The sequence below is a fragment of the Cupressus sempervirens genome, chromosome 4, assembly GCF_028749045.1.
Source record: "Cupressus sempervirens isolate cs-2001-9-10 chromosome 4, ASM2874904v1, whole genome shotgun sequence".
In the NCBI taxonomy this organism is placed as follows: Eukaryota; Viridiplantae; Streptophyta; class Pinopsida; order Cupressales; family Cupressaceae; genus Cupressus; species Cupressus sempervirens.
This window is the reverse complement of record NC_143121.1, coordinates 916,495,019-916,567,107: the sequence shown is the minus strand read 5'-3', so window position 1 is coordinate 916,567,107 and position 72,089 is coordinate 916,495,019.

Genomic DNA, 72,089 nt, shown 5'->3' with positions numbered 1-72,089 from the left:
AAACTCCTCTGTTTGTATTCCATGCTTCTCCACCAACATAGCATCAATGAAATTATGAGTGGCATCGATATCAACCAAAGTTATAACTCACTATCTAGCAAGTACTACTCTCATTCAAAATGAACCTTCCTACTTAATACTAGTGAGACGAGCTTCCTTAAGTTTCCCATCTCCTTCCCCATTTGTGGACTCCATTTTAGACAAGTTTTCAACCTTGTCTTCATTTTTTTCACCATCTATTTCCTCTATATTAGATTTTTGGTCTAAATTATCTAATATTGATTCCTCATAATATGCCCACATAACTCTATTAGCTTTTCCTTTTGGTCTAAGAGGATTGTCATGGTTTACATCATAGGGTCCCTTATAGTAGAAACATATTTTTTCTTCCTCAGATCATTTAATGTTTCCTTGTCAAAAGGTGCTTTAGTTTTATCTTTAGAATCATTTTAAAAATCAATCCTCTCTAGTTTTTTATAAAATAGTTTGTTATCCTTACTATAATATGCTCCTTTGGATTGAAATTTGTTTGTTGGGACTGCATGTTCCATACTTCTTGCCTTTTTCATAGCTTTCTATAAAGAAATAGGATCAAATACCTTTATCCAACCTCTTAGTGGTTTGGATAGGCCGTCAATGAAAAGAACTATCAATCTATGCTTTGAAATATTTGGCACCATAATTGCCAATTTCTGAAATTCACCAATGAAATACTCCAAGTTGCATGTTTGTTTAAGCTATGCTACTTATTAGAAGTAACCCTCTGGATCTTTCTTGTCAAATCTTTCAACCAATCTATCCAAAAAATCTTGGTACTTTGTTGCTTGATTATGCTGAAGTGTTACCATACCATGGTACCACTAGTCATGTGCTACTCCCTCCAAATGCAAAGTGGCATATTTGATAGCTTTAATCTCTGTGATTGGCCTCAATGCCAAGAATGTGTCAAGCTTATGAATCCAAGCTTGAGCTGTCTTCTTAACACTCCATCAAATGTAGGCATAGTAATCTTTCCTGTGGCCCTATTTAGCTCACTATTTTGACCCCTAGGCATCCTATCTTGTCCAAGTGACCTATAATGTTATCTCCTTTGATTTACAAAGCATTCAAAGGTCATCCTATACCAGACCTATGATGCGAATAGTTCCTCTTCATCATTTGTATCCATAAGGATATCTACAAATGCCTCATCCTAAACTTCCTCTATTGGTTCCTATACTAGTTCCTCTCTAACAAAAGTAGGACATGTGGGCTTGTCTTCTATTCTAGAAAGAGTTCTATGAGTTCTAGGTGATCCCACTAAGCTCTTGTTATCCCCTTGTTCAAAATTGCATCTATCCTATGAGTTTATTGAACACATTAGCATATATGGTAAAGTAGGAACACACTCTGCATGAATAAATCTTTTTTATTTTTTTTCAGAACCCCATTATTTCTATAGGTGTACGTGCAAAAAAATCCTTTACCAAGTGTACGTAAAATTGAAATAAGGAGACTAACTAATAAATAAATTAGTAGTGGGAAAGGCATAGGTACCAGTCACCCATGGTGTCTAGCTACCTGATCAAATCTTGTTCCCTATCAAACAAAGCTTTCCTAATAGTGAAAAATTTGTGAGAGCCAACCCTAACTGGCTTGTGATTGCTAAACCCTCAAGGTGGTAGGATTTAGATCTAATACCAATGTAATATCCCTTGCCCAAACTGATTACTTTTAGCTCAAGGAATATTGTCAAACACTTGTATGCTACCTTTTAATGCTAAGAAATTTGCAAATGATATTACAATGCATCTTACAATGAACTAATATGCAAGTGCAATTTTTTGGGTACTTTCAATGCATTTACATGGAAACTAGATATGGAATACATACCTATAGCTAAGTAACATTTTGATAAATAGTTGACATAAAAATATTATGCTGATCATATATGCTATTAGATGGAGATTTTTTCAAACAAATGGTATGCAACATGTATCTCCTTTATTGAATTCATTCTCATGTACACTATGAGTTTGCCAAGACAAATGGTCGTACAATAATGACTACAATAATGTCAAAATTTGATTCTAAATTATCACAACAAAATCATATGCCTAAAAATTACAATGCTAACTACTAATAGTTGCAAGAGGAACCTAATAATAGTGATGCCCAAGGATGGAGACGAATCAAGCATAAGTAGTATAGTGTGACATCATTCTTGCGTACTGTAGTAGCCAACAATAATTGTATTATCTAATTTAAGCACAAAAAAAACTCTTGAATACCAAATTAAGTAGACATTTCACCACCTAAAATGGTTGCAACACTAAAGAGTTGACATTCTCCAATGGTTGACTAAAATTAGAAACCTTAGTTTCTTCTCCCAAGTTTATATCAAATGCAATTGACAATAATCGAATGATTAAAAATGAAGCTCTCACCTCTATTTATTATTTTCCTTCACCCCTTCTAGAAGGAAATAAAATTTTATCTAAATGCATTCTCTAGAAGCTTCACCCTTTCCAATACAATAATTAGTTGTATTTCTAGAAAATGCACTCTTTATAAGCTTCTCCCTTGCAATAAAATAATTAATTATGCTTCTAGAAAATTAAATTAAATATAAAGTCACCTTTTAATTTTAATTTATTCAATGAATTTATAAAAAATTAATTTAATCAATTTCTCCTTATTTTTCCACTCAGCCTTCAGAGAATGTAAAGGCTAAGAGCTCTAATGAGATGCTAAAAAGATGGGGACATTATAGAAGACATCTTGCATGAAAAAAATTTGCATTCCACTATTGAAGACCTATGAGTGGTCTTTAAGGAGTAGTGAATAATTTTGTTTTATCTTTTGGAACTTTTGGCATTTATACTTGTTTGCATAAAAAGTGTCACCCTTCTCTAAGACATTCTATCCAAGGGATCCAATAGAATAGGAGTCTTGAATGATAACTTAGAGCTCCCTATTTATGACATACAAGAGATATGAGATTGTGGCTCTCAAATGAACCTAGATTAAGGAACCCTTTCAAGGTGCACCATAGAATGGAATTTTCAACGAGTAGAGGAAAAAATTCCAATATCCAAGAATCAAGTTGAGTGCAATGCAAATGCAAGTGAACTAAAATGAGATGCAAGAATAAGATAACTATTAGAGTTAATGAGAGATAAATAACAATTACATGCAAATATAACCAATATTAAAAAAAGTAAATCACATAAAAGAGAACACAAGACACAAAGATTTAACATGGTTCAACAAATATCTAGGCTACATCCACCAAACCACAAGTCCAATATTATAATTATCTAGTGATTACAACCTAATTACAATCCATAATCCCCTACAACTCAATACCACTGCAAGAAGCTACAATATCATCACACATCATAAAATCCCTAACTCTAAGCCTTTTTTATGCAATATTTTTATGCTTACAAAATTAGGGCTACAATAAGCTAACTAATAGAAAAATATAAATCTCGACGCCTTTTACAATATTAAATTCATTTTATGCTTTGGAAGCACTACCCCATGACCTTGACCAATATCACAATAGGAAGAACACTTGGTCTTGCTGACCCTAGGACCCTACAAGGGGCACTTCCCTTTGACCTTGTCTAGGGTGCTGCCCTAGGAACCCGCAAGGGGCATTTCCCCTTGACCCTTAGAGCTTGGGGTACTACCCCCAAACACTCATAGTAAAATATGTGGTGAAAATACACTAAATAAAGTGGTAAAAAATTAACCTCTAGGTCTTATTTGACTCCACATCACAACACTAACAAGTATGAAGAGTTATGAAGCCATCTAGTTAAGGTATGTACATTAAGCTATGCATAAAGGAAAACTAAGCTAAATGCAAGTAACAGAATGATGTGAAAGATGAGTGTATAGTGAATGCTCCAAAAGCTATAAGAAAACCTATAACATAACAATAACATGACAGTGTAAGAGATGAAAGAGTGAGGAGAGGGCCTCCTTTTAAAGAGAAATGAATGGTAGAGATCAATAAGAAAACTCAAGGGTGGAGAATGAGTCTTGAGTGATATATGAGTAAAAGAATCTTGCCTAATCAAGATCAATGGTGGTGTTTAAGAGGAAAAAGATGTGTGGAGGAGAATGAATACTCAACTCACTTGGAATGTAATAACCTCATGTGAGACAAAAATACCTTTTATTTTATTATTTAAAATAGGAATAATACTTTTCATGTGCACAGTCAGTGATCTGTAAACTAGGATTTACAATTTTTTAGCTTAATCCAAATTTTAGATTTGATTCTCGATCCAGGCAGTAAATGCGTGGTTATATATCTTAAACCATTGAAATTACAAGGAGACTTATGCATTAAACACTTAAAATTAACAATGTGTTAAATAACATAAAATAAAGAACATAACTAAAAATGAAATGAGAGAAGTAAGAAAGAGATGGAAGAGACACAACAATTTGATACAGAGTTCGTCCGGGTAGGACTATGTCTCTGGGTCCGCTTCTCAATTCAAGGACCACTTTATCAATGTTTCCAGACAAAACACACCTTCTTACAACATCCAAGCTTTAAACTTTATAGTCTCTCTCTCTTTTGCACTTGAAGATAATAACTTTGTGCTTACAATAATCTCTCACCCACAAACTCTCTCAAGAATACAAAATTTTCCCCAAGAGCAAATTTTACTTTGAAGCTAATTGTCCATCTCTTCTAAATTCCCCTCTTTTTATACATGAAATTTAGCCAAAAATGGGCTAAAACAATTAACCAACATAATCCCCTATTTTGGTTACATAAATTCGAATCTACCCTTTTACCATTTTATGGTTGTGAGTTTACTCCATTAATAGGAGTTTGTTTTAACAAATAACCTTATTTAAATAAGGTTGGGTGGATTTATTATGGATACATAACAACTCTTCCTCTAATATTACACATGCCATAAATAACCTATTGGTTGACCTTAATTTTAGGAGGGTAATGGTTGGGAGTTCAAATCCCATTATCCCTTTTCTTAAATTCGAATTAAATACCTATTTAAATTTGAATTTGAATTTTTTCCCTCTCTTTAAGATTTTATGATGTCATGCTGACATCATCAAAATCCACACTTTTATTTAAACTTCAAATTGTTATAATTTTCACATTTGATCTTCATTTTTGATGAAATGAATGCCATTGGAAAGCTCTCATCGGGCTCTTCATTTTGAAATCCATTGTTGACCACTTTTTGAGATGGTCTGATTTCACCCTTTATCTAGCCCTCTAGTTTTCTTGTTGACCTGAACTTTGATCGAGCGTAATTTTTGCATATGAGCTCCTTTTTCACCCATTCAAGTTGCATCAGGTTCTATTCTCTGAGCTCTTTGTAGTGATACTAAATTTGAGAGATTATGAGACTGTTGAATTTTTTGGCCTTTTAGATCCACCTGGATCATGCCTTCCCACTAAGAAGGTTTTGGACCTCCAAAAGTCTACTTTTATGTACATTTGAATAAGGGCAATGTTGCCCCACTTGTCCAGTATCATTTGTATGTCCTACTGGAATTCTAAACATCTGACCCACCACAAATATAAAGACATAAGTGATAGCACTGTTGACACAATTAACCATAAATCCACCAGTTTCCACTATTACATCCATCACCCACATTGCACCAACTAGTAGAAGTATAAGTAAAAAAATTGAAATAACTGATGAAATGGAAAGAGTATCAACATTTTGAACCTCTCATACAGAAACATTGTTAGAAAATGAGTCTTTCAAATCCTCTTTTACCATTATTGGTTGAAGACACATTTCTACTTGCACCTGATCCTCACTAGCTGCTGCAAACATGAGAGTCAGTTTACTACTTGCATTTACAATCATTTTCAAATGTCTTGTATTTACAATTGATCCTCCATTCTTCATGTGATGAGCTCTTATAATGTATTCAATCCAATTTTTAAACAAATGATACTTGTTATGTTCCCTGTAGAAGATAGCTTTCCTATCATATAAGTATGGGCTACCCAACACAATCCCACAGATATCAAGTGGAACCACATCAAATTCAACTTCATCTATGAACTTAGATGTTATTGCAAATCTTAACTTACATTGCTTAGTAACTCGCAATCTATTATCATTGCACACCTAGCCTAATGGATAAGGTCTCCTATGCGGCTTAGTTTCCAATCCCAATTGTTTAACAATTTCTTTTGAAATTAGATTAACTTGGGACCCACTATCTATCAATGTGTCGATTTTAGTGTTCTTTGAAATCACCCTTATATGAAAAAGTTCACACCTTTTACTATCTTCAGGAACAACATGACTTTTTGAAGTGGAAGCATATGAAACATCAGTGGTAGAATCAACAAAAGTTTTACCTTTCAAACCCATAGCTGATCTTGTTGCTTCATCACCAGAATCTCATCCAAGATCCTGAACAACAGTCGTAGTCTTTTTCTTTCCTTTGTTATTATTCTTAAACCACTTTGGTTTTAACTCAGGATGCAGTTTCCAACACTTTGCATCCACATGCCCTTTCTTTTGACAATGTGAACAAGTAGGTTTTTCACCTTCCTCTTTCTTTACTGTGGCTACCTTCTTTCCTTTCTTGATGCTGTCAGGGGGAGAAAATTCCTTCTTTGAACTAAAAATTACATTTCCTCCACTTGCTTCAATATGAGTCGCTTGAACACATACTTCATCAAAGTTAGAAGGACTAAACATCAATATTGTATGCTTCAAATATGAATGCATTCCACCTATATATTTTAATAAAGTATCTTGGGTATAAAGAGGAATTCCAAGAGTTAATGACTTCTTCCTAAACACCTGTGTATACTCTTGCACAGACTGTCCTTTACCTTGCCTGAGATTTTTCCAATCCATAATGACTTGTTGCATATAACCCAATGGATAAAATTATTTCTTCAAAGTAGAAGTAAATTCATACCAAGATGAAATGATTTTACCATGTGTAACAAGATCATCCTAGATCTTCATCTCTCACCAAACTAATGCAGTGCCTCCCATTCTGAGAGTAGCTAGCTGAATTTTGGAAGAATCATCCAAAATATTTTGAACCCTGCAATACACTTCAATTTTCTTAAGCCAATTATCCAAATTTTCAGCATCCAATTCACCATTATATATAGGCAAATCAAACTTTACATCAAGCTTTAACAAGGGCATCTTCACAGAATGTTTCTTTTTAGAAGAATTAGATAGAGAAGAAGAAGACGATGAAGAAGATGAAGAGGATGGAGATGAAGGTTCAGGAGGGTCACTACCACCTCCTACTCCTTTGCCTTTGTCATCTTTTGATGAAGATTTAGCTTCTTCCTTCTTCCTAGCCTTGTCCACCTTTCTCAACTGTCATTCATGTCTCTCTTGGAGAAGAATGTTGACCAAAGCCTTTAATTCCATGAAAGATCTTTGGAATGCTTCTGCATCAAACTCAAGAATATGTTGTTCAGATTCCATCTCTGATCGAGGAAAAATCCTTCTTTTTCCAATTTCTGGATTGAACTCTTCAAGTTCACCTTCTCCTTGCTTCAACTTCAACCTAGTTAACATTCACCACCTAGAATTTCTCTGCAAGAATAGGCTCTAATACCAAACTTGATCTGTAAACTAGGATTTACAATTTTTTAGCTTAATCCAAATTTTAGATTTGATTCCCGATCCAGGCAGTAAATGCGTGGTTATATATCTTAAACCATTGAAATTACAAGGAGACTTATGCATTAAACACTTAAAATTAACAATGTGTTAAATAACATAAAATAAAGAACATAACTAAAAATGAAATGAGAGAAGTAAGAAAGAGATGGAAGAGACACAACAATTTGATACGGAGTTCGTCCAGGTAGGACTACGTCTCCAGGTCTGCTTCTCAATTCGAGGAGCACTTTATTAATGTTTCCAGACAAAACACACCTTCTTACAACATCCAAGCTTTAACCTTTATAGTCTCTCTCTCTTTTGCACTTGAAGATAATAACTTTGTGCTTACAATAATCTCTCACCCACAAACTCTCTCAAGAATACAAAATTTTCCCCAAGAGAAAATTTTCTTTCGAAGCTAATTGTCCATCTCTTCTAAATTCCCCTCCTTTTATACATGAAATTTAGCCAAAAATGGGCTAAAACAATTAACCAACATAATCCCCTATTTTGGTTACATAAATTCGAATCTACCCTTTTACCATTTTATGGTTGTGAGTTTACTCCATTAATAGGGGTTTGTTTTAACAAATAACCTTATTTAAATAAGGTTGGGCGGACTTGTTATGGATACATAACAACTCTTCCTCTAATATTACATATGCCATAAATAACCTATTGGTTGACCTTAATTTTAGGAGGGTAATGGTTGGGAGTTCAAATCCCATTATCCCTTTTCTTAAATTTGAATTAAATACCTATTTAAATTTGAATTTGAACTTTTTCCCTCTCTTTAAGATTTTATGATATCATGCTGACGTCATCAAAATCCACACTTTTATTTAAACTTCAAACTGTTATAGTTTTCACATTTGATCTTCATTTTTGATGAAATGAACGCCATTGGAAAGCTCTCATCGGGCTCTTCATTTTGAAATCCATTGTTGACCACTTTTTGAGATGGTCTGATTTCACCCTTTATCTAACCCTCTAGTTTTCCTGTTGACCTGAACTTTGACTGAGTGTAACTTTTGCATACGAGCTCCTTTTTCACCCGTTCAAGTTGTATCAGGTTCTATTCTCTGAGCTCTTTGTAGTGATACTAAATTTGAGAGATTATGAGACTGTTGAATTTTTTGGCCTTTTAGATCCACCTGGATCATGCCTTCCCACTGAGAAGCTTTTGGACCTCTAGAAGTCTACTTTTATGTACATTTTGAATAAGGGCAATGTTGCCCCACTTGCTCAGTATCATCTGTATGTCCTACTGGAATTCTAAACATCTGACCCACCACAAATATAAAGACATATGTGATAGCACTGTTGACACAATTAACCATAAATCCACCAGTTTCCACTATTACATCCATCACCCACATAGCACCAACTAGTAGAAGTAGAAGTAACAAAACTGAAATAACTGATGAAATGGAAAGAGTATCAACATTTTGAACATCTCCAACCTAATCAACAAAATCAAAATGCTCCACAAGATCAAAATGAAAATATTTATTTATTTAAAATGAAACTAGTTTCTTATCAAGAAATGTGAATAATCAACCACCACATCCCTAGGCTAATCAACAAAATCAAAATAAAAACCCTCCACAAAATCTAAATCAAAACCCTCCATAAGATCAAAATGAAATCCCTCCACAAGATCAAAATGAACTTCCACAACCTCCACCAATTCAATGACCTCCTCCTTGTACCTAGAAAATATAATGAATGAAATAGAAAGAGGGAAAAATAAATTAGAAGCAATCATTGGTAGGTTAAAATCTTGTGGGAATACTAATCCTATGGGAGCACAATTAACATCCTCTCTTGAGTCCATTATGAGCCATGTAGCTTTGGTAAGTGGTTAGTTGGATATTTGGCATGTTAAAAGAGGAGAACAAAGAAGATATTATGTAAACAAATTATCCTATAAAGATGTAAGAAAAAAGGAAATAGAAAAAGATAGCATATGTGCATTTTTAAAAAAAATTGGAGAACAAGACATTGTTAAACATACAACTAAAAAGTCTCCCATCCATTGGTGCATACATGATGATATTAGAAATAACTTTTTAGATAGATGGTGGATGGTCTTTGATGCCTCTCTATACAATAATCACAAGGTTCCAATGTATATATTAAAGAAATTATATTGTGAATTTTTCCTTGGGGAGATCCCCAATTATTTTGATATGTTAGGTTCTCAGGGTAGAGGTTGGGGGTCATCATTTGAGAGGCTAGGGGCATGTCATGACCCTAATGTAAATAGGGTGCCTATTGTCAAGCCACAAGGTGAGCATGTGACTATTTCTTTCAGTTGTGAAGGAACATGTAGAGACCAATACTCTAGGGACTATCAATGCTTTGACATAGACCCTCATTCATTGCACTAGTCCATTAGTTGAGGAGGAGCCTTCTTTGCATCATGGTCACATATGCACATTTGGCAGTCATGTTGGAGACATTATGGATGATGGGCTAGTCATTGATGAGTTCTCGAGTGACACATTTGGAATTGACACATAGGTAAATTACAATTATAATAAACTAATTTTATCATATTTCATATCTATAGTGAATGACTAATTAATTAGCATGTCTTGACGTTTTTCAAAGTTCAAGGTAAGAGTGTTGATGGCCCTAGTACAGATTCCTTGACCCCATTCTACGTGTCATCGACAAGTCGAGATGTATGTATCAATTTAATCATTTAAATATAACATATATTTTTATTAAGTAATCATATGTAGGATTGACAAAATAATTGTCCATGTGCAATAGTTCTCTATTGGACCATTGACATTCACAAGGGACTCATAGCCTAGACATGATACGAGCTTCATAAAGGTATATTTATTTCATGTTAATTTAATTTATTTGATTAAATTTGTTTCATGTTTAATGTTCCATGTAAATTGTATTATATGATTTGTAGTTGTTGATGTTTGAGACTCCTCATCTTTGCTAGTGCATCGATCATGGAGTTGCTGCTGTGATGGCTAGTTCAGAGCCATTGATTGATGTATGAAAGAGTTTTTATAGTTGTAGTTGTTATTTATAATAGTTAGTGTTGAAATTTCAAATGGTATTTATAAGTATGATTGAGTGATTATATTGATTGAATTTTTTGTAGGGCCTTGTTACTCTCGATTGTCTACGAGCCTTTGAGGTGGATGTACAAAGTGACTATTTGATGGTGGTAAAATAATAATTAATTTTGTGTTTACATACATTTTATTTCAATGTATAATAATTATTGATTCATATCTACTTTGTTTGTATCAGCTCTAGTTAGAGGGGAGCCTAAACAAGAGGACAAGCAAGCATGTGAGGAAGACCCCATCATCCCCATCATTTCCCTTCATGCAATGACCGAAGACCTCTAGGGATTTGTTTCCTTCTCCTCGTGGAAAGGAGAAGATATAGGGATAGATACACATTGTATAGGAATTAGTGGACATATATCTTGGAGTTAATGTTAGTGGACATATACAACATATATTTGATGTATATATGACATTTTATATTTGATGTATGACATATATTTGATGCATGACATTATTGGTTATCATAATATATGATATATTTGTTTACGTATGACACTATTGGTTATCATAAGATATTATATGTTTGTTCATGTATGAATTATTTCTTATCATAATATATATATATATATATATATATATATATATATATATATATATATATATATATATATATATATATATATATATATATATATATATATATATATATATATATATATATATATATATATATATATATATATATATATATATATATATATATATATATATATATATATTTTATTGTTTACATTTTAAATAAATTTCATCTATTTCATTTTAATGTAATTTGTATCTAAGATGTTGTAGAGTGCTCACACCAAAAGCTAGTGGATTCCCAACAAGATTATTTTTAAGGAAAACTAAATTTTCTACCTTCCTAAGTGTCTTAAAATACTCTTTCCAACTTGGTTAGAGAATGAAACAAAATTCTACCCAACTTCACAAAACTACTTGATCACTTTCTCTATTCAAGACTTGGAAAGCAATACGAGAAAAATGAGAAAATTTGAGAAATGGATCATAATCAAATTCTTGCTTCAAACTAACACCTTAAACACTTCAAGGAGCACCCAATGATGAGGTTTCTACAATTGGCTTACTCTCCTAACATGTATTTTGCAAAATTGTTCTCAATAGGCCTAATTGCCCTTGTAACCCTTTTTGTGGTTTTTAGACAACAACTTTGTTTTTCTCTACTAAGTCTGGCAAAAAAAATAGGTATTTGGATAATGATGCAAAGAAGGAGGTGGTGATACTAGATTCTTATTGCCAAAGTCTCATCACTAGGCTTCTTTAAAGCCTAACAAACATATTACCATTATTTCTTCAGGACTCTTCCAAGGCTAGAGACTAGGTGGTTGACCTATTCCTTATGCCACCCTCAACTATTCCAAATGTCTCTACCTAACCCTTCACAAACTCAACCAACTACCTCTCATAATACCCAACGCCTCCACTATCTTACACCATCGAGGATCTTTCACAACAACATACCCCAATAAGCTTCCAAAAGGCTTAATTCATTTCCATTTAAGTGGTTTCAAAATTCATAAGGTGCTATACACCTTAATGGGCTTCAAAACAGAAAGTCTCACAAAAAAACCTAAAGAGACTCTTTCTCTTAGCACTACCTTTGGGTTTTTAAGGTAGGAAATCAAAATCTCTCCAAACAACTACCAAAACTAATGAGGGATTAAGATACCAAATACTAAGCTTGACTAAATTCCAAAAACATAGACTCCCAACTATTCAATAAAGCATATAACTTATAGGCACAAGTCTAGACTTTTTGGCCAAAAACATACCTTCTAACTCCCAACTCATTAAAATTTCAAATAAAAATAACAAATGAACTTGTTTATAGTTTTACCTTACCAAGATCTTACAAACTTCTAACTTTCAAATTCCTAACTATTGAGAAGATACACAAACCTCCAAACCCTTTTTGTAATGAGGGTTTCATTGTTGAATAAGATAACTATCTCACAAACTTTAGTTTGTCATGAGACTCTTTAACATCCTATGAGTGAAAAAAATCTTCCAACATCCTATGACTATATTTTCTTTGCAAAAACATGTAATTTGCTGATTTTTGGCCAACTCTTCACAAAGGGAAGTGATTATGTTTCAAACCCATGAGATGACTATTAAGACAACCGAGAAGATCCTTAACATCTTCCACTAATTCCATTAAATGATAATATTCAACTAAAGTGGTTTTTCATTTTGACAAAGTATGAGTTTGCTGTTCTAAAAAAGGGAGAAATGATATTTGACAATAACTCAATGATCCTATATACAAGTTTAACATCAACAATGATTCCTTGCCATATAAAAATAACTTAATAATCACCAAAACCTTATGCCTCCTCTAGCTTCATAGAGAGTATTTTCATCATTTGGCATCCATTCCAACCAATTACTAGGTGGTTTGATTCATTACAATGTTAATTTCAACATTTTTCAAAAAATTTCTAAAATTGCCAAAAAGTTGTTAGAAACTTTTATTGCAAAATGCAATTTTTGTTCTAACTCTTCCTAAAAGTTAACCAAGTGATTTTCGGTAACAGATAGGACCCATATAAGGTGTAATGACTCTCAAAACACTTCTTGAGTCAACTTGTTAACAAAAAAAACAAAAAAGAAAAACTCCTTAGGACTAAGGTAAGTTGGGTTTATAGGCGACCTTAAGTTCCTTGACCTTACAAACAAGGATTTTCTTATTACCAAAAAATAACATGTTCAAAATGAGATGTATGATCACCCCTTACCTTCTATCACAAGTATCCATCATTGGATGAGATGACATATCTAGTTGCCACTTAGGTGCCCTATGCCACAAGTTTCAACATCACCCAAGATGGGTTTACAAAATCAAAATGGAATCCAATATCTAAAGAGAGAGAGGTTATTGTAGGTATTGGAAACATGATCTTGTGGCACCTAGAATTGTATCCATAGCTCACACGAGCTCCAAGATATGTCTCGTAAAAGATCACTGTCCTATGGCATTTAATAACTCTTAGAGTCATTTAGTTTGGCATGCCCAAGAATGTTCAAGCGAACAACCAGACATGATGATCTTGGAACTAGGGTTTACCCATCCACTTGGAGCTAATGGAACATATAGTTTGATCCTGTGAGAAATGGTTAGAGAGTTCACAAGTTGGAAAATTTGTACTGACCAATGCTACAAGTTTCAACATCATCCAAGATGGGGCCAAAAAATCAAAATTGAATCTAATATCAAAAAAAAGAGAGAAGTTATTGTAGGTGCTTGAAATGTGATCCTATAGCACCCAAAATTGCATCCATATCTTGCATACGCTTTAAGATATGTCATGTCAAAGATTGATGCGCTATGGAATTTAATGACTCTTAGGGTCAATTTAGTTCGACATGCCTAAGAATGTTTGAGCAATTAATGGGATAGGGAAAGCTTAGAACTATGGTTTGATCAGTCACCTAGAGCTAACCGAATAGATAGTTTGATCCCATGATGAATGGTTGGAGAGATTCACTAGTTGGCAACTTTGTATTGACCAACACTACGAGTTTCAACATCACTCAAGACAGGTCTAAAAAATCAAAATGGAATACAATCTCCAAAAAGAGAGAGGTTATCATAGGTATCAAAAACATGATCTTGTAGCACCTAGAATTGCATCCATACCTCACACAAGCTCCAATATATGCCCCATCAAATATTGCTACCCTATGGCATTTAATGACTCTTAGGGTCAATTTGGTTCAACATGCTCAAGAATGTTTGAGCAGTCAATGGGATGGGATGAGATTAGAACTAGGGTTTATTCGATCACCCAAAGCTAATGAAATAGATATTTTGATCCTGCAATAAACAATTAGAGAGATTCAGTAGTTGGTGACTTTGTACTAGCCAACATACAAGTTCAACATCATCTGAGATGGGGCTACAAAATCAAAATGAAAAGCAATCTCAAAAGAGAGAGAGAGGTTATTTTAGGTGTAATAAATATGATCTTGTAGCACCTAGAATTACATCCATACCTTGCACGAGCTCTGAGATATGCCTTGTCAAAGATTGCTACCCTATGGCATTTAATAACTCTTATGGTCAATTTGAGTAGTGTGCCCGAGAATGTTCAACAAATCATTAGGATGGGAAGATCTTGGAAATAGGGTTTACCTAACCACCTAGAGATAACAAAATAGATAGTTCGATACCATGGTGAATGGTTGGAGAGATTCACTAGTTGGTAACTTTGTACTAGCCAATGCTACAAGTTTCAGTATCACATGAGATGGGGCCACAAAATAAAAATGGAATCCAATCTCTAACAAGGGAGAGAGAGAGAGAGGTTATTTTAGGTGTTCAAAACACAATCCTGTAGCACCTAAAATTGCATCCATACTTTGCAAGAGCTTTGAGATATGCCCTATCAAAGATCACTACCCTATGGTATTTAATGACTCTTAGGGTCAATTTAGTTCAGTGTGCCCGAGAATGTTTGAGCAGTCAACAGGATGAGATAAACTTGGAAATAGGGTTTACCTGGCCACCCAGAGATAATGAAATAGACAGTTTGATCCCATAATGAATGGTTAGAGAGATTTATCAGTTGGCAACTTTGTACTGGCCAACACTACAAGCTTTAGCATCACCCGAGATGGGGTATCAAAATCAAAAGAGAATCCAGTCTCCAAAAAGTGAGAGAGATTATTGTAGGTGTTAGAAACATGATCTTGTAGCATGTAGAATTACATCCTGTAGACGCTCAAAAATGGTTCGCATCTATGATTTCTTCACTTCTTCATACTAATTTGTCCCATTTTCTCATTTTACTAACTTTGATCTTTTGGCCAGATTGACCATATTTCATCATTTGTATCCCCTTTCACATCAATTTCATATCAACTCAAAATCATATCAAATCAACTCAAAACCATTTAAAATTAACTCAATACCATACCAAATCAACTTAGAATCACTCAAAATCAGTCCTAATCAACACGAAACATATCAAACATTCCAAATCAATCATCATTTATCTAACTCCTAGGTATTGCTGTGGCTTTCAGTGCCTTGGAAACCTATCAACTTATCAATCCTATCAATTTGACCTTAGTACTGTCATGGCTCTTAGTGCGAGGTCAAAATATCATTCATGTCATTCAATCTTTGACATTGTTGAGGCTTTCAATATCGAATCATGGCATCATTAACCGTCTGTCGATGTTATTATGATCAAACCTTATCAATCAATTTCAATCCTGTAGCATTTACAATGTCAGTTAAATGTTACATATCAACCAATTCATGTCATGTGTCCTTGGCATGTTATTAACTTTAATCAATCAATTTGACCATGGCTTTGGTCTACCTTTTTATCATCTTATTCCATATCCATCATTGTCACATTTTCGTCAAAGGATACAGTCGCATTCATTTAATCAATTTGGCCAATTATCTACTAATTTTCTCTATAGGATTAAAAAATCCATAATTTAATCCTATTCTTTCTAATTATTCTTCCTAATTATCATCCTCAATTAATTAATTTTATTAATTAATTGGTTTGTCATTTGCAAACCATGGAAATTCTTAATTTCCTAAGTTCCATTTTCCATCATTAATTCCATTTTCTACTAATTCTTATTTTGTGGAATAAGAGGATTTTTAATTCGAATATTCCATAAAATATTGCATCATAGTGACACTTGGATGTGACACCTCGTGGATTCTCCTTTGACACTTGGCTGAGATTTGTCATAATCAAATATTCTTATCTCTTACGCATGTCCCTATTTGGCTTATTCGTCATAGATTCTTGGCTTTAAGTGGGTTGAGGAATCTTATGACGCGTCATAGATTCTCTTCCAAATTTGACTCTCATGTGTCATAGAATCTTACTTTTGGCATATTCTATCATATGCATCATAGGAATTATTATTACCTCTTACACATGTCCCTATTTGGCTTATTCGTCATAGATTCTTGGCTTTAAGTGGGTTGAGGAATCTTATTACGCGTCATAGATTCTGTTCCAAATTTAGCCAAATTTGACTCTCATGTGTCATAGAATCTTACATTTGGCATATTCTGTCATATGCATCATAGGAATCTCTTGCCACATCACATGTCTGTGGGTGACAAATCCAATGCTCTCACTCTACATGAAAATTATAAAATGGACACTTTTCCTCTCATTTCGAATCCTAGAATGCTTAAGTCTTGAGTCCTTGAATCTTTGAGTTTTTGAGTCTCTACTAATTTGTATTTTGCATTCTCTCTCTCATATAAAGTCACACTTCAAGTATTCTCATGGCATTATCACTATAATAGGCTTTTGCTTCAATTTTGTGTGTACTATAGGAAACTTTGGAGCTACAATCATTTGGAGAAGAAAGAAGGACATGGGAGCTACAAACAGAAAAGGGAGTTTTTGATTATGTTTGCTTTCTTTTGTTTAGTTTGGCTTTCATGGTAGACTAGTGGGTGCTAATACATGTTGATTGAGTTTGTGATTTGCTCATAGTGTGTTATGCTTCTAACCCATTTTTCTGGTCCTACACATCCATACCTCACACAAGCTCTAACATATGCCCCATCAAAGATCGCTGCCCTATGGTATTTAATGACTCTTAAGATCAATTTTGTTTGGCATGCTTGAGAATGTTTGAGCTGTCAACGAGATAGGACAAGCTTGGAACTAGGATTTACCGAGCCACCCAAAGCTAATAGAAAAAATATTTCAATCCCATGATGAATGGTTAGAGAGATTCACTAGTTGGCAACTTTTTACTAGCCAACATTATAAGTTTTAGAATCATTCAAGATGGGGTCGCAAAATCAAAATTGAATACAATCTCTGAAGAGAGAGAGAGGTTATTGTAGGTGTTGGCAACATGATCCTGTAGCACCTAGAATTGCATCCATACTTGCATGAGCTTCGAGATATTCCCTGTCAAAGATGACTACGCTATGATCTTTAATGAATCTTAGGGTTAATTTGGTTTAGCATGTCAGAGAACATTTGAGTGGTCAATAGGATAGGATGAGCTTGGAAATAGAGTTTACCTAGCCACTTAGAGCTAATAGAACATGTAGTTTGATCCCATAATGAATAGTTAGAGAGATTCACCAATTGATGACTTTGTACTAGCCAACACTATAAGTTTCAGCATCACCTAAGATGGGGTGGCAACCAAAAAGGAATTCAATCTCTAGAAAGAGAGAGAGGTTATTGTAGGTGTCAAAAAAATGATCTTGTAGCACCTAGAATTGTATCCATACCTCATACAAGCTTTGAGATATGCCTCGTTAAAGATCACTGGCCTAAGGCATTTAATGACTCTTAGGGTCAATTTGGTTTTCCTTGCTTAAGAACATTCAAGAAGTCAACAGGATGGGATAAGATTGAAACTAGGGTTTACCTGACCATTAGGAGCTAACAAAATAGACAATTCTATCCCATGACAAATAGTTGGAGAGATTCACCAGTTGGCAAATTTGTATTGGCCAATAGTAAAAGTTTCACTATCACTTGAGATGGGGCCACAAAATCAAAATGAAATCCAATCTTCAAAGAGAGAGAGAGAGAGAGGTTATTGTAGGTGTTGGTAACAGGATCCTATAGAACTTAAAATTGCATCTATACCTCACATGAGCTCTAAGATATGCCCCATCAAAGATCACTGCCCTTTGGCATTTAATGACTCTTAGGGTCAATTTGGTTTGGCATGACTAAGAATGTTTGAGTGGTCAATAGGATGGGATGAGCTTGGAACTAGGGTTTACCCAACCACTTGGAGCTATTGGAATAGAAATTTTGATCCCACGATGAATGGTTAGAGAGATTCATTAGTTGATGACTTTGTACTAGCCAACACTACAAGTTTCAACATTAACTGAGATGGGGCTATGATCTGATTAGGATCTAGGACTATTACAGAGGAATGCTAATTTATCACATGGAATTAATTTAAAACTTTTAACGAATCAAATTAACGTAAATGAAATAAGAGAACAACAAGATTAAGCTGATAAAAGAGACAATGAGAGAAATAAGACACAAACAATTTGATCTCAGAGTTCATCCGTATGGACTACGTCTCTGGGTCCAGCTCCAATAGGGGGACTGATCCGATTATCTCCAAAAATCATGTACAAATGTTTACAAAGTCATTCCTTTGAAGTACAACAACATCACACTGTTTCAAAGTATATGAATAAACACTTCAAAAAAATCTCCCTTACTCTCAGCACTTCGATGTTCTCTCCTTTTTCTGAACGCCCCAAGAGTCTCCTAAACCCCCTTTTTATACATGAAATTAGCCAAAATAAGGCTATAAAAAAATGATGTAATATTAGACCCTTCAATTAATTCCTCCCTTTGAATTAACCTTTAGCCATTTTTGAAAGATTTGGCTTATGTTAATTTTGGGGTCAAAATAGATAATAACCTTATTTTACTAAGATTAGGCCATCGGTTTAAAGGATAAAATAAAACTGCGCTAAATATATCTTAAAGTGCCAAAATAGTGCATTAGCAGTTGAGTATTTTAGAAGAGGCACTAGGCGGGGGTTCCAACCCCGGCGGCGGCTTCCTTTCTCTCTAATTTCTGGCGGGAAGGGGTTATATACAAACTGCGCTTCATATATTTCAAAAGCAACGAATGCTCCAACGATCATCAGTGGAGTCTTAGGGCTAGGAGGTCACGGGTTCGACCCCCCCGACCATCAACTATATTTTTGAATGGCATTTAAATTTTTTTTTTAAAAAATATATATATTTAATGCCACACCACCTTGGAGTTCAATTGAGCGCCATTTTCACATACGATCTCTGTTTTTGACAAAATGAACATCGTTGGAGAGCTCTTGATGAGACCTTCAATTTGATGCTGAATTTGACCAAATTTGGAGAGTTTGATTTTTTTTTCCTTTTTAATAGCCTCTGTACCTGAATTTGACCAACCTTTGATTGGTTGTAACTTTTGTGTACGGACTCCTTTCTCACCCGTTCAAATTGTGTTAGGTCCAGAATTTCAAAGAGTTTAATCTGATGCTGATTGTTGGAGTTTTGGAGATACTTCAATTTTGATGAAAGTATCCCCTGGATCAAGCCTCCCCACTGAGGAGCTTTTGAACCATCGAAAGTTTGGATTACTCAGAAAGAAGGTGAGGGTATAGTTCCCTCACTTTACCAATCTCCATCCATCTTGCCTTGCTTGGATGCATCCCCTTCAATCCCACTCGGAGGTATTCAACTGGTCCTCTTTGTGAAGTTTTGACATTCCTGTCTAGGATAACATCTTCTAGCAATTCTGACATATACTCTGGTGAAAGATCATCAACTGATGGAACCTGAACACTGATGTCTTCATCCAAGATCATTGGAGGCTCATACAACTTTAGATTCTCAACATTGACAACCGAGTAAATTTGCATGTATGGAGGAAGATTAAGGCGAAAAGCATTAGTACCGATCTTTTCCAAGATCTTAAAAGGACCATACCTAATAGCTTTGATCTTCCTTCCTTCACCTTGCATTCTTTCCTTGCTGATATGTAACCAAACTCTGTCACCAACTTGGAATTCGTGATCAATGCGATGCTTATCATGGCGAGCCTTGTATTTTGCTTGTCTCTACTCTAATTGTGCTTCTACTTCCTGATGGATTGCTTGGACCTTCTAGATGAACTTTAAAGCCTTTTCTGCATCATGGCGTCCATCTACAACATCATCCTTCCCAAAAAAAAATCCATTGGTGTCTTAGGAAAGTAACTGAAGCAAGTCTCAAAAGGAGACCTCTTTGTAGAAGAGTGTACCACATGGTTGTAAGCATGTTGCACATAATGAAGACTTTCATCCCACAACTTAGGATGTTTGCTGCAGTAGCCTCTAAGTAGATGCACAATTGTCCTGTTTACTACCTCTGTCTGTCCATTGGTCTACAGATGGAAGGCTGTACTCTTCTTCAGCTTGGTGTCCATGAGTCCCCATAAAGATGACCAAAATTCCCCTAAGAATTGAGAATCTTGATCCGATACAATAGAAGTGGGTAACCCAAAATGAACCCATACATTTTGAAAGTACAAAGGAGCAGTCAGTTCAGAAGTAACTTGCTTTTTACAAGACATTAAAATACACATTTTGCTGAACCGATCAACTACTACATACAAATAATCATGACCCTTCCTAGACATAGGTAAACCTCCCATAAAGTCCATAGATACACTTTCCCATGGACAGGATGGTATAGGTAATGGTGTGTACAAACCCAATTTCCTATTACTTGGTTTGTTGGTTGCACACATTACACATCCTTTTATATACTTGGTGATAGTTTCCTGCATACGAGGCCAGTAACAATACTTTTGCAATTGAGCTAATGTCTTACTTACCCCAAAATTTCCTGCAATCAACGAGGTGTGTGCTTCATGGATTACATGTGCTTGTTCATTTCTAGGAATACATAATTTTCCCAAGTGGTACAACAAATTATCTTGCACATAGTAATCTTTCTCTTCTACATGTTTACCCTAGATTAAAGCTGCATAGATATCCTTAAAGTTCTCATCATTAGCATATTGTTCTTGAAAACTTTCATGAACCATAGAACTATTTTGAAGGATTATCAAAGCATTTTGAACAAGAGGCCTAGAGAGCATATCTGCTACTTTGTTATGGGAACCCTTCTTATACTTAATTATGAAATGAAACTGTTGCAGAAAACCCATCCACCTAAAGTGCCTACTTTGTTGCAACTTAGATTATGAGTGCAAATATTGTAGTGGTTGGTGATCAGTGTGGATTACAGTTTCCTTTCCCATTAAGTAGTGCTTCCATTTTTTAACACTCTGAACCAAAGCATAAAGTTCTTTATCATATGTAGGATAGTTACTTACTGCTCCTGAAAAAGTTTCAGAGTGGTAGCAGACTAGTTTACCTCCTTGCATGAGTACAGCTCCCATGGCAAACCTGCTCACATCTGTCTCAATCTCAAATGGTTGATGTAAATTAGGTAGAGCTAGAACTGGTGCGGTGCTCAACTTTTCCTTCAAAGTGTTGAAAGCCTTTTGTTGCAGACCTCCCCACTAAAAAGTTGCCTTGGTACTAGTTAATGCATGCAACGGTGATGCAATGAAATAGAAATTTGCAATGAACTTCCTCCAGTATTGAACTGCACCTAAGAAACTCCTGATTTCTATAACTGTACTTGGCTTAGGCCATTTTACAATACATTCAACCTTTTTAGGGTCTACTTTCAGTTGACCATTCCCTACAACATAGCCTAAGTACACTAAAGATGTCTTTGCAAATTCACATTTTGACATCTTTACATATAGTTTTTCTTTTCTTAGTATTTCAAATACTTTCTTTACATGAATTACATGATCATCCCAAGACGTACTAAATACAAGAATATCATCTAAATAGACTATGACAAAATCATCAATAAAGAGACAAAAGACATCATTCATGACTCTCATGAATGTAGCTGGTGCATTACAAAGCCCAAATGGCATGACCAACCACTCAAAAAGTCCCTGTTTTGTCTTAAAAGCAGTTTTCCAAATATCACTTTCTGCAATTCTTATTTGATGATATCCACTACGTAAGTCTAGCTTAGTGAAATAAATTGCATGTTTCAATTGATCAAGTAAATCATCAATTCTAGGAAGAGGTACCTGTTCTTTACCGTTATCTTGTTCAAAGCCCTGTAGTCAATACACATTCTCCAAGTCCCATCTTTCTTTGGAACCAACACAATAGGAGAACCACAAGGAGAAGTACTAGGACGGATAACTCCTTTCTCAACGAGCTCCTGAACTTGCTTTTTGATTTCTTCATTCTGCAAGACTGATAAATGGTACATGCCAATATTAGGAAGTGGTGCATCTTGTTGCAACTGAATCTCATGTTGTATCTCTCTCTTAGGAGGCAATTCTTTCGATTCCTGAAACAAGTCATCATAAGCGGAAACAACTTTGACTATTTCAGCCTTATGTTTTGGATCACATCCCTTAAATGCCTCAGATGTTTCATCTTCTTTGGCTTTTACAAGCATCAACACAAAATTCTTACTAGAGTTGACTAACCTTTTTATTTGACCAATATTGACTAATGCCAGATTAGTCTTAACCTTATGTGCCCGTACAATGTATTCAATCTTGTCTTTAAACAAATGATATTTATTTTCCCCCCTATAAAAGATATCTTGACGATCAAACAAATAGGGACTCCCAAGTACGAGACCACATATATCTAAAGGGACTACATCAGCTTCTACCTCATCTACAAAGTTTGCAGTGATAGCAAATCTTAACTTGCATTGTTTAGTTACCTATAACTGTGCATCATCACAAACCCATCCAAGAGGGTATGGTTTTGGATGAGGTGTTGTAGTCAAGTTAAGCTTTTTAACAACTTCCTCAGATATCAAATTAACTTGGGAACCCGTATCGAATAATGTATCAACCTTATTATGCTTGATAACAACTCGAATGTGAAATAATTCATTCCTTTGCTTATCATTCTTAGGAGAAGATTCTTTACTTGTACTTGCACTTATGCTAGAAGAACTTGGAGCTGATGAAAGAGATATACCTTTTCCTTTACCTTGAATCCCGGTAGCAACAATCTTTGTCTCATCTCCGGAGTCAGATCCAAGATCTTTTTGAATTACAGCAACAGTTTTTTGTTTACCTTTGTTTCCACCATATCGCTTTGGCCTCTTTTCAGGATGTAACTTCCAACACTTAGAATCATCATGCCCTTCTTTCTTGCAATGTGAGCATGTGGGTTTCTCACCCTCTTTCTTTACTGTTGCTGTCTTTTTACCCTTTCCTTTTCCTTTGGACTTTTCCTCAGACTTAGATGGATTTTTATCAGACTTATCAATGAAAGTACCCTTACCCGTTGATTCTAAATGTTTTTCCTGGACACATACTTCATCCAAATTACAAGGATTCAGGACAAGAATAGAATGCCTTAGGTAAGAATGAAGACCACCTATATAGTTGAGTAAGGTGTCCTGGGTATACAATGGGACATTTAATGAAATAGCCTTTTTGTGAAATTCATGGGTGTAATCCTGGATAGACTGACCTTTCCCTTGCCTAAAATGTTGCTAGTTCATCATTAACTACTGCATATGGCCTAGCGGGTAGGATTGCTTTTTTAAAGCAGTAACAAATTCTGACCAAGACAAACTAAACTTACCATGTTGTGAAGTTTCATCCCAAGACCTACTCTCCCACCAAGTTAGGGCTACACCACCTAAACGAAGAGTGGCTAACTGAATTCTATCAACATCATCTACAAGGTTTTGAACTCTACAGTAGACTTCTACTTGCTGAATCCAGTCATCTAGTTTCTCGGCATTTAACTCCCCACAATATTTTGGTAAGTCAAACTTTACATCCAACTTAATTTGAGGCTTATGTCCTCCTTTGAAAATATTAGAAGACTCAGAATGGGTAGAAGAAGGAGAAGAGAGGGAAGAAGGAGAAGAGGGAGAAGAAGGAGAAGAAGGAGGTGTCTTTGGTGGATCACGATCAGCACCTTTCTTTTTTCCTTTGTCCTTTTGAGCTGCACGTCTTTGCATCTTCTCTTCTCTTTCTCGTACCAAAACTTCTACCATTGTCTGCAAATTCTGAAGAGTCTTCTGAATACTCTTATCTTGAAAAGCTTTCCCACCTTCGTCTGCCATTTGTGATGATGGTTTAGTCCTTCATTTTCCAATCTCAGGATTGTATTCCTCAAGCTTTTCTTTGTCTTTCTCAATCTTGGATCTTGTTAGCATTCAAATCTGCAATACTAGTCCAACAAAGGCTCTGATACCAAATTTGATCTGATTAGGATCTAGGACTATTACAGAGGAATGCTAATTTATCACATAGAATTAATTAAAAACTTTTAACGAATCAAATTAATGTAAATGAAATAAGAGAACAACAAGATTAAGTTGATAAAAGAGACAATGAGAGAAAGAAGACACAAACAATTTGATCTCAGAGTTCATCCGTATGGACTACGTCTCCGGGTCCAGCTCCAATAGGGGGACCAATTTGATTATCTCCAAAAATCATGTACAAATGTTTACAAAGTCATTCCTTTGAAGTACAACAACATCACGTTGTTTCAAAGTATAGGAAAAAACACTTCAAAAAAATCTATCTTACTCTCAGCACTTCGACATTCTCTCCTTTTTCTGAATGCTCCAAGAGTCTCCTAAACCCCCTTTTTATACATGAAATTAGCCAAAATAAGGCTATAACAAAATGATGTAATATTAGACCCTTCAATTAATTCCTCCCTTCGAATTAACCTTTAGCCATTTTTGAAAGATTTGGCTTATGTTAATTTTGGGGTCAAAATAGATAATAACCTTATTTTACTAAGGTTAGGCCGTCGGTTTAAAGGATAAAATAAAACTGCGCTAAATATATCTTAAAGTGCCAAAATAGCGCATTAGCAGTTGAGTATTTTAGAAGAGGCACCGGTCGGGGGTTCCAACCCCGCCGACAGCTTCCTTTCTCTCCAATTTCTGGCGGGAAGGGGTTATATACAAACTGCGCTTTATATATTTCAAAAGCAACAAATGCTCCAACGGTCATTGACAAAGTCTTAGGGCTAGGAGGTCATGGGTTCGACCCCCCCGACCATCAGCTATATTTTTGAATGGCATTTTAAATTTTTAAAAAAAAATATATATATATTTAATGCCACACCACCTTGGACTTCAATCGAGCGCCATTTTCACATACGATCTCCGTTTTTGACAAAATGAACATCGTTGGAAAGATCTTGATGAGACCTTCGATTTGATGCTGAATTTGACCAAATTTGGAGAGTTTGATTTTTTTGCCTTTTTAATAGCCTTTGTACCTAAATTTGACCAACCTTTGACTGGTCGTAACTTTTGTGTACGGACTCCTTTCTTACCCGTTCAAATTGCGTTGGGTCCAGAATTTCAAGGAGTTTAATCTGATGTTGATTGTTGGAGTTTTGGAGATACTTCAATTTTGACAAAAGTATCCCCTGGATCAGGCTATAAAACCAAAATGGAATCCAATCTCCAAAAAGTGAGAGAGGTTATTATAGGTATTGAAAACATGATCCTGTAGAACCCAAAATTTATTCCACACCTCTCACAATCTCCAAGATATGCCCCATCAAAGATTGCTACCTTATGGCATTTAATAACTCTTAGGGTCAATTTAGTTCGGCATGCCCAAGAACATTTGAGTAGTGAATAGGATGGGAAGAGCTTGAAACTAGGGTTTACCCAACCACCAAGAGATAATGGAATAGATAGTTCAATCCCACCATGAATGGTTGTAGAGATTCACTAGTTGGTGACTTTGTACTGACCAACACTACAAGTTTCAACATCACCCAAGATGGCGCTGCAAAATCAAAATAGAATTAAATCTCTAAAAAGAGAGAGAGGTTATTTTAGGTGTTAGCAACATGATCCTATAGCACCTAGAATTGCATCCATACCTCATATGAGCTATGAGATATGCTCTATCAAAGATTGCTGCTTTATGACATGTAATGACTCTTAGGTTCAATTTAGTTTGGCATGCCTAAGAATGTTTGAGTGGTCAATAGGATGGGACAATCTTGGAACTAGGGTTTACCTAGCCACTTGGAGCTAATGGAATAAATGGTTTGATCCAATGACAAATGATTGAAGAGATTCACTAGTTGATGACTTTATACTAGCCAACACTATAGGTTTCAACATCACATGAGATGAGGTTGCAAAATCAAAATAGAATTGAATATCCAAAAAGATAGAGGGTTTATTGTAGGTGTTGGAAACATGATCTTGTAGCACCTAGAATTGCATCTATACCTTGCATGATCTTTGAGGTATGCCCCATCAAAGATTGCTACCCTATGGCATTTAATGACTCTTAGGGTCAATTTAGTTCAGTGTGCCCAAGAACAATTGAGTGGTGAATAGGATAGGACAAGCTTGGAACTAGGGTTTACCTGACCACCCATAGCTAATGGAATAGATAGTTTTATCCCATGATGAATGGTTAGAGAGATTTACCAATTGGTAACATTGTATTGGTCAACACTACACGTTTTAGCATCACCCAAGATGGGGCCATAAAATCAAAATAGAATCCAATCTACAAAGAGAGAGAGGTTATTGTAGGTGTTGGTAACATCTCCAAAAAGTGAGAGAGGTTATTGTAGGTGTTGGCAACACTATCTTGTAGCACCCAAAATTGCATTCATACCTCGCACTAGCTTTGAGATATACCTTGTTAAAGATTGCTACCTTATGGCATTTAATGACTCTTAGGGTCAATTCAGTTTGGCATGCCCAAGAATGTTTGAGTGGTCAATGGGATAGGAAAAGCTTGGAACTATGGTTTACCTGGTCACTTGAAGTTAATGAAATAGATAGTTCAATCCCATAATGAATGGCTAGAGAGATTCACTAGTTGGTGATTTTGTTTAGGCCAACACTACAAGTTTCAACATCACCTGAGATAAGCTACAATATCAAAAAGGAATCCAATATCCAAAAAGTGAGAGAGGTTATTTTAGGTGTCGACAACACAATCCTATAGCACCTAGAATTGCATCCATACCTTGCATGAGCTCCAAGATATGCTCTGTCAAAGATCACTTCCCTATGACATTTAATGACTCTTAGGGTCAATTCGGTTTGGCCTACTTGAGAATGTTTGAGCTATTAATGGGATGAGACAAACTTGGAAATAGGGTTTACCCAGCAACCCAGAGATAGCAAAATTGATAGTTGGATCCCACGATGAATGGTTAGAGAGATGCACTAGTTGGTGACTTTGTACTGGCAAAGACTACAAGTTTTAGCATCACCTAAGATGGGGCCGCATAATCAAAATAAAATCTAATGTCCAAAAAGAGAAAGAGGTTATTGTATGTGTTGGAAACATGATCTTGTAGCACCTAGAATTTCATCCATACCTAACGCGAGCTTCGAGATATGCCCTACAAAAGATTGTTGCCCTATGACATTTAATGACTCTCAATTTGGTTTGGTGTGCCCAAGAATGTTTGAGTGGTCAACAAGATGGGATGAGGTTGGTGTATATACTAATATGTTAGCAAGAAATACTAATCTATTAAAAGAACAAAGTATTAACTAACAAGATCAATATAACATATATGAGAGACTAAAGAGGAACCCCTAATTAGGAATGTGAGCCAAATGAATGGACTCTCCCAATAGGAATTAGCTCTTTGCTTTGTAGATGAGTCTAAATGAAAGATTGGTATGTATTCTCAAGATACTCAAACTATGCTTCAATGGAGATGGAAAATGGAAAATTGGTAGCTTTGTGAGCTCTCAATTTGGCATTATAAGGGTATGGTTAAGGGCTTTGGCTTCTCAAACTAGCATTATAACTTTGGCTTAAAGGTTGTGATGATAATGGCTTGGGAGGGGATTCAATTTATAGGCTAAGGGCTTGAGGGTTTGAGGGCTAAGATGCAAGGATGGGGAAATGGTCATGGAGGGCTCAGATTGCATGAGAGGAGAGCACATGGATTGTGCTTTCTTATAGCCAATCATGGAGTGACACATGTCACAGGGTGAGAGGATGGAGGAAAGGGCAAGGATGAGTCAAAAAAGGAGGCTCAAGGGATAATATATTCATAAAGACCCTTCATAAATGGATTGTAAGAGCAATGAATGGGCTTGTAAGAGTCTTTATAGCTTTGTAAGAGCATTAAAGGCTTAGTGGTTTGGATATTTTGGAGGGAGTTGAGATTGTTGACTTTGCTTGGCTTAGGAAAGTCTTAAGCTTGCTTAGGGAATGTGACAAGGTTAGGGGGGGGATTAGAGGTGATTTAGGATTAGACTAAGCTTGTTAGAGATATGCAAGTGGATGGCATTTAATGAAGGTGGGTGAATTAGTAGCTAAGCTTGGTTAGTATGGGTGGATGGGGTGGATTAGGCTAAAAAGGGGGTTTAGAGATAGGTTTAGGGTTAGGATAAATAAAGTTTATTTATCTCATAGGTTTGGTTTGAGGAGATATTTATTAAAACATTTTTAATAAATATGAGAATTAATATTTAACCTTAGTTAAATATTTTGAGTTGGGATTAGGGGTAGAAAATGATGGGATTAGCCTTTAATCAAAATTAAAGAAGGATTAGAAGATTTTGGAAGAGGTTAGTGATCTTAAGGAAAATGGTCAAGTTTTGGGCAAAAAATAAATTAAATATTTATTTTGGGATTTTTGGTCAATTTATTAATTAAATAATTAATAAATAAGGAAATAATGTTTAAATAAGATTTAAACATTTTTGGGAGGGATTCCTTAATTAAATATTTTTAATTAAGACAAGGGGATTTAATGGCATAAAAATAAATAAATAATTAATTAATAAATGATGATGTCATCAGGGACTTTTTCAAAAAATAAAAATACTTTATTTTCTAAGAGATTTTAGGTGTCTACACTTGGAACTAGGGTTTACCTAACCACTTGGACCTAACAAAATAGACAATTCAATCCCACAATGAATAGTTAGAGAGATTTACCAGTTGGCGACTTTGTACTAGCCAATACTACAAGTTTTTACATTAGCCAAGATGGGGCTGCAAAATCAAAATAGATTCCAATATCCAAAAAGTAATAGAGGTTATTATAGGTATCAATAACATGATATTGTAGCACTTAGAATTGCATCCATACCTCACACAAGCTCAAAGATATGCCTTGTCAAAGATTGCTACCCTATGACATTTAAAGACTCTTAGGGTCAATTTGGTTTGGTGTGCCTAAGAACGTTCAAGTGGTCAATAGGATAGGAAAATCTTGGAACTAGGATTTACCCAGCCACCTAGAGCTAATGGAAGAGACATTTTGATCCACAATGAAGGGTTAGAGAGATTCACTAGTTGGTGACTTTGTATTGACCAACACTACAAGTTTCAACATCACTCGAGATGGGGCTGCAAAATCAAAAATTGATGAAGGGTGCTCTCTTTAATACCATAAACCATAATAGAAAACAAAGAAACAAAAAAAAATGTGAGAACAAATTATGGACTTCTTATTATGCCACAAATGCAAAATTACATAATTCACAAGTACAATATGCTAACGCACATGGGCTCCTTCATTACAATAATTTGCATGACAAGTTGCAAACTATCACCCAAAGTTGTTCTAGATAATATTTAGGCCTTTCTTAAATAGGAAATTTTATACCATTTGGGAAGGTTATAGATACTCAAACTTAACACTTAGGGCCGACAGACCCTAAAAATACATATAGAGTTAGCTAAATACATCTTTGACAATTCTTTTATAAATTTTGGGTAGTCCAACTTCAAAAGGCCATAACTCTCAAATCATTTCTTTGATTGGCTATTATACAACTTTTTGGAAATGCTAGCTCCTAATCTATAGGCTTGGAGTAGTGCAAGAACCCTTCTATTGATTTTTTAGACCTCATCTAAACAATCTAAGGCCTTCAATGGTAAGCCTAAACATTTTTCTACAAAATTTTTCACCAAAAATATGCAATAACTTCTCTGATACTTAAGTTGGAGCAATAAAATTTTTATGGTAGGCTTATAACTCTAAAATAAACCTTCCTATAGAAAATGAGAACAATTTAAGCTCATACGAAAAACTTACTAAAAATAGCAAGCTTCCAAAAATAGTAACCACCCTATCAACTAGTCCTTATTAAAATAGAAAAGACTAAAATGAATTTTTTTTGGGGTGATGCAAGATTGCTCTTAAACCCAAGATGATCCTGCATTAGACACTTAGGGTAATTTGAGAAGTGACCTTGTCACATCTTAGGTGTTTAGAGGAAAACTAAGATGATTAACCTCCTCCCCTACTAGCGATGATGAATCCTCTACTGACCTCCCTTTCTATTTGACCAGGTATTCCTCATAAGTTCTATTCCTTGTACTTTTTCCAACATGACTATCTAGTATCTCCTCAATCTTCTTTGTAGCCAAACTAGCTGCTGAAATACTCCACTACACTTTTGCAACTTCATCTCCATCACCTCTTTCATAATACTATGTCAAATTTGAAATATTAAATACTAGTGAAATATTCAATTTAGCAAGCAACTCCACTTCATAAAAATTTCTAGAATCATGTCTTTTCACTTTCTTGCATGGTCCAAACTTCTTCATCTTCAACTTATTATATGTACCCACTAGAAAATGCTCCTTTCTCAAATGAACCATGATTTTATCTCCAATTCAAAGTTCTTTATACCTCCTTTTCACATCTGCCTTAGCCTTATACTGTGTACTCATTTTTATGATGTGCTTCCTCACTTTTTCATGGATGTTCCTTAAATGTTTAGCAAATTCTTCTACTTCACCACTACTTATCTCTCCTTTATCCAATTGCCTCAATTAAGAAACATTTCTAGGGTTACTCCCATACACAATCTAGAATAATGACTTACCAGTACTTTTGTTGATAGAATTATTATATGCAAATTCTACCTATGGTAAAATCATATCCCATCCTTTTGACTTGTTTCTAACCAAACATCTTAGCAAGTTTCCCAAAATGTGATTCACAACTTCTGTCTGTCCATCAGTCTGTGGATGATGTGATGAATCAAACTTCAACTTTTTTTTCAATTTCTTCCATAATGTATGCTAGAAGTACCCAATAAATTTGGTATTTTGATTTGAAACTATACTCTTGGATAGACCATGTAGTCTCACCACTTCTTTGTAAAACAATTATGTCACATGCACAATGTCACTAGTCTTCTTGCAAGGAATAAAATGTACCATCTTTGAAAACTTGTCAACCACCACAAAAATGGAATCATGCCCATGCTGTGTCCTTAATAATCCATGAACAAAATCCATGCTAAAATCCACCCACAACTTCTCTATTACATGTAATGGCTGATACAACCCTATATTCTACTTTACTCCTTTTGCCATCTGACATACTCTACAACTTTTGACAAACTTCTTCACATCTTGCTACAACTGTGGTCAGTAATACTTCTTAGCAATCAAAGAAATGGTCTTATCTATGCCAAAATGTCTAGCCAATCCTCCACTATGCTTCTTCTTGATGAGATTCTCTCTCATTAAACTTTTGGGAATGCACAATTGGCTTCCTTTGAATAGCATACTATCCTAGATATGAAATCCAACCACTTTTTCCTATCAAGTGTAACATGTTTTGTACAAGCCTTCCACACTTCACAAAAATTAGGATCATCTAGATACAAAGTACTAAGTTCCTTGAACCCAACCACCCCTATCTACGTTTCTGTTAGCAAAAGTTGTCTTCTACTAAGAGCATCTGTAACTCTATTGAACTTCCCACTCCTGTGTTTCAAAAAAAATGTATAACTCTACAAAAACTCAACCCACTTCAAATGCCTTTGGCTTAATTTTCCTTAACTATTCAAAAATTGCAAAGCTTGATGATTAGTATACAAAAAGCTCCTTAGGAAGAAGATAGTGTCTCCACTTCTTCAATGGTTGAACTATATGATGAGAACCAAGTACAATCTATTTAATGCTATATTTTAATCCATTTCATGCATTTTTATACTCACTTCCCTATTCCATTTCCATTCCATTCCATCCCATTATTACCATTTTTGGGTTGCATATGGTTTAACATAAATAAGTAGTATTTAATATTGTTTTGGGATTAACATATGGAAAATTCATTATTGGTTGGTTTTTACTAATTTTTATTATCATAGTATGTTGATGTGTGAAACATTTCTTCCTATCGCATTTGGGTAGAAACTATTATACATGACTACTTTATTATTTGTACATTAGATATTACAAGTATGCTAACAGGGGATCTCAAAAACACATCAATTAGTTTACTTCATGGCTGATGGATGGAAGTGGGAGTTGAATCAATATGAACCACTAAAGTCCTTACATATTCTACCATTCAATATAGTTTCCAAACACACACAGCTAGCAAGGAGTACATGGGTATCAACTTGTTAATACAGGTTGTCTTCCATTCCATGCTATCCATTTGTGAAGATATGAAAAACCACAATATCTTCCATTTTTGTCTACTATTATAACAAATTAGTTTCTAATTTGTGGGCATAAAATGAGTTTGTATGTACCCTCATATTCCCTAGTTTTTAGCAAAAGAAAATCATTTTGTTTAATGCTATATTTGTAAATTGAACACATATAAATATATGTGCTATTTAATATCAAAGGGATGAAGATTATTATAAGAACATATATTCATTTCTGAGATTGTTGTATGTAGATCTGAATTGCAGTATTTTCAAAGTAAATAAAAATAATATTTTTACATAGTCACAGTAAAGTATAAATAATTTTGCTCTATCCATCATGCAAACTAAGGAGTCAGGGCCTGCTCTTTGGTGAAGCACGATGGTATTTTTGTTTAAGTATATTTTTCTAATGTATTATTTAAGCACTTAATTTTGTAATTCGTCTATTTGATAAATTAGATGTTCACGTTTTTCTTTGTTTGCTAATTTTTTAGATTAGTTAATTTAGATCTGAATGTATTATTTCTATAACTATGAATTCTATCATTATTTCTTTCATTAATTATTATTTTTAATATTTTATAGATTAATGTTTATTTCTATTTCTGATGAACCTATCACCAAGAAGTGATAGTTCCTATCACTGGGATTTATTTAGTTTTTCATAAATTTGCTTCACATGTTGTAGCTACATTCATAATCCCTCATCTCATAGTTATCACCCCTTGATAGCTGATTGCTTAGACACCTTTCACAAGCTTATGCTCTCATATTGACATGTATAGACCAACCAAACTTCATCATAAATTGTTAATTGTTTCTTAATTATTTTCCCCGATTTTGGCCCATCATTTTGGTGTCATTGCTAAGGAAAGGTGTCAAAGGCATGTTAGTTTGATGAGTTGAGTTAGGAACAATGCATTAGGATGAGAGATTTTGCAACTAAGAGCATTTTTAAAGTAATTAATCTTAATTTGCATTGCTCAAATCATATAGATGCATTGTTTTAGAGTTTACAAGTAGATCTTAGAAATTAGATTCAATTTTACATCATCACTAGTTGTTGTGAGTTACTGTTACATAAAATAACATTTTGAAGAAAAAAGGTTTAAAAAGATGCATTTACAAGGTTGTTCAACTCCATCAATTTTGGGTGAAAATTAGTTTAAAAATGCAAAATTTGAAGGGAACACAAGAGGCATTCATAATCCCTCATCTCACAATTATCATCCCTTGATAGCATATTGCTCGGACACCATTCACAAGCTTATGATCTCATATTGACATGTATAAACTATAATTTTTTCTTTTGGATTTGATTGTGTTTGTTTTTTTAACATCAACGTTTTTTATCACACTATGTGATCCATCATCAGGATGAGAGAATGCAAGAATGGAATAGTATGTAGATCAAATCAGGCTAGACCAAGGGGGATTAAAGGAGAAAAGGGTGTAGAAAGCAAGGTGGACTAAAGAAAATTAGAATAAAAAAGTAAACCTAGAAGTGTACTTGAACAATGAAAGAATAAATAAAAAGGAAACTAAAATAATAATAAGAGAAAGAAAAAAAAAAAAACATAACACCACACCTTGAAAATAAAACTAAGCAAGAGAGAGAATCAAAATTAAAAAAACAATAAATAATCTATATGCAAGCATGTGTAAAAGTATCTAAATTTAAAAACCTATAAATGTAAGGGAGCACGTGCGCGTGCACACACACACACACACATGTGCCCTACATGTGAAAGCTAGAGTGTAGATATGTATAATTGTTTCGATATATGTGTCCTATGTTCAAATTATAGAGTGTGTGTGTGCATATACATAAATATATATATACGCATGCATATATAATGTATACCCATATATAGACATACGTGTATGCACCTATATATGAGTACGCACCCACCCATATGTATGTGTATAAACATGCACTTGTATATATGAGTCGATGTATATATGTGTGTGAGCAAATAACTACCTATATATATATATGTGTGTGTGTGTGTGTGTGTTTGTGTGTACATATATACCACAAAAAATACATTTATATATATTAAGTACATTATATGTATGAATAGAATATAATAATAATATATAAAATAAGCAAGAAAAAAGGGGGGAACAAAGTGGCAAGAAGCCATGTCACTTGAACAAGAAATAAATAAAAATGAACAAAAAGATAATAAATAAAAATAAAAAATAAAGTGTGTGTATATATATATATACGTATCTATATAAAATAAGTAAGAAAGAAGGAAAAAAGTTGGCAAGAAGCCACAACCTAGAAACAAGAAATCAACAAAAATGAACATTAAAAAATAAAAAAATAATAATAATACATACATACATACATACATACATACATACATACATACATACATATATATATATCTATATGTATGTATGTATTTTTGTTAGCGTGTATATATATACCACACAAAAAATACAATATATATACAATGTTATAATAATAATATATAAAACTATAAAAAAGCAAGAGAAATGGGAGGAAGTGGCAAGAAGCCATGTCCCAGAAACAAGAAATAAACAAGAATGAACACAAAAAAAAAACAATTAAAAAATTTAAAAAAACAAAAAAAAAAATAAAAAAAAATATATATATATATATAATGTTATAATGATGATAATAATAATAATTATATCTATATATATACGTACATATATATATATATACATATTTACATACATATATAGATATATATACATATATACATGTATACATATATACATATATACATATATACATATATATGTATATATATACATATATCTATATATATATGTATATATAATATATATACATATATATAATATATATACATATATATACACACACACACACACACATATATATATATATAATATATGTGTATATATATATGTATATATATGTATCTATATATATGTATATATATATAGATATATCTATATATATACATATATATACATACATATATACATACATATACATATACATATACATGTTTATGTATGTATACATACATATATATGTATACATATACATACATATGCATATGTATATGTATACGTATACATATGTATATGTATACATATACATATGTATACATATGTATATGTATACATATACATATGTATACATATGTATATGTATATGTATGTATATGTACATATACATACGTATACATATACATATGCATATATATACATATGCATATGTATGTATATGTACATATGCATATGTATACATATGTATACATATATATACATACATATATATGTTTACATATACATATGTATACGTATATATACATACATATATATGTATACATATACATATGTATATGTATACATATATATGTATGTATATATACGTATACATATGTATATGTAAACATATATATGTATGTATATATATGTATACATATGTATATGTACATATACATATATATGTATGTATATGTACATACATATATATAATAATAATAATATATATATATATATGTGTATATATACATATATATATATGTATGTATACATATGTATATGTATATATAAGTATACATATGTATATGCATATATACGTATACATATTTATATGTATATATACATATATATGTGTGTATATACATATATATGTGTATATATACATATATATGTATGTATATGTACATACATATATATAATAATAATAATAATAATAAGAAAAAAAGAGAAAGAAGAAAGTTACGAGAAGCCATGACACAAAAATAAGAAATCAACCAAAATAATAATAATAATAACAATAAGGATGTATATATGTAAGAACAAGTAGAAAATAAGAAAAAGAGAAAGAGACAAAGCAAAGCAACCTTGAATAAGAAAGATCCTATGGAAAAACTTAGAAGGTAAAACCAATTTTATTTAATGAAAAACTTAGAACCGAGTAAAGAAAAGGACAAGGGGGAAGGTTGAGGGCTAGATGAGGGGAGGGGGCAAGAGGAAGAGAACAAAAATTGGGAGAGAACCATGACAAAAAGGAGGAGATGTATGAAGCAAAGGAGAGTGCAAGACCTAGGAAGAAGACAAGGGAAAGGATAAAGGGACAAGGGGGTAGGGGGGTTCAAGGAAGGTGATGACTATCCAACAAACTTAATAATGGTTGCCAGGACTAGCTCAAGGACCACCCATCATCTCAATTGAGATTAAGGGGATGGTGGTTTATTTCAATAGCCTCCATTAACTTTTTCTTGAAATAATTATCTTTCTTGAAAAGGATTTGGGTGCTCTCTAAACAAATATGGTGTTTGGTAGAAGATGAGTGCTTTGCTAAAGTAGATTTTTGGACCCTATCATGTTTGATGTCTGCACCATGCTCCCTAATTCTAGTTTGGAATGAGTGGCCCATTTCTCCTATGTAGGTACACCACAAGAGAACACAATCTTGTAGACTCCTGAGTCTAGAAGAGTGTCCTTGGAGTCCTTAAGCGGGGGAACATAGTTTCACACCCTAGAAAGGGGCTTGAAGGCAACCCAAAGGCCCTTTTTGGATAAAATTTTGACAATCTTTTCAGATATACCATCAAAAAAAGGAAGAGTGACATTCAAGGGAGGTGGAGACACAAGAAGTTTGGAGTTGGCACTGGCAAGATAGAAAGAATTGGCTTGGTTAAGAGCCTTAGAAATTTTCCTATGAGAGTATCCATTTAACTTGAAGACTTGGCAAAGATGGGTCAACTCTTCACAAATTCTATGGACTCCTAGAGAAATGGTCTTGAGGATGCTTACCTTTTGGTTGGGGTGATGGTGAGAAGATGAGTGGAGGTATGAATTAGTGTGGGTGTCTTGTGATACACACATTGATTGAGGGTTTCATCTGCCTTCTTAATGAGAAGAACATCAAGGAAAGGTAAATGGTTGTTTAACTCAAGTTCCATCGTGAAGGAGATTTTAGTGGACAAGTTATTGATGTGCCGGTGGAACTCCTCAAGTTTTTCTTGACCATGTGGCCAACATACATTTGTGTCATCCAAATATCACTTCTACCATCTAGATTTAAGGGGAAATTAGTGGAGGGCCAACTCCTCAAATTGCTCCATATAAAGGTTGGTGATGAAAGGGGAGAGGGGAGAACCCATAGCCACCCCATATACTTGCTCATAGAAGACATCTTGGAAGGAAAAGAAAGTGGACCTCAAACATAAATCCACTAAAGAGGCGATTTCATCACCCATCTCCCCCTTAACGACATTGATCAAGTCAAGAATATGCATCTTGGTAAAGAGTGAAACCCCATCAAAACTCTCTACGATGTCATTTTGCTCCATCCTAACATCTTTGGTGAATTGGACAAAGTGGTTAAAGTCTTTGACAAAAGTGTCAGAATTTCCCACCAATGGGAAGATAAGCTTGGCAAGATGAGACGCCAACCAATAAGTTGGTGACCCAATGGTGTCCACAATGGGTCATAGCGAGATGCCATCTTTATGAATTTTTGGTACCCCATAGATGTGAGGGGTTAGTTCTTTAGATGGTAGCAATTTTTTCTTAGTGGCCTCATCAAAGGAGGATCTAGACACAATAGTCTTGACTAGCTTGAGAATCTTTAAACAAGGGTTATGAGAAGAATTCTATAGCTATTGGAATTAGAGACAAAAAATTGCATTTTGGTGACATAATCATTCTTGTTCATGATAATAGTGTCATTTCCTTTATCAGCCTTGGTGATGACAATATCATTGTTGGCAACTAAAATTTTGAAGGCAAACAACTCAACTTTGGGGAAGTTGAGTCTAGGTAGTTTGGGATGTTTGGGGGTAACAACACAATCGTGCCTAATCTCTTCAGCTGAATCAAAGGAAAGGGAATGAATAGCATGCTTGATCTCAACAAGAAATTTAATGTGAGGAATAGAATGGGGAGCATAGATAAAGTTTAGACCATGTTTCAAAAAATTAAAAGGATGGTCAATAGTGGCATGAGACAAGTTAACCACAAGTTTTCTCTCCTAGTCACACATTGTGTGGTGAAAAGGAGAAATGTGAGGTTGGTTTCATGTACTATCACTAATAGAGCCAACATCAAGGTTCAAGGGCTGATCCATGTGGTCTTTAGCCAAAGAGAAAGCATAAGAATTGCTAGAAAGAAAGAGTGGCCCCAACTTTGATGTTGCCATTGTGGGGCATGAAGGAGCGAAACCCAAGTTTTCCAAGATTGGGGCCTTCATGTTGGAAAACAACTCACTCTTTCTCTGGGTGACAAGACCCACAATTAAAGAGGGAAGGGCTCAATGGGGTGTACCAACTTGAGAGTTATAATAAGAAAAACCATCTAACTCGCAAAGCATGCAATTGGAATCAATGGGGTTCGTAGATGTACCTATACCATCCATGATGGAGCCACTAGAAGAAGATGACCATTGGGTGATGGCATTGACGAGGCTAGATGTAGATCAAACCAAGAACTTCAACATGGGTAGCCTCTCTTGGTCACAAGGAACTACCAATGTATTGCACATTGGTGGAGTGAGTTTTCCTATTCCTTGTGTTGTGTAATAGTTTGTGTGAGGTAGAGATGGCCTGGCTATTGAAGACTAGTGAATGGTGGACAACATACTATTTTGTTCTTGCATCTCTCATCCTGATGATGGATCACAAAGTATGATCCAAAACATTGATGCTAAAAAAAAGACAATCAAATCTAGAAGCAAAAATTATACGTCTAATGGATAGTGGAAATCTAATAAGATTGATGTATAGAATAGCCAAACTTCATCATAAATTGTTAATTATTTCTTAATTATTTATCCTAGTGTTGGCATATCACTATAGTATAAAATTCTCAATCATAAACAAAATATTTTCTTTTTGCATCATTCAATTTCTCACTGAAATAAGAAACATGTCTACCTTCTTGGCTCAAAACAACTCCTATTGTAGTACCACTAGCATCACATTCTACCTAAGACACCTTGTTAAAATAAAGAAGTGTTAAAAGAGGCTACTCAATAACTTTTTGTTTCAACATATTAAAACTCTTATCTACTCCTATAGTCCACTTAAATTCTTTCTTATCCCTTCTCATTGTTTCAATCAAAAGTCCACAAATACTGCTGAAACCTCTTATGAACTTTCTAAAAAAATTAGCCAGTCCATGAAAAGATCTTACCTCTATCGCACTCCTTGGAGTAGGCAATTCAAGGATAGCCTTCACTTTCTGTAGGTACATTTTTAGACCTTTTCCTTAGACTACAAATTTGAGGTACATCAACTCCTTTACAAAACTAGACTTCTTTAGCTTTATCAACAAATTTTATTCTCTCAACTTATTAAACACCTTGCAAATATGGATCAAACACTCCTCCAATGTCTTAATAAAGATCAAAATATCATCTTGGCAAAAAATGACAAACTTACCCAAAAAATCCTTTAGTACCTTATTCATGAGCAGCATGAAATTGCTTGGTGCATTAGTTAGCCCAAAAGGCATGACTAGCTAGTCGTATAGTCCTTCCTTTGTCTTGAAAATAATCTTCCATTCATCACATTCTCTAATACAAATATGATGGTACCCACTCTTCAGATCTATCTTTGTGAAATACTCAACTCCACTCAAACAATCCATAATATCATTCGTCTGCAGAAATGGAAATCTATACTTGATTGTGATCTTGTTAATAGCACAAGAATCTATGCACATCTTCCATTCTCCATTCTTCTTAGGTTCTAATACACCTGGTACAACACATGGACTTAGACTCTCTTGAATCAACCCCTTCTACAACAACTCATGAACTTGTTTGTTCAATTCTTCACTTTTTGATAGTACCATCCTGTGTGTTTCCTTGTTTGGAAAACTAGCTCCTGGAACCAAATTAATTTGGTGATTGATCTTCCTCATTGGGGGTAATCCACTAGGTACATTATTTGATATAATATTGGAAAAATCTCCCAACATATCTGCAAGTTCTATAGGTACATCCTCTACTTCTTCTTTACTATCTTTTGGAATTATAGAAAAACACATATGCTCATGCTTCATACTTTTGAGAAACCCTTTTCCATCAACAAAACATATTCTGGTAGTACTACATACCTTTTCTTCTTTATCTTTCAATGGCTTCAAATTATGCTTTACTCTATCCTTAGTTAGGGTGTAGGTATTTGCTCCCTCATCATGTACAAGATGCCTATCAAACTGCCACAACCTACCTATTAACATATACCATATGTCCATAGGTATGATATCACATAGTACCTCATCCTAGTAGCTTTCAATCTTGAACTTCATTGAGCACTGCTCATTGACCATGACCTTGTGGTCATCTTGCACCTAAGAAATATGGTTTACATGTGAGTGTTTCTATCTTTTTAGCTTCAACTTTATGACCATCATTTCTAACACTAGATTTTTAGTACTTCAACCATTAATGATTACATTGCAACACTTATCTTTACATCCACGCCTTGTGCGAAACAAGCTCCTTCTTTGATTAGGTTCATTCTCACCACTTAGCAAGAATTTTTTGTTAACTATGACTTCTCCTCTTTTAACATTTTTAGAATGCAATGATATGACATCTTCATCAACATGTGCAACTTTGGCCAAACCTTCTGTTCTTCAATCTATTCTTCCTTGGCACTCGAAACATTCAAATGCTCTATGCCCTTCTTCTCCACAGTGAAAACATTTCCCATAGAAGCCTCCTCTTCCAGATCCTTGTCCCTAGCCTCTACCTCTCTGATCTCTATTGTTCTAATCATGGAAAAAATTGGAATTGTTTCCCCTTTGGTTCTAACTACTACTTCCAACTTCATCCTTTTTTTTTGATCATCGTTGTGCCCTCTATAAGATAGTTCTCCAGATCTTCCACTGTGACCTCTTCCACTATTCTTATTGTTAAACTTCTTGCTTAATTTATCCTCAAATCTTAATGCAAATTGGTATGCTTCCTCAATACTATTCATTCAAACTAGAGTTAGCTCATCTTGAATACTTGGCATTAACCCATTAAGATGATATATTACTTTCTCATTATCAGCTTCTACATGGGCAGTTCTAATGAGAACTCTGTAGAACTCTTTAGTATACTCTTGAATATATTTTCTTGCTTGCTTCAACCCTTGCATCTTCTTCAATAGATCAAGCTCATAATCCATGGGAATGAATGATCACTTTAGTTTAGATATCATCTGATCCCATCTAGTGATTTTTTCCTTTCTCTTTCTATTTCACTCTAATTGAACCTCCTACCATTAGATCTTTGCACATCCCTTTAGTCTTGCCTTTAGAAACTTGACCATATCAGGATCCTCAATATATTTATAATCAAAGTACTCCTCTAGTTCATTGATCCAATTAATTAGCTCCTCTGGGTTAAGATTTCCCAAAAATGTAAGAACCTAAAACTTAGGCCTTTTTCCAATCTTGGAGATGGCCTTAAAAAGCGTCTCTTCCTCTAGGTTTAGAAGTACCTCTAGTTCAACATTTTCTTCTTCTTCGTCCTCATCCTCACTTTGATCTCTTGTGATAAGATTTATTCCTCTGTGCATTGATTCTTCCAATGCTTGAATTTATATTTGGAGGGCTCTAAAATCCTCAAATGTAATACCTATAGCTCTTCTATCATGCTCTCTTCATAGAGGCATTTTCACACTTTCACTGAAATGCTAGTGTAAATTGCCTCATAGTCAATGATCTATCTACACACTCAACCCAAACTATGATCTTGGTACAAACTTCCTCACAGTTGTCGATTTGTCCTTACACTCAAGAACTCTATCTTTGATACCACTTGATGAAGGGTGGTCCCCTTAATATCATAAACCATAATAGAACACAAAGAAACAATTGCAAATGTGAGACCAAAATATGGACTTCTTATTTGCACCGCAAATACAAAATTACATAATTTTCAAGTAGAATATGTTAACCTACATGGGCACCTTCATTACAATAATTTGCAAGACAAGCTGCAAATTATCACCTAGAGCTATTTTAGACAATGTTTGGGTCTTTCTTAAATAGGTAATTTTATGGCACATGAGAAGGTTCTAGATGCTCAAACTTAATACCTAGGGCTGAAAGACCCTAACAATACATATAAAGTTAGCCAAATATATCTTTGACAATTATTTTAGAAATTTTGGGTGGCCCAACTTTCCAAGGCCATAACTCTCGAACCATTTCTACGATTGGCTATTATAACCACTTTTCAGAAATGCTAGCTCTTGATCTACAGGCTCGAAACAATGAAATCACCCTTTTATCAAGTTTTCAAACCTCATCTAGACACTCTAAGGCCTCCAATGGTGAACCTAAAGATTTTTCATGTAAATTTTTCCGCCAAAAATTTGCAATAACTTCTCCAATACTTAAGTTGGAGCAATGAAATTTTTATGTTAGGATTATAACTCTAAATGAACCTTCCTATAGAAAATGAGAATATTCTGAGCTCATATGATAAACTTACTAAAAATAGAAAGCTCTCATAAATAGAAACCACCTTGTCTACTAGACCTTATTTAAATAGAAAAGATTGAAATGAAAATATTTTTAGGTGATACAAGATTGCTCTTACACCGAGGATGCTCCTACATAAAAAATGGAAGCCATTCTCCAAAAAGAGAGAGGTTATTGTAGGTGTCAGCAACATGATTTTGTAGCACCCAGAATTGCATCCATACCTCACAAGAGCTTTGAGATATACCTCATCAAAGATTGCTTTCCTATGGCATTTAATGACTCCTAGGGTTAATTTGGTTTGGTGTGCCTGAGAATGTTTGAGTAGTGAATGGGATGGGATGAACTTGAAACTAGGGTTTACTTGGCACTAACATAATAGACAATTTGATCTGACGACGAATAATGAGAGAGATATGAACAAGATATGTATGCCTAGGCCACTTTGTGCTAGATATGAGCAAAAGTTGCTAATTAGGAAATTTTTTTATCTTTTAGAGTTTTTGGTCAAGATATCCTAGGATTAGGTGTTTCTAGTTCTACTTTAATAATCTAGAACCTTTTTTTATGTCTTAGAAGTGAAATCTAGTGAACTTTGCAAAAGTTGCACTTTGTGTGCAAAATTGCAAAAGTTGTAAAAATTGCTCAAAAATGCAAGGTTGGTTGGAAAAGAGTGTGAAATATGATTGGAAACCTTATAACCTTCCAAAATATGTTTTTCATGCTCATATACCTAAGCATGGGTAGTTACGACTTGCCAAACCTCCATTTGCATCTTTTTGCAAAAATTGCCAAAGTTGCTCAAGTAACTTTTTGAGCAACTTTACAACTTTTGAGCAATTTTTTCTCCTTACATCTTTTGGTCAAATGGGCCTATCTAGGAATATTCTAGGCCTTAGTTAAGATTCCTAGGACCTATAAGGTAATAAAATACCTTAGTTTCCCATCTCTAACAACTTTTAACCTATTGAGAAACTTTTAGCTCATTGAGCAACTTTTGACAAACCTAGGACTTTGAGTGCTTCCCCATGCAAAAAAATTCCAACCTTCTAAAATATGCTTCACCATGCTCAAATACCCAACCATGGGTAGTAAAAACTTCCCAAACTATCATTTTCAACTTTTTGCAAAAATTGCAAAAGTTTCTCAAGCAATATTTTGAGCAACTTTTCAACTTTTGAACATTTTTTGCTCTTTACATCTTTTGATCAAATGGGTCCATCTAGGGCCATTCTAAGAACCTAGTTAGGATTCCTGGGACCCATTAGCTAACCAAATACCTTTTTTTCCCAAACCTAACAATATTTTACCTTAGGATTCCATGTTTGTGTAATTATATTCAATCTAATGAGCCAACTGGATCTTCTTTACATTTTAATGTCTCAAGTATTACCTCATGGTCTGACTCATGAACCTTCCAAAGAGTCTTATTATGTGATTTTCCACCATATTTTATTAGGTGGACATTTCACACAACAAAAAAGGTTCGAATAATGAAGAATCTTTCTCTTTGTTTGCCAATCTTCAAATAACCAAAAGTTAGGGTTCTTCATAGAATATCGTCTAAGCCATATGCTAGTTACAACCACCACACCTATATGGTACTTTAAACCTTCAACATATATAACTGAGTAATCCAATTTCTTTTTGGCTTGGACATAATGACAAAAATAATAATCTATTCCTTCTTCATTATCTTCAGGTGCAATAACAACAAAACATGGCTTGCAGTGATAAATGTACAAAATGTGGTCATTAATTTAGCAAATACTTAGGTAAAAATTATAAAGTTACATATGGAATTTATATATATATATATATCAAACAAGCAATCAAAGTCAATGGATGAATCCATCTCTACCATTTCTAGTGCTTGTGGGAGATGATAGGTGTCAGTTGGGTCCAAAACTCATATGACTCACAATCATCCCAATTTTTGTCTGCACATGATGGACAATAACATGCCATTTTTTGTCTATGTATACTCCATGAACCTACATCAGAGTTTCTAAAAGAGTGCAACTCACTTGATCCTATTAGTGTGCAACAATCCTCATATGGTACAATATTAGTATTATCTATCAACCAAAAAATATATATGAACCATAGACTCACCTTTCTTACTTGGACCCATTATAGTGTTACAACATTGGACAATAGATTTAGCATCTATCAATATTGCTCCATCTTTTTTCTTTAGTTTTTCATGAGCTAAAGATCTTTTGATGCATGTTCTTGCACCATTGTGCTCTCTCTTTCCATGACCAACCTTTGTGAAATTCCACACATATTGAATTCTAGACAACCTGTGTATCTTGCTCAACCAATAGAACATCTATGCATTCTTGAATTTAGATGCACAATTTTCTAACCAAATAATGTGTTGGTGATATGGTATGCCCCTATTAGCCAAATCCCCATAAAATAGTTGAAAACAACCATGTACAAACTCCATAGAATGTAATCAATCATCCCTAATATAAAAATGGTACTCCCTCAATATCTTCCTGTCATCCTCTATACTTGTAGGTGAATGTAAGAATGTTATGTGAACAAATATGGAAATGTATTGAGAAGTATAATACTTTTCTTCAACTTTAGTTTGTAGTTGTAGTGTGTAGTTCTCTATGAAGTCTACAACCAAAACAATGGTATCTAGTGGAAATGTATCCTTGCACAAATCCATGTTTCAAATCAAGCCATCGAGTTCTATGAGTATTCCTTGCATACTCATAAATAATATTTTTACAAAAAATATTTATGAATTCATATACTAGAATATTTTCAATAACTAAATCACATCTTTTACCCTAATCCATGTTTTAGAGCATATGTCACTGTCTTATATTTTTTGTAATCTACTATTTCATTTCTAATTGCATGTGTACTATCCATATGTTCACAACTTGATAAAAGTTACAAAGAACCACAAAATAAGCATGTACCATCCAAGAATGACATCTTGTAAAATTTGTTGACTATCCCCTATTTCACATAAAATGTTGGATATGGATTTCCTTAAGATCTAGGTAGCTTATTCATGTCAAAATCCTACAAAACAAACTTAGAATGCAAAAACATACATATATGCCTAAAAACATCAAAATGGTTAGAAAATTCAATATGTATCCTACAACAACAAGTTGTGCATGTGTGATTTATCTTCACATTAAAAGGTTTACCCATCTCAAAAAATTATTGACTTATTCAAATTTGAGGATACATTCTAATAAATTTTGCAAAAAAATGTGTCTAAGTTGAGTCCAAAAAAAGTTTCACATGTGGGTTGCAATTCTGACTACCAATCCCCCTTCTTACAACATCTCTTTGATTAGGGGAAATGCATGTGTTATTTGTCCAAAAATCTTCAATCAATGATTTCAAAGCTTCACTAATTTCTTTATCCTTTGATAGTAGTCTACTGCTAAATGTCCATAACTCATTTTTTGTTGGATCTTCCAATCTCTCATGCCTTAGCATGGCTCTCCTTATAGTACCTCTACTGATTTTCAATGTTTTGCTTGTCTTTCTCATGAGTTGAGTTTTCTTCATTTGGGTACTTAATATTGTTGATGTAAGTGTGCATCTTGTGATATTACTATCTTTGGTGTGTAATTTAGAACCCACTTTTTCATATGCACTCATTAGATTCCTTACAATTCTTTTTTCATTTGAACTGTCCATCATTCTTAGCCTAAGAATCTGCATGATAGGCCTAAATTTAAAATTCTTCATCATTTCAAAAATTAATTGACATTGACCTATTATATTTAATTCTAAAAGGAATAATCTCCACATACGATTAACTTTTCTTTGACAAGTAAGCTTGCTAATCTTGTTAGACATTGATTTCAAAATATTAGTATTAATATCAATCAATATTTTGGTCTTCTAATGTGAATTCTAGAAGGTGTTATAATCTCTTTCATTCCTCAACATTTTGAACATCAAAATAAGGTTGAGTGTTTTGCGTACCTTGAATCAAAGATGATGTGCCTTGGCAATAAGATGCAAAAGATGGAATATCTCTTACTTGATATGTTGATGTTGTGCCTTCAACATGATAGGATGGAGTGTGTACATCAGTGGACGTATAAATTAGTGCCTCTTTGACATGAGATGATGATATGACTTCAACATTGGAAGATGGTGTAGCTTTAGATTTTAGTTGTCTTCTTCAACAAAAGAATCTAATTCATTCTCTTTATCTTTCCAATTCTTCCTCTTTGTTTCTTTGTATCTGTGGTTTTGATACCTCTTCGAAAGTTAATTCTTCATTTTTGTACTGCAATTTTCTTTGTTCGCGTAGTAGTTTCATTTTATCTCTTTTAATTTCCAAATCTCTCTCCCTCTCTTCTATTGTTTGAGTTTTTGGTTTCTTCCTTGGTATGATGATGAGTTATATATGTCAAATTATTCAAACATTTGAATTACTTACAATTTTTAAATTATAAATCATTCAAATACATATAAAAATTATAATTATTTCAATGAATACATTGTTAGAAACAAATATTCCACCAAAATAACTGAGAGAGGGAGGGGGGGGGGGGGGGGGGGGGGATCAATTATCCAATAATTAAAACACTTATCTTCTTTAAACAAAATTAACCATTCAACCAAAGTAAACAACAACCATTCAAAGATGCACATAGACAATTACACCAGATATGTTGACTAGGGAAACCCTTGATCAGAGGGAAAACCCTGGTGGGAATGAAGCCCACAAGATATGCACTAATATAAATATTCCTTGTTAGAGGATGGACCCTATTAGGAGTCCACTACAATATTTAGTATAATGAGTCCCTATTAGAAGACTTTAAATCCCTATTAGGAGATTCCAACCTTGTTAGGAGTTGTGATACAATGTATGCAAGAAGAGTCCATTGCCCAAACATGCAATTTCAACTACAAGAAGAGCTCACTACTCAAACAAGTAATTTACTAGTATCTTCTTCTTTCCTTTGTTAGACATTTTCATCCAAGTCATGAGCCATAGATCCAAATACCAAACCTTAGATCACTTAGCAAAACCTTGACATTGAAGTTTCCTTCACTTCCACACTTCTCTACTCAATTCCACATTTGACACTATCTGTTGCTTTTCAAACATTCAAAATTCACATTAATCCTTACCATGATAAATAAAAATATCCTTCCTTTATACTGAGTCCATAAAACAATTCTTGAGTCAACTGTTAGTCCTTCTAAAATGATTATTATAGGACTGCATTAAGAACATGTTACACTTAGCAATAACCTTAATCTTCCACCTTGCAACTTGAATACATTTTCATACACACAATATTATGATGAGTGAGCTTAGCCACATCATCCTCAATATGTCTTCTTCATTTCCTCAACCTTGATCTTCAAGATATCAATTCTGCTAAGAGATATAACAAGCTTACCGGAACATACCTCTGTAAACTCCATCTCAAAAAAAACCTCACCAAAATTTACATAACTTCTACTAGACTTATCCTTTCTACTTCCAACATTAACTGCATATACTAGATACTCCAAAGTATCTCCCATAACCTTGGGTTGTTATCATGCTCAACTAGCCATCCATACCAACTTAATCTTTCCACTGTTCTTCTGTTAGATACCATAGAAGACATCAAACATGCTATGTTGACATCAATGAAAAATTAGTTATGAATGTGACATATCATCAAACCAATCTTCCAAAAATCTTCCAACATACACAATATATATTAAATAGCTTGTCAAATTTCTAACCATTTCAAAATAACAATTCATTCAAACATAGACATTTCAATGAATTCACTATTTATTAAACACCTTGACAAATTATAATGATTTTTTTTGTCTACAATAACAAAGAATATTTAATAAGGACTACACTAACTGATGAATGGTGCTCCCCTTAATACCATAAGCCATAACAGAAACAAAGAAACAAAAACAAATGTGAGAACAAAATATGGACTTCTTATTTATACCAAAAATGCAGAATTGCAATATTCACAAGTACACTATGCTAACCCACATGGGTGCCTTCATTATAGTAATCTACAAGAAAAGCTATGAACTATCACCCAGAGCTATCCTAGACAATGTTTGGGCCTTTCTTAAATAGGCAATTTTATGCCACCCGATAAGGTTCTAGATGCTCAAACTTAATACCTAGGGCCAACATACCCTGACAATACATACAAAGTTGGCTAAATACATTTTTGACAAATTATTTTAAAAATTTTGGTATCCCAAGTTTTGAAGGCCATAACTCTCGAATTGTTGCTCTGATTGGCTATTATAACCACTTTTTGGAAATGCCAACTCATGGTCTGCAGGCTTGGAATGGTGCAAACATCCTTTTGTTGAGTTTTTGGACCTCATTTGGGCACTCTAAGGCCTCCAATTATGAGCCTAAAGATTTTTCTACAAATTTATCCACCAAAAATCTGCAATAACTTTTCTAATACTTAAGTTGGTACAATGAGATTTTATGGTAGGCTTATAACTCTAAAATGAACCTTCACATAGAAAATGAGAACATTCCATGCTTGTATGAAAAACTTACTAAAAATAGCAAGTTTCATAAATAGTAACCACTCCATTTATGAGTGCTTATTAAAATAGAAAAAAATGAAAATAAAATATTTTTGGGTGATGCAAGATTGCTCTTACACCTAGGATGCTCCTGCATCAAACACCTGGGGTAATTTGAGAAGTGACTTTTTCATGTCTCAGGTGTTTAGAGAAAACCAAGATGGTTACCCTCCTCCTTTGCTAGCCATGATGAATCCTTTACTGGCCTCCCTTTGCATTTGACCAAATATTCATCATAAGTTCTATTCCTAGTACTTTTTTGAACATGACTATTTTGTATCTCCTCAATCTCCTTTGTAGCCAAACTAGCTACTGGAATACTCCACTACACTTCTGCAACTTTATCTCCATCAGCTCCGTCATAATGCTTTTTCAAATCTAAAATGTTAAATACTAGTGAATATTCAATTCAATAGGAAACTCCACTTCATAAGCATTTTTAGAATCATGTATTTTCACTATCTTGCATGGTCCAAACTTTTTCATCTTAAACTTATTATATGTACCCACTGGAAAATGCTCCTTTCTCAAATAAACCATGACTTCATCTCTAGTCTAAAATTTCTTATACCTCCTTTTCACATCCGTATTAGCCTTGTACTATGTATTCATTTTTATGATGTGTTTCCTCACCTCCTCATGGATGTTCTTCAAATGTTCAACAAATTCTTCTGCTTTAGCACTACTTATCTCTCCTTTATCTAACTACCTCAATTCAGAAATATTTCTAGGACTACTCCCATATACAATCTAGAATGGTGATTTACTAGTACTCCTATTGATAGAATTATTATATGAAAATTCTAAATCATACCTCATCCTTTTGGTTTATCTCCAACCAAGCATCTCAGCAAGTTTCCCAAACTGTGATTCAAAAGTTTTGTTTGTCCATTGATCTATGGATGATATAATGAACTAAACTTCAAATCTGTCTTTAACTTCTTCCACAATGTACACTAGAAATACCTAACAAATTTGGTATCTCGATCTGAAACTATACTCTTTGGTAGACCATGTAATCTCACCACTTCTTTGAAAAATAACTCTACCACATGAACATCATCACTAGTCTCCTTGCAAGGAATAAAATATGCCATCTTTGAAAATATGTCAACCACCACAAAAATAGAATCATGCCCACATTGAGTCCTCAATAACCTAAGAACAAAATCCATGCTAACATCCTCCCATGACTTCTCTGGTATAGCTTATGGTTAATACAACCCTGTATTCTACTTTACTCCTTTTGCAATCTGATATGCTCTGCAACTTTGTACAAACTTCTTCACATCTTGCTGCAACTATGGATAGTAATAATTCTCAAATATCAAAGCAATGGTTTATCTCTACCAAAATGTCTAGCCAGTCCTCCACTATGCTTCTTCTTGATGAGATTCTCTCTCATTGAACTTCTAGGAATGCACAACTAGCTTCATTTGAACAACATACTATCTTGGATCATAAAATCCAACCACTTTGTGTGTCAAGTGTAATAGGTTATGTACAAGCCTTCCATGCTTCACCAAAATCAAGATCATCTAGATACAAAGTATTGGGTTCCTTGAACCCAACCACCTCTATCTACATTTCTGTTAGCAAAAGTTGTCTTCTATTAAGAGCATCTGCAACTCTGTTAGACTTCCCACTCCTGCATTTCAAAAAAATGTATAACTCTACGAAAAATCAACCTACTTCAAATGTCTTTGGTTCAATTTTCCTCAACTATTCAAATATTACAAAGCTTGATGATTAATTTACAAAAAAAACTCCTTAGGAAGAAGATAGTATCTCCACTTCTTCAATGCTTGAAATATAACATAAAATTCCTAATCATAAACATAATATTTTATTTTTGCACCATTCAATTTCTCATTGAAATAAGAAATAGGTCTACCTTATTGGCTCAAAACAACTCCTATTGCAATACCACTAGCATCATAGTTTATTTGAAATACCTTGTTAAAATTAGGAAGTGCTAAAATAGACTGCTCAATAACTTTTTGTTTCAACAGATAAAAACTCTTAGCTACTCCTATAGTCTACTTAAATTATTTCATATGCCCTCTCATTATTTCAATCAAGGGTCCATAAATACTGCTAAGAGCTCTTATGAACTTTCTATAAAAACTAGCTAGTCCATGAAAAGGTCTTACCTTTGTCATACTCCTTGGAGTAGGCCATTCAAGGATAGCCTTCACTTTCTCTGGGTCCATTTGCAAACATTCTACTAAGACTAAAAATCCCAAGTACACCAACTCCTTTACAAAACCACACTTCTTAATGTTTATCAACAAATTTTCTTCCCTTAATTTATCAAACGCCTTGTGAATATGAATCAAATGCTCCTCCAATGTCTTACTAAAGATCAATATATCATCTAAGTAAACAATGATAAACTTACTTAGAGACTCCTTCAGTACCTCATTCATGAGCCTCATGGAAGTGCTCAATGCATTGGTTAGCCAAAAGGGCATGATTAACCACTCATATAGTCCTTCTTTTGTCTTGAAAGAAGCCTTCCACTCATCACCTGCTTTGATATGAATATGATGGTACCCACTCTTTAGATCTACCTTTATAAAATACTTAGCTCCACTCAAATACTCCATAATATCATCCATCATTGGCAATGGAAATTTGTACTTGATTGTGATCTTGTTGATAAAATGAGAATCTATGCACAACCTCCATTCTCCATTCTTCTTTGCTGTTAATACAAATGGTACAAGACATGGACTTAGACTCTCTTGAATCAACCCCTTCTGCAATAATTCATGAACTTGTCTATTCAACTCTTCACTTTCTACTAGTGTCATTCTATGTGCTATCTTGTTTGGAAAACTAGCTCCTAGAGCCAAATCCATCTGGTGATTGATCTTCCTCATTAGGTACAATCCATCAAATGCATTATCTGATACAATATTAGAAAACACTCCCAACATATCTGCAACTTTTGTAGGTACCTCCACTACTCTTTTACTATCTTTTGGAACTATAGAAAAACACATATGCTCACACTTCATACCTTTGAGAAACTCTTTTCCATCAACAAAACATATTCTGGTAGTACTATATACCTTTTCTTCTTTCTCCTTCAAGGACTTCAACTTATGTTTCACTCAATCCTTGGTCAGAGTGTAGGTTATTGCTCGCCCATCGTGTACAACATTCCTATCAAACTTCCATGGCCTACCCAAAAACTTATGAATTATGTCCATAGGTATGATATCACATCATACCTCATCCTAGTAGCTTCCACTATTTAACTTCATTGAGCACTACTCATTGACCATGACCTTTTCATCATCTTGCACCCAAGTAATATGATATGGATGTGGGTGTTTCTATCTCTTCAGCTTCAACTTTTAGACCATTGTTTCTAACACCAGATTTTTAGTACTTCCATCATCAATGATCACATCACAACACTTATCTTCACATTTGCACCTTGTGCAAAACAAGCTCCTTCTTTGATCAAGTTCATTCTCACCACTTAGCAGGACTCTTCTATTAAATATGACTTCTCCTCTTTCAATATCTTTAGAATGTGATGATCTGGAATCTTCATCAACATTTACAACTTTGGCATGGCCTTCTATTCTTTGATCTATCCTTCCTTGGCACTGGGTACACTCAAATGCTTTATGCCCTTTTTCTCCATAGTGAAAACATTTCCAATGGAAGCCTCCAATCCAAATCCTTGTCCTCTACCTCTTCCTCTCTAATCTCTATTATTTTGATCATGGAAATGATTAGAATTATTTCCACTTTGGTTCTAACTACAACTTCCAACCTCATCTTTATTCTTCTGATCATCATTACTGCTACCATATGATCATTTGCTAGAACTTCCATTATGACCTCTTCCATTATTCTTGTTATCAAACTTCTTGCTCAATTTTTCCTCAACTGTTAGGGAAAACTAGTATGCCTCCTCAATACTATTCATTCAAACTAGACTCAACTCATCCTAAATACTTGTCCTTATCTCATTAAGATAACAAACCACCTTCTCCTTATTAGCTTCTACATGGCTAGTTCTAATGAGAACTCAGTGGAACTCTTCGGTATACTCTTGAATAGATTTTCTTTCTTACTTCATTTTTTACATTTTTCTTCAATAGATCAAGCTTGTAATCCACTAGAATGAATTTTCACTTCAATTTAGCTATCATCTAATCCCATCTGGTGATTTTGTCCTTTCCCTTTCTATTTTGCTCCAACTAAACCTCCTGCCACTAGATCTTTGCATGTCCCTTCAGTTTTGCCTTCACAAACTTGATGATATTTAGATCCTCAATATCTTCATGCTCAAAGTACTCCTCTAGTTAATTGATCCAATCGATCAGCTCCTCTAAGTTAAGATTTCTTGAAAATGTGGGAACCTCAAATTTAGGTCTTTTTCAATCTTTGAGATGGCCATAAAAAGTCTCTCTTGCTTTGACATTTTCTTATACTTTGTCCTCATCCTCACTTTCATCTCTTATGGGAAGATTTATTCCTATGTATATTTGTTCTTCCAATGCTTTCATTTATCTTTGGAGGGCTCAAATACCCTTAGTTGTAGCACCTACAACTCTTTTGCTACACTCTCTTTGTGGAGGCATTTTTGTGCTTCCACTAAAACCCTAGTGCAAACTACCTCACAATTGGTGATCTATTTACATGCTCAACCCAAACCATGGTCCTAGTGTGAACTGCCTCATAGTCAGTGATCTATCCACAACTCAAGAAACCTAACATTAATACCTTTTGTTGAAGGGTGCTCCCCTTAATACCATAAAACATAACAAAAACAAAGAAACAATAACAAATATGAGAAAAAAATATGGACTTATTTGTTTCATAAATGTGAAATTACATAATTCATAGGTATAATATGCTAGCCCACATGGGCACCTTCATTATAGTAATTTGTAAGACAAGTTGTGAACTATCACCAAGAGCTATCCTAGACAATGTTTAGGCCTTTTCTTAAACATACAATTTTATGCTACTTGGAAAGTTTCTAGATGCTCAAACTTAACACCTAGGGTTGATAGACCCTGACAATACACATAGAGTCAGCTAAATACAATTTTGGCAAATTATTTTAGAAATATGGGTAGCCCAACTTCTGAGGCCATAACTCTTGAACCATTGTTTTGATTGGGTATTGTAGCCACTTTTTGGAAACACCATCTCCTGATATACAGGCTTGGAATGGTGCAAGTGCCCTTCTGTCAAGTTTTCAAGCCTCATTCAGGCATATGAAGGCCTCCAATGGTGAGCCTGAAGATTAATTTGCAAATTTTTCCACTAAAAATCCATAGTAACATCTCTGATACTTAAGCTAGAGCAATGAGATTTTTATGGTAGGATTATAACTCTAAAATGAACCTTCATGTAGAAAATGAGAACATTATGAGCTCGTGTGACAAACTTAATAAAAATAGAAAGTTCCCATAAATAGTAACCATCCTTTCTACTAGTTGTTATTAAAATAGAAAATACTAAAAAAATATTTTTGGGTGATACAAGGTTGCTCGTACACCCAGGATGCTCCTCCATCACTAACCTTTTCAATAGAAAGAATGTTAAAAAAGCCTTCAAATAGTGTATCCAATGATTGAATTTGGTGTTTGCTACCTTCCTATAGCATGAAAGAATGTTCAAAAAGCCTTCAAATTGTATATCCAATGATTGAATTTTGTGTTTGATAACTTCCAATAGCATGAAACTTATATTATAACATTTTTCGGTGTTTTCATATAGTGCACAAGCACTATGTGAAAAATCTATCTCTCCCTATCCCACCCTTTCCCATCCCCTACTCTCTCTCCCACCCCCTAGTCTCTCTGTCTCATCTATCCCACCTTCTCCCATCACCTAGTTTCTCTCTCTCTCTCTCTCTCTCTCTCTCTCTCTCTCTCTCTCCCACCCCTACTCTCTCTCCCCCCTATCCCACCCTCTCCCATCCCACTCTCTCTCTCTCTCTCTCTCTCTCTCTCCCCCCTACCCCCTACTCTCTCCCCCCTATCCCACCCTCTCCCATCCCATACTCTCTCATCCCCTACTCTCTCTCCCACCCCCTACTCTCTCTCTCTCCCTATCACACCCTCTCCATCTCTCATCCCCTACTCTCTCTCTCTCTCTCTCTCTCTCCCCATCCCACCCTCGCCCATCCCATACTCTCTCCCCCCTATCCCTCCCTCCCTCTCTCCCTCTCTCTCCCATCCCCTATGCTCTCTCTCCCTCTCCCATCCCCTACTCTCCCTCTCTCCCCCTCACTATGTGGAAAATCTATCTCTCCCTATCCCACCCTCTCCCATCCCCTACTCTCTCTCTCTCCCCCCCAACCCATACTCTCTCCCTTGTCCCACCCCTCTCTCTCGCCTATCCTCTACTCTCTCTATCCTACCCTCTCCCATCCCCTACTCTCTCTCACACACACTCTCTCTCCCACCTCTCTCTCCTCCTCTCCTATCCCCTACTCTCTCTCTCCCCCTATCCCACCCTCTCCCATTCCCTTCTCTCTCTCTCCCAAATCCCCTCTCTCTCTATCCCACCCTCTCCCATCCCTCCCTCTCTCTCATCCCATACTCTCTCTCTCCCTCTCTCCCATCCCCTACTCTCTCTATCTATCTCACCCTCTCTCCCATCCCCTACTCTCTCTATCTATCTCACCCTCTCTCTCTCTTTATATATATCCACCCTCTTCCATCCCCTATCCTCCCCCTCTCTCTCCCCCCTCCATCTTGATCTATCCCACCCTCTCCCATCCCCTACTCTCTCTATCTCTATCTCTTCCTATTTCTTCCTATCTTTCTATATATATTTTCATGTATCTATCTTGATCTTCATCTCCATATTTCTCTAGTTAAATCTCTTTCCCTCTCCTCTCTTTTACTATATATTTATCACACACATCTCTCTCTCTCTCTCTCTCTCTCTCTCTCTCTCTCTCTCTCTTTGTGTGTGTGTGTGTCTCTCTCTCTACCTCCCTCCCTCCCTCCCTCCCCCTATCACAACCTCTCCCATCCCCTACTCTCCCTCTCTCACTCTCTCCCTATCCCATACCCTACTCTCCCTCTCTCTCACTCTCTCCCTCTCCCATTCTCTACTCTCTCTCTCTCCCTCTCTCTCCATTTCTCCCTCCCTCTCTCCCTATCCCACCTTCTCCTATCCCCTCCCCTCTCTCTATTTCTTTTTTCATCTCTCCTTATCCCACCCTCTCCCATCTCCTACTCTCTCTCTCCATCTTCTACTTTCTCTCATTATCTACCCTCTCTCCCTCTCTCCTTCCCTCTCTATTAAAATTCATGCTAGCCAGATTGCGTGTCCACTATAGTGTGTACAGACTATGTAAGCCTAAATTAAAAATTTCTTTAAATAACACATGCACATACATGCTATGGTGCACACACGCTATTTAAAGCTTTGGATTTTACCAAGCCTAAGGCTTGGTTTTGCCTTGGAGATCCAAACCAAAGGTTTGAAGTCTCTAAACTAGTCCAAGATGTGTTTTGCAAGAAACATACCAAATATGATTAATTTTTCTTGTGTGCTCTCTTTCAAGTTTTTTCGTGGTTGAGGATCGATAAAATCAGGTTACATGACATTGTATATCTCTATGTTAGCTATATAACTATATAATTTATTTTGAATTTTAATTATTTCAAGCCTTTCAACTATAACTTCTTTTGAATGTATGTCCATTTTTTATCAAAAACTAACGTTTACTAATTGGGGTGTAGATTTTAGCCCGTTCATCAAATTTAACAACTTAGTCTTTTAGAAACTAGACTCCATTCTACACACTTTGAAAAAAATAAAATTTTGATTTTAGATTAATTTTCAATCATTTCTAGGGGGAGCACACAAATATTTCATGTTTTTGGGATGTGTCCAACTAAAAAAATTATTAAAAAAAATACACATTATAAAATTATCCAAAAAATCTAGGATAAACTACACAGTGTTAGGTACATTTTGACTAGAGTGATTAAAGAATTTCAAAATGTAAAAAAAAATTTAGGGGGACCACACTTTGTGTTATGCCATTTTTTTTCTAAAAAAATAGTACAACTTTTTGTCGCCCCCTTTTTTGAGGACCTAAAACTAAACCATTTTGAAAAAAATTTAGTAGTTTAGAAACTAGATTCAAAGGACTACTACTTTTTTTTTGTCATATCTTAAAATTTTGAGCATAACTATCTTCAAATTCTTGTCGAAGTTTAGAAATTGTTGATTTCATTAAAAAAAGTGGCCACTTATACCCCCATTTTGGCACCACAACTTGGTGCACATACCCTAGGAAGACATTCTTGGATATTCTTTAATTATCTATGTGACATATTTATGTCCTATGATTAATTATCTATAGTTGACTTCATTCCTTAAACTAAGTAGGTAATTTTGAGTAATTTTTTTTGTTGAGTTTTGATTAATTACCATCTTTCTCTTAAGTTGGTATGGTGAGGCCCTTACTGAGATTAGATTAGTAAGTTTCTTTGTCTTACTAATATAATAAGATTGGATTTAGTACTAAGATTGGTACTATGAATATATGGTTAAATTTTTTTATTTCATATTTGAGGGGCCCTATCAAAGTAAATAGGATAAGGACCTAGGCAATACTCTAATTTACAATGCCACATGTTGGAATGCTCAAAATGGAAAGAGTACTTCTAAGAGGGGAAGTGAATTAGAAGTATCACACTTTAACCTTTTCTAATTCTTTAAATCAAATAACTAAAAGTAAATTGCATGCATGTAAATACATCAAATAACCATAAAGTAAACACACATAACATTGAATTTGGTAACCTAGAAACCCTCTAGGAATAAGAAGGTAAAACTGGGGTGTGGATGATACCTACAAAAATCACTATAGCAATAATTGTTTGACCACTTCTGATGGTGTGCCCTATGAAAGGCCTGCCCTGTTAAAGGCTTTACACTGTATCACTAGTGACTTGGTTAGAGGATTTCCAAACACTTTACATGAAGTGTCACCTTGTTAAATGATTTACAATAGGCTATTAAATGCACCTAATTCAATAGGATTTTCAATCACCTTCTCTAAAGGTTCTCCCACCTAGCTATTAAGCTAACCTATCAATATAAGATTTCCAACATCTAATACAATGGCAACAAAGTAATAGAACAATAAACATGATAGTATGCAATCTTTAATTGCTGGATTTAGGTACTTGATCTGCTCTCTTTGATGTGATCCTTGCTTGATTTGATATCTTAATCGTTTCCCTTGTACTGTTCTAATCAACTGGATATGTAATTGCTGCACTATTCCTCTAAGTCTTCCTCACTTCACTCTGACTTTCACTATAGTTTACCCATACATTGTTCCATCATCTTCATGCAATGGGATTTTTCGTCCTCCTTTTAAAGATTGTGAAGACTTAGGGTTAGGTATGATCCATATTGAATCTTATGTTCCCACTTATTCCTTGCATTTTTCTCATTGGTTGCATGCCTTCTCCATTTTTCAAATTGGCTGCATGCTAATTGCATAGGAAATGTAAAATATTCATTCTTATCCTTTTTTTCCTTTGAAATAATTCTATGTCGGCTCCAAAAATGGTTTAGATATGAGTTTGTGAGGTCACAAACTCATATGCTAATTTTGTGTTACTCGACACATACTAGATTACTGGTGCTTGGAACATGCTTGATCTTAGATTGCTCGGCACCTATTACATTTTGTCTTGCTTGGCACATGTATGATTCTAGCTCACTTGGCATATGAAGCATTCTAGTTTGCTCAACATCAATTGTGACTTGACACCTATGTATCACTTGACATCTATTGCTTACTCGACACCTAAAGTCACTCAACACCTATTGGAAATTTGACTTGGCACACATTGTGGCTTGGCATGTATAGTGAAATTGGTTAAGTGTGTTGACACATGAATGCCAAAACCCTTCCGAGACCAACAATCTCCCCCTTTGACATGAGTGTCAAAAACACTTAACTATGCACTACTAATCTAGCCTTATGAGTACCCTAACCAATCTATTCAAAATTTCAAAATTTGTTCAAAACTTGTTCAAAATACCTTGTTACTCCCTCTAAGCTAATTGTGCCTTGACATTCTTGCAACCAAAATTTTGTTCTGATGTACTCTTTGTCTTTTGTCCTGTCCCTATATTCTGTATCTAATCTATCAGAGCTATGGAATTCTTGCATTTTGTCTTATATGGAATAGATCTATCTTCCATATGATTGTCAAATTTTTTGTATCTCCCCCTTTTGGCTATCAACAAACTTTCCTTTTTTATTCTCAAAATGAATGAAAGAATGCAATCAAAATTTATAGTATTCTCCCCCTTAGTTATATCTTCATCAAAATATTATATCTCCCTTATATCTCTCCCTTTTTGACACTAATGTCAAAGGATTCTAAGGAGTAATACCATACTTAGCCAAAAAGTTACTATTTACCTCCATTATTATTTTTAGAGTTGCATCCCAATTCTCCAAATCAATGTCAAGTGACTTGTGCTAGATGGTAGTCTCTACAATAAGGTGTAAAAGTCCATCAAGTGTAGAAATATTTAGATCCTTATTTAAAACTATTTCTACATATACTTGCTCCATGTGGAGGACTTTCAAATGTGGGGTGATAGAGGATTGAATTTGCAACAATTTAGCCTTTATATTGGCTTCCTCTGCTATGAGTACAGCTAACTCCCTTTGAGTGTGAAGCAATTGTGCAAAATGCTTCTAACTTTGAGTTGGATCCTTTGGCAATTGCATACTAGAAATTTTCAAATTTCTTTCCAAGCTCATTATTCTCTGACTTGTTTCATGTGTGAAATTGGAAAAATCACATAGCTTTCTGTACAATGAGAAAATTTCTCAAGTACAACTTTGACCTTGTCCATTTTCTTGGCCAACTCAACATGTTCAAGTGGTATACCACTTGATATCTTTTCATTTACCTTCCCCTAAAATTTTCTTTCTAACCATTCCATGAGTCTAACATTAGTATCTTGGTCTTCATTGGTCACCTGGTCAACTATATCTGATAGTTTCTCTATTATGCGTTTTGATTCATCTGGTGACTGCAAGCTGAAGGCATCCATAAAGTTGTCCTTAATCTCACGTAGTGATTGCTTGTGTTTGAACTCTTTCTTGAGTATTTCCTGCCTCATCCTTCTGTCTAATGCATTTTGCATTTCATTGATTTGCACCATTGTGATGGTCTTGGAGTCATAGGAAGGTATTGCAATATCTTCATCTAATTTAGGGTCTCCATAGTGAACTACCTTGGCCACTCTGGTTGAGCTTGATCTTAGAGTTGAGATTTGCAAAGGTGTGACTTCAGTGCTCAGCTTGTGAAGGATCTTTGTAGGAGTGTCAGTATTTGGTAGTTCTACCAATGTCTGTGTGGCAGTCTGCTCCTTTTCTTTTGATGTATCCTCCTTCTCATCTAATTTCCCTTCTTCTATGCTTGGATTTTGTGCATTTTCAACTACTATTATAGGTAGTGGAAGCATCAAAATTTTACTATAAGTAGCTATATAAGTGAAAGGTGGTTCTTGTGGTTTCCTCTTTGTGGTTCTGCTACTGCCTTTTGTAGTTCATCTACACTCACCAATATAGGGCTTGTGCATAACTGTGTCTATAGAGTGGATTGGTAAAGGATCTTGGAGAGATCCTCTATAGTTAGGAGATTGATGTTCTGAGCTGAATTGTTAGAAACATCTTTAATAATTATTATGTTTGCAGGTGTGATGGTTGTATGAGGAGGGCTAGGAGGTGGAATTTGTATGTCTTGCACACTCTATTTCTCTTCTTGCTACTATTTAGCTATTGCCATAGCTTCTTCTTTTTGTGTTCCTTCCTCCTCAACTTTCTTATCTTCTTCCTTTTTCTTCTTTTCTTCTTTAGCTCTAGTTGTTGCTTCCTCTTGCTTCTCTTCCTCTCCTTTGTTCTCTTCTATTTTCTTTTCCTCTATGTTTTCCTTGGCACTGGTCTCTACCTTATTTATTTCTTCTTCCTTATCATCAGTTATCTTATAAATTGTTTTCCACAATTGTGTGGATTTATTTACCACATCCTCAATTTTTTTTTGTAGGATGCTAAAGGCTCTATACTTAGGTGCAAATTTGCCACCATGTTTCTTATTTGCCTTTGTTATTTGACCCTTTGTTATGTCAGGCTTTACTTAGGCTAAAGTATATTCTCTAATCTCCTTTTCCATTTTCAAATAATAATGCCATTTATTTTTAATTATCTCGTACAGTTCCTTGGGCATAGTATTGTCAAGTTCTAGAGGTGTGTATTTAAATTATGCCATCATGGCATACACAGATTCCTCTACTTTATTTTTCTCTTCCCTACTGAGCTTATTAAAATTAAGAGTCTTTAAATCATTTAAATTTGCAGTCATAATCTTTTCAAAATTTTTGTCAATTGTAGACTTGGGAGGATGACTTACCACTTTGAATTGGCTGATATCCTCTGATTCTATTCTTTCTTCATCATTTGTATCTGGTTGTGCCACACACTTTCTTCTCTTTTTTAGCTCTTCAACAGGCTATTCATTGACCTTCTTCTTGTCTTTTGATTATTCTTTGGCCTTTTGTGTGGATGCCCTTGTAGTAGCCCTTGTTACTGGAGCTGGCTTAGCTTGAGCTGGCTTAGTGACCTTCTTGGGTTTGGGCTGAGTTGGAGGCTGAGTTTTAGCCTTTCTCTTCTTTTGCTTGACAGGTGTAGGTGCTTCCTTGACACATTCCTCCTTGTCTTCTCCTAAACCCTAGGTCAAATCTATTGGATCTTGCCCTTGCTCTTCTTCTTCTTCACTTTCTCCTTCTACTTCTTCTTCTTCTTCTTCACCACCCGATTCTCCTTCAATACTTGCTCCAAATTTCTTCTTTATCTTCTTTACTAGTTTATCTTTCTTCTTGATAACAATGGCTATCTTTAATTTATTTTCAACCTTTGATTTGACAACATCATATGTTCCAAAGTGAGGAGCCTCCTTGTCTATCTCTTCGACAAGAAATGCTATGATTGCTGCTGAGGCTTCATCTATATCAAGCTCATATCCAAATGGCCTTAGCCATCTTACTCTTGGTATTGTTACCTAGATGTAGGTGTTTTCAATGTCAACCAAGAAGAATATGTCATTAACATGTTGTTCTACCAATGAAACTAGTATTCTCATTCTCTGCTTCATGGATTTCTTAAAATCTTCAAAGTAACTTGTCATTTGTGCCTCAAAATTGTCACTCATTTGATCAATGAACTCATTGATTTGTGTAATTGTAGTTTTTTTAGGGTTCCAATTCACCTTTCCCATAGAAGGAAGCTCTTCCATGACATAAACAAATATACACATAAGAACTGAACCAAATTTACATTGAGCACCTTTTGATCTCCTTATTGCTCCTAGGTTTTTATTAATTTTCTATAACATAAGTTCTGATAGATCATATGTGTGATCTTTCTTCACTAGTTTGTAGGCTACATCAATAGTTATGCATGGCACACTGTTCAATCTGCTAGATTGATACAATTTGTGGGATATTATTCTCACAAAAAAAATATAGAAGAGGATCAGTGATAGTCTCAATAGTCATAACCCTTTTATTCCATTTGCCATCTGTATTCCTTTTAATGATTTCTTTAGAATCAGTGCACAGGGTCTTAGGCTGATCTAGGGTTGGGAAAGCCATAACCCTATGCACTATCCTTTTTGTGATCTTTACTAGTCTTGTTTCCAACCATAAAAATTTATTTTGAATTCTACTCAAAACAATCCGTATCCATTCAGTTTTGAATCTTGTAGGGTAAACTAGGGCATTGGTCAAATCCTTCTTCTCAACAATCTGGAACTCATCTTTCAGAATCTTGTTCTCACATAGTTTATCATAAGCTTGGAATATCTCTAGATCACCTACTACACCAATTTTGTAGTTATAACACTTTCTCACATCTTGCACCATGACTACTTTGGATGGGATAATAGATAAAGCACAAATTGGATCATTTTTATACTCAACCTCAGAAATGGGTTTGAATTCGGGTTGTTTAACCTTGTTGCTAACTAATTGAACCTCATGACCTCCCTTTCCTTTGGGGTTTCTTGAACTAGAAGCCATTTTACCGAACTAGGGTTTAAATATATTAAAAACTTTAACTTTGTGTAGCTCGACACTTGATAAATACGTTTAAATCGATGAATTTGTGCTAAATTGGTGTTGAAATCCATGAAAATGGCTATTAGGTTGCTTCTTGATCACTTCTTCACTCTTCTTGTCTTTTCTTTGTGTTTGAATGGCATGAAAATGAGAAAAATTCAACCTTATACTTGTCAAAACCTAGCATTAAATGCTTCATGCATATAGCTGTAAAATTGACACTTGAAGTTTTCACCATGAATCGACTCCCATTGTATTTCATTTACTTGGCTTCCACTAGTTCTTCACTTCACTCAACTCCAACTATCAACTTGATCATTATTAGAAAATCAGCATCGATTGGAGCTTTACACGATATCTGAGGACAGTTCAACAATATTTGCAAAAACTTCAAATTTTGACTTGGCATCTTTGCCCATGTGGATTTCTTCCTTGTAGTACTTTTGTGTCTTGGAATTGATGTATGATATAGCTTTGTCTATCAGTCCCATATACCTTTTTGTCACTTAGTTGGATGAAGTGTGATCACTTGACCTCTTGGGTGAAGTGATCTCTCCATTTGATGTGCTGCACTCATTTTTCTTTTTCCAAGTCTTGTTCATTTGCTCTCTTATTTGTTCAACATCAACCTTCTCTTTTCTTTTGTTGACTTCTATCTTGGGTGCTTTTGACTTTGTTGGGAAATTCTTGCTGATATGACCAGTTTTCAAGCAAGTAAAAAATGTAGTTTGACTTAACCATCTACTATAATTCCCTCTAAAATGTGTCCTTATACAATTTTCAAAAATGTGTCCATACTCCTGACAATAGTGATAGCTATACCAGGTGTTGTAATCCTAATTGTAGTGATGACCATGGTTGTTTCCTCTTATAGTCTGATTAGGTGTCTACATAGGCTTTGATTTGCATTCAAATGCTCTATGTCCATTTTTTTGCAATTGTAGCAGTGACCTTAAAATCTTGGTGTCCTCATGGTGTTGATTTTGCATTCATGTGTTTGATGTCCTTGCTTTTTGCACTTGTGACAAAAGCTTGCATTGGTAGGCTTAACATGCTAATGATTGTTCTTGCTCCTGTAAACATTAGAGGTATGCACCTTTTTACCATAGAAATGACAAGTAGGTTTAGTGTTCTTACCTTTGTTACTCCTTTCTTCTGTAGTCTTGGATGATTCTCCTTGTTCAATGCTAGTGTAACCAAGTCCTAAAGTATCATTACTAGCCCTTGGTGATTTAAGTAGTTGCTCAAAGTACTTGATGACTTCACTTTATTTGTTGAAGCTCCGTGCTATCTCATTTTCTCTCTTTAATTAATTTTTTAGTTGATCGTTTTGTATCTTCAATGTAATATTCTCAATGTCTTTCATATTTAGTTCATGATGAGCATTCATCATTTGGATTAAGGTGTCCAACTGCATGTTTGAGATTCTTTCAAACTCAATTGTCTTCTCCTCTAGTCTATTGGGAAGATTTCTCTTGTCATCTTCTATCATGGCCTTGTTTTCAAGGGCTATCTTCTTTTATTCAGTTACTTCACAAAGCATTATGGCTTGTGACTCTTGTTCAGGCTTGAGTATTCTAATTTCTTTAGCTTTGCTCTATTTTTCTCCATTAGTTTTTCTATTGCTACATCAAATTCCTTGGAATCTCTATTTGAAAATACTTGTGTGGTATCAGTCTCCTTGCAGTGTATGTCATTTTCAGCTATGGCTATATCATTCCTTCTTTTTAAGGACTTTCTCAATTCTTCTCTAGCTTCCTCCAATTTATGTAGAGCAAGATGAACATTAATAACCTGATTGTTAATGATCTTCCCAAGTTTGAAGACTTCCATCTTCAGACCTTTTCTCTAAGCTATTCGGCTTCGCCTTGTGAGAACTAGTTCTTTGATACCAATTGTTGGAATGTTCAAAATGGAAAGAGTACTTCTAAGAGGTGGGGATGAATTAGAAGTATCACACTTTAACCTTTTCTAATCCTTTAAATCAAATAACTAGAAGTAAGTTGCATGCATGTAAATACATCAAATAACCATAAAGTAAACACATGCAAGTAAACACACATAACACTGAATTTGGTAACCCAAAAACCCTCCAAAAATAAGAAGGTAAAATTGCAATGGGGATGACACCCACAAAAATCACTGTAGCAATAATTGTTTGACCACTTCTAATGGTCTATCCTGTGAAAGGCCTACCCTATTAAAGGCTCTACATTATATCAATAGTGACCTAGTTAGAGGATTTACAAATACTTTACATGAAGTGTCACCCTATTAAAAGATTTACAATAGGCTGTTAAACCCACCTAATACAATAGGATTTTCAATCACCTTCTCCAAATGTTCTCCCACCTAGCTATTAAGGTAACCTATCAATATAGGATTTCCAACATCTAATACAATGGCAAGAAAGTATTAGAATAATAAACCTGATAGTATGCAATCTTTAATTACTGGATTTAGGTACTTGATCTACTCTCTCTGATGTGATCCTTGCTTGATTTGATATCTGTTCATGTCCCTTGTACTATTCTGATCAATTGGATATGTAATTGCTGCTCTATTCCTCTAAGTCTTTCTCACTTCACTCTAAATTTCACTATAGTTTACCCATACACTGTTCCATCATCTTCATGCAATGGGGTTTTTCATCCTCCTTCTAAAGATTGTGAAGACTTAGTGTTAGATATGGATCTACGATCCATATTGAATTTTATGTTTCTACTTATTCCTTGCATTTTTCTCATTGGTTGCATGCCTTCTCCATTTTTCAAATTGGTTGCATGCTGATTGCATAGGAAATGTAAAAGATTCATTCTTATCCTTTTTCTCCTTCGAAATCATTCTATGTTGGCTCCAAAAATGGTTTACATCTGAGTTTGTGAGGTCAAAAACTCATATGTTGATTTTATGTTACTCGACACATACTAGACTACTAGTGCTCAGCACATACTTGATCTTGGATTGCTCGGCACCTATTACATTCTATTTTTCTTGGCACATGTATGATTTTTTCTGACTCGACATATGAAGCATCCTAGTTTTCTTGGCATCAATTGTGACTTGGCACCTATATATCACTCGACATCTATTGCTTACTCGACACCTGAAGTCACTCGCTACCTATTGGAAATCTAACTTGGTACACATTGTGGCTTGACATGTATAGTGAAAGTGGTTAAGTGTGTTAACACTCAAATTTCAAAATGATTCTGAGACCAACAACCACATAGTTATTCACTATAATTAAATTCAACCATTTATTTTTACTTTTATTATAGACATGATTCTCAAGATAGTATGATTTTTTTTGGTTTCTTTTATAATCATCTAAGCTATTTGTGAGCTCTACTTTGAGTGAAGGTTTGATTAGGGATGTGTTGAGCATCTTAATTGATCTAAATTGATGATAATCCTTTATCATAGAATTCAATTTTATTCTTTGATAAGGGAAGGTCATCGTAGTAACTATTATATACCAATTACATTAATAGGTTAGGTTCAAGTTTAAGATTGATACTCTAACACATTATTCATCTTGGAGAAAGGGGTGATATGGCTTTATTTGACAGGTCTCCCCAATACTGGGTGATTTGCAAATTTTTTTTTTATCATATAGCTCAACCAAGTCTTCATCTAAATAATGATCAGGAAGGATGTAAGATAGGGAAAATTTCTCCCACTTAGAATCTCTTAATCTCTCTTTTGAGTGAACTTTGTAATATTCATTTACTTGCATTAAAATATCTTAATTGTAATGGATTAGAATTTTGATTCTATAAAAGCGGGTGTGCCCTCTCTAAGATGCTATGTAAGGCATTTGTCTTTTTTATAGGACTTTAGTCCTGAGCTACATCAGGAGTTTATAGGACTTTGGTCCTAGGATACAAGAAGGATGATTCCAAGGAAAGGGAGATATCCTTGATAGTGTTAAGGACCATATTGTTCCATATAGTGTAAATTAGATACTATACAGATAATGTGGGATGTCATTCTAAATCTATACCAGTATGCTACCACTAATAGGAAGCTAATCATTCGAGAAAGGTTGAAGAGTACCTCCATCAACAAGGATAAAGAAATCACAAGTTACCTCACTAGGATTATACTTATCAAGGATGAGTTAGTATTGAAGATAGCCTCAATGATGATGAGCTAGTATGAATAGCCCTAAATAGGTTTAGTAAGAAGTGAGATGTCTTTATTCAAGTTGTTAGTCGACAAAATACCTTAATGAGTTGGGATTGACTATAGAGTGATTTCACTCAAGAGGAGTATAGACTAAGTCTCAACAATGATGCCAACAAGAGTTAGAAAAGTAAGGTGGTACAGGAAAACATCTTTGTAGTGATAAAAGGGAAAGAAAATAAGGGGTCTAGAAAATGATCAAATTCACAAAATGAAAAGAAGAAGAAGAAGGAATAGTCTAAGAGCAAGTGATTTGGTTGTCACGTGTTGTCCAATATGTCAGTGATTTCCTAAAAAGGAAGAAAAATGAAAAGAAGGAAAATAAATAGGTGAAGACTTCAACAAGTGTAGAAGAGCTTTGTAGTAGAATGGAAGATGAGTTTGCACTCATAGCTTGTATGGTTAGGTCTACCTCATTGTGTGTTTGGTATATAGATAATGAGGCATCATTTCATATGATAGGAGTTAGAGATCACTTCTCTGATTATAAGGAAGGACACCATTATTTACATTTCTATTGGGAGCTTGTCCAAACTTAACACAATTGGAAATATAATTCCACTTCATGATAAATTACATGTCATACATGGCTTAGGTATGAATCTGATTTCTCTATTTTTCCTTTAGGATAAATGGTATAATGTACTCTTTAGAGGGGCACATGTGTTGATCAAGCATAAGGATTGGAAATCATCTAGAAGTATTGGAGTTAGGAGCAGTTGCTTTTATAGGTTGTATTTTGATACTCCTAAGGTACCCATTAGTAGAAGAAATCCTAGAGATAGTAGAGTGCTATGACATAGGAGGATGGGAAATTTTTTTCTTGGAGCACTTAATTTTCTTCATGAAACAATGACAGGTGCTCTAGAGGTGAGCACAAAGCATGATATTTTGTGCAAGGGATGTGTATTGGGGAAGTTTGTGAAAACATATTTTCTAAGGAGTGACATCATATTTGAGGTTTTTCTTGATCTAGTAAATTCAAATGTATGTGGGCCAATGTTCAAGGAAGATAAAGATTCTCCAATATGACAATGGAGGTGAGTACAAAGGAAATGGCTTCCAAGAGTTGTGTACTAGGAAAGGAATCAAAAGAGAGTGGACTATTCCTTATATCTGTAATAGAATTGAGTTGTTGAGAGGAAGAATCATTCAATATCAATGGTAGCAAGGGATATGTTATATGACTAGGACATGCCTCACTACTAATGGACAGAGGCATGGAGTATAATAATATAAATACAAAATAGGGTTCTACATAAGGTACTAGGGAGATGACACCATAAGAAGCTTTTATAGGGAAGAAGCTAGATGTCTAATCACTTCAAGATATTTGAAAGTTTGACATATTTCCATATTCCGAGTGATAAACATACAAAGTTAGATTAGACTGCAAAGAGGGGGATCTTTTTTGGGTATAGTGAAACCTCAAAGGCATATGTAATTTTTATTCTAGGGATTAGAGGAACAATAGTTATATGTAATTTCAAGTTCATGGAGGACAAACCATTTAGATAGTCAAGATATTTTCTAGAAAATGATCAGAGTGTAGCCAACAAAAGGTCCAAGGCCAAGTCAAGGGAAGCATGCCTCAAGTACAACTACTAGTACAAATATAGGCTTAGGAGGTGAAGATTCACAAAATGTGGAGCAACTGGTACAACAAGAAATGCATCAAAAAGATGTAGAGGTTTATATTTCATCCTCTATGGTTGGTAACAAGAATCATGAGGTTCAAGAGACATAGAGGGGATATTTAAGAGTTTGTGGGAGATCTTAAGAAGAGTAGAAGATAGAGGAGATAACCAACCAAGTTCAATGATTATGTGACATTAGTTAGTAAATTGGTAGATAGTGAGCCTTCCAACTATCAAAAGGATGCACAACATTAGGACTGGTGAAGTGCTATGGTTGAGGAATATACCTCAATAATGTAGAATGATGCATGGGAGTTAATGCCTAGACTGACTAATAGGGTGGTTTTTGGATCACACATATAAGATAAATCATGGTACATATGGTAACATCTATAAATACAAGAAAAGGTTCATGGAAAAAGGGTTCTCTCAAAAGGGGGGAATAGACTATGAGGAGACATTTTCTCTAGTGGCTAAGTATACTTCCATATGATTTGTGATCTCATTTGTAGAATAAATGTAATGGAAGATCCATCAAATAGATGTCAAGACAATATTCCTTAATGGTGAAATGAAGGAGGATGCATACATAGAAAAACCACAAGGCTTTGTATCACACAACAAAGAGACTCACATGTGCAAATTGAAGAAATATTTGTAAGCACTCAAGTAGGATCAAAGGGTGTCGTTTGAGTGCATTGATATACTTGTAGGAAAATGAGCTCTGTGAAGAGTGAGGAAGATGCTAGCCTCCACTACTTTGTGGTTTTAGGTGAGATTCTTATTCTTTTACTTTATGTGGATGACTTGTTTCTTATAGGTTTACTAGGGCTCATAGAGGGTTACAAGAGGGACCTTACAAAAGAGATCGAGATGAAGGATTTGGGACTTACATACTACATATGTGCAAGATCATGATGGGAAAAAAAAAGAGATATAAAAAAAATACATTTTATCCAAATTTGATGAAATAAAAAGAGTTTCTTAAGGCCATTATTAGATTTCCTATTAAAGTTTTAGTCGATTTGGATGTCTTTATCCTTTATATACGTGTGTTCATTATATATGATATAAGTTTATGTATATATATATATGTATGTATGTATGTATGTATATATATATATATATATATATATATATATATATATATATATATATATATATATATATGTATGTATGTATGTATGTATGTATGTATGTATGTATGTATGTATATATATATATGTATGTATATATATACATATATATATACATATATGTATACATGTATACATATATACATATACATATATACATATATATGTATACATATATATATGTATATATGTATATATATATGTACATATATATATATACATATATACATATATATGTTTATCTATATATGTATACATATATATGTATATATGTATATGTATACATGTATACATATATATACATATATGTATACATGTATACATATATAAATATACATATATATGTATATATGTATATGTATACATGTATACATATATATACATATATGTATACATGTATACATATATAGATATACATATATATGTATATATGTATATATACATACATATATACATATATACATATATACATATATACATATATATGTATATATGTATACATATATACATATATATACATATATACATACATATATATATACATATATACATATATATATATACATATATATACATATATTTATACATATATATATACATATATATATACATATATACATATATATGTATATATATATATATATGTATATATATATATATGATTAAAGTTTATTATTATATTATTTATTTATCAAATAGACATGTCCCATGAAGGTAGATGTCTATTCATTGCCTATTCTTAACATATAAATATAAGAGGTTGTTGCATTTGCATAACCACATAACAAATATATGGAAGCACTATTACATTTGCATAAATCCTCAATATCAACCTGGTATCAGAGTGAAGCATGGGAGGAGGATATCACTTAGAAAATAGAGAGTATAAATGCTCAAAAAAGTTTGTGAATTGTTTACAATGTTTAATGCCTCTACATGGGTGATATAGCTAGCTTGATGGCTCATAGGAAAGATGTGTTTGTGGTCTAGTTATCCATGCATTCCTATAATAGTTTACATCTAAGAGTACTCATTATGCTTCATTGGTTGGACTAGTCCAAAGTCTCCAAATGTTGTGTTGAATTGAGAATCAATTAGAGCATTATTGGACCTGATATCTCTACAAGCAACACATTTTTTCCAAAGACTTGTGAACATAGAGTAGAGCAAAGGCTATGTTGGAGAT